The following is a 72,089-nucleotide window of genomic DNA, read 5'->3' as shown; positions in this document are numbered from 1 at the left end:
AGAGCCTCTGGCTCTAATCACGTGCTTAAAAATACACACCCCCTGCCCATCCCCGCCATAGTGTTTTATGTGTCAGGCGTCCTCAAAGGGGCCGGTCACATGAATAGGGAGGGTGGCGGAGGTGTCGGGGGGGCGGCGCCCATGCGCCCACAATGCACAGGCTGCCATTGGTCTGTGATCACTGGCAAGTACTGGGGGCTGGATCGCTTCTGCTGCTTTTCCTCCAATCAGAGGCCAAAGAGGCTGAGTGCGAGTTTACCTGTAGCCCCCACACTGAAGACTTGTGCACCATCATCATGACGTCCCAGGACAGTGGGTACCGGGTCCCCCCGAGGGCAGAGCGCATGTGTGACCCACTTTGGGGTCACTGGTGGCTTAAGAAGAAGGAGAGGGCCCCTGGGTGGACATGGGAGAAGGAGAGGGCTCCTGGGTGGACATGGGAGAAGGAGAGGGCTCCTGGGTGTTATTTTGAAGCATGTGATTAGAGCCAGAGGCTCTAATTGGCTTCAAAATAGGGTGGGCTCGGGGCGCAGTGCACTGCGTCCCCATCTCACCCTGTTGTGTTGCATAGCGATTCAAAACTGTGATCGGTAGTGAGGAGTGAATTTAAAAATTTACACCCTCAGAAATCCTGAAGGCGGTGATTGGTTTTTGGGGTCCTGTACGCCAGTGGTCATCAACCCTGTCCTCAGGGCCCACTAACAGGCCAGGTTTTATGTATTACCTTGGGGAGATGCAGACTAGAATACTGCAATCACTGAGCGGCAAATGTCACCTGTGATGTATTTCAGTTATCTTGCAAACCTGGCCTGTTAGTGGGCCCTGAGGACAGGGTTGATGACCACTGCTGTACGCGGCTAGGCTCCCAAAGAGTCTCACACATGAGGTATCCCCATACCCAGGAGAAGCAGCAGAATCTATTTTGGGGTGTAATTCCATTCATTTAGTGACAACTTTGTGTATTTTTTTTTTTGTGTCATTTTTCAATCACTTGTGACAAAAAATAAAATATTCAATGGGCTCAACATGCCTCTCAGCAATTTCCTTGGGGTGTCTACTTTCCAAAATGGGGTCATGGGGGGGGTGTTATACTGAACTGCCATTTTAGCACCTCAAGAAATGACATAGGCAGTCTTAAACTAAAAGCTGCGTAAATTCCAGAAAATGTACCCTAGTTTGTAGACGTTTTAACTTTTGCGCAAACCAATAAATATACACTTATTAACATTTTTTTTTACCAAAGACATATGGCTGAATACATTTTGGCCTCAATGTATGACTAAAATTGAGTTTATTAAATTTTTTTTATCACAATAAGTAGAAAATATCATTTTTTTTTCAAAATTTTCAGTCTTTTTCCATTTATATCGCAAAAAATAAAAATCGTAGAGGCAATCAAATACCATCAAAAGAAAGCTCTATTTGTGGGGAAAAAAAGGACGCAAATTTCGTTTGGGTACAATATTGCATGACTGCACAATTACCAGTTAAAATAGTGTAGTGCCAAATTGTAAAAAGTGCTCTGGTCAGGAAGGGGGTAAAACCTTCCGGGGCTGACCGAAAATTTTGAAAAAAAAATCATATGTTCTACTTTTTGTTATAAAAAAAATCCAATAAACTCTATTTTTGTCATACATTTAGGCCAAAATATATTCAGCCACATGTCTTTGGTAAAAAAAAAGTCAATAAGTGTATATTTATTGGTTTGCGCAAAAGTTATAGCGTCTACAAACTAGGGTACATTTTCTGGAATTTACACAGCTTTTAGTTTATGACTGCCTATGTCATTTCTTGAGGTGCTAAAATGGCAGGGCAGTACAACCCCCCCCCCCCCCCAAATGACCCCATTTTGGAAAGTAGACACCCCAAGGAAATTGCTGAGAGGCATGTTGAGCCCATTGAATATTTAATTTTTTTGTCCCAAGTTGTAATGACAAAAGAAAATAAATTTTACAAAAAGTTTTCACTAAATGATATATTGCTCACACATGCCATGGTTATATGTGGAATTGCACCTCAAAATACATTCTGCTGCTTCTCCTGAGTACGGGGATACCACATGTGTGGGACTTTTTGGGAGCCTAGCCGCGTACGGGGCCCCCGAAAACCAATCACCGCCTTCAGGATTTCTAAGGGTGTCAATTTTTGATTTCACTCCTCATTACCTATCACAGATTTGAAGGCCATAAAATGCTAAGATGGCACAACCCCCCCCCCAAATGACCCCATTTTGGAAAGTAGACACCCCAATTTGCTGAGAGGCATGTTGAGTCCATGGAATATTTTATATTTTGCCACAAGTTGCAGGAAAATGACAAACTTTTTTTTTTTTTAACAAAGTTGTCACTAAATGATATATTGCTCACACAGGCCATGGGCATATGTGGAATTGCACCCCAAAATACATTCTGCTGCTTCTCCTGAGTACCCCCCCAAATGACCCCATTTTGGAAAGTAGACACCCCAAGCTATTTTCTGAGAGGCATGGTGAGTATTTTGCAGCTCTCATTTGTTTTTGAAAATGAAGGAAGAAAAGAAAACATTTTTTTTTCTTTTTTCAATTTTCAAAAAGCAAAGTCTGCAAAATACTCACCATACCTCTCAGGAAATAGCTTGGGGTGTCTACTTTCCAAAATGGGGTCATTTGGGGGGGGGGGGGTTTGTGCCATCTGGGCATTCCATGGCCTCCGAAACTGTGATAGGCAGTGAGGAGTGAAATAAAAAATTTACACCCTTAGAAACCCTGATGGTGGTGCTTGGTTTTCAAGGTCCCGTACGCGGATAGGCTCCCAAAAAGACTCACACATGTGGTATTCCTGTACTCAGGAGAAGCAACAGAATGTATTTTGGGGTGTAATTTCACATATGCCCATGTCATGTTTGATCAATATATCATTTAGTGACAACTTTGTGCAAAAAAAAAAAAAAAATGTGTCTTTTTCCCGCAACTTGTGTCACAATATAAAATATTCCATGGACTCGACATACCTTAAAAACAAAAAACACACACAAAATTTTAACGCACTAAAACACACTATATTGCCCAAATGTTTGATGCAATAAAAAAGATGATCTTAGGCCGAGTACATGGATACCAAACACGACATGCTTTAAAATTGCGCACAAACGTGCAGCGGCAACAAACTACATACATTTTTAAAAGCCTTTAAACGCCTTTACAGGTTACCACTTTAGATTTACGGAGGAGGTCTACTGTTAAAATTACTGCCCTCGATCTGACTTTCGCGGTGATACCTCATATGCATGGTGCAATTGCTGTTTACATATGACACCAGACCAACACTTGCGTTCACTTTTGCGTGAGAGTGGCGGGGACAGGGGTGCTTTTTTTATTTTTATTTATTTATTTATTTATTATCATTTTTATTGTTATCTCAGGGAATGTAAATATCCCCTATGATAGCAATTGGTAGTGACAGGTACTCTTTTTTGAAAAAATTGGGGTCTATTAGACCCTAGATCTCTCCTGTGCCCTCAAAACATCTGACCACACCAAGATTGGTGTGATAAAATGCTTTCCCAATTTCCCAATGGCGCTGTTTATATCAGGCGAAATCTAAGTCATGAAATGCTCGTAGCTTCCGGTTTCTTAGGCCATAGAGATGATTGGAGCCCTTCTGGTCTCTGATCAGCTCTATGGTCAGCTGGCGGAACAACCAGCTGCTTTCTCAGGTTCCTTGTTGGGACAGGAGAGCCAGAGAAAACCATGGAAGACAGTGGGGGGGGGACATTCCCTTCCACTGCTTGTAAAAACAGTCTAGAGGCTAATTAGCCGCTAGGATTGATTTTACATGAAAGCCAACCGCTGGCTTAAAAGAATGATACCAAGATGATACCTAAACCCGCAGGCATCATTCTGGTATAACCACTCAAAGTCCAGCAACATACCAGTACATTGCTGGTCCTTGGGCATATATTGTAATCTTTTTTTTCATGCAGCCTGTGGGCTGAACGAAAAGAAGAGATTGATGGGTGGATATGCCCACCATTAGAATACCTCCCTTCATCCACCCACTTCTAATGATGGGCATACATGCACCGTTTTCTTTTTTAACTGTGGTGGTGAAGTCACCTGCTACAGCGCTGGAGTCTCGGCTTTATGTATCGTGGGAGCAAACGCTGTTGCAGCCGAACGACGTACCTGCTAAGCAAATGATGGTTAACAATAAAACAAAGTAACATTACAGTATAACAGTAAGACTTGCCATACCTGCAAAGCAAATACAAAAAAATACATAGTAAAAAATAAAACATTTTTTAACGCAACCTGTGCCTAAAGTATATATATACCGAAGCATGGGGGCATCTGCAGAAAAGTTAGGAGCAAATCACTCCTCCACTGCTGCCCCCATGCTTTGGCATATATGCTCTTTTTTTAACTGTGGTGGTGAAATCACTTCCGACAGCGCTGGAGTCACGGCTTTATGTATCGTGGGAGCAAACGCTGTTGCTGTCAAGATAAATAAATCCGCGCTGCAGCTGAATGGCGTACTTGAAAACAAAAAAAGGTTAACAAGAAAACACAGTAAACAGTGTAGTATGAAAAGTATGAATAATTTACATACCTGAAAAGCAAACATGATAAAACATAATAACAATAAAACATTGCAGAATATTTTTTACTTTTTTTTTTTTACACTTTTATTTGTAACTGTAATGCCCTGTACACACGATCGGACATTGATTGGACATTCCGACAACAAAATCCATTGGATTTTTTCCGACGTATTTTGGGCCAAACTTGTCTTGCATACACACGGTCGCACAAAGTTTTTGGAAAATCCAATCGTTCTGAACGCGGTGATGTAAAACACGTATGTCGGGACTATAAACGGGGCAGTAGCCAATAGCTTTTGTCTCTTAATTTATTCTGAGCATGCGTGGCACTTTGTGCGTTGGATTTGTGTACACACGATCGGAATTTAACCGATCGGATTTTGTTGTCCTGCTTTCAAACTTTGTGTGTCGGAAATTCCAATGGAAAAAGTCCGATGGAGCCCACACACGGTCGGAATTTCCGACAACATAAACCGATCGCACTTTTTCCATTGGAAAATCCGACCGTGTGTACAGGGCATAACTGTAACGGTTCAGTTCCAGGTTTAGGTCTCTCAAAATGCGATGGCATCTTGGGAGACCCTGTGAAAGTGTGTCCTAATCTGTGCAATGCTGTACCCTATGCTAAAACTCCACTAGTGTATGGTAGCATTCAAAACATTCACCAATGCAAAAAGACCAGGTTTGTCAGGACATGAGGGACAAAAATAGCGGGTGTCACGCCTATATCTACGCTTTCTACAGACACGACATTTTCTTTGGGGGGGCTCATGGGGTAGGGGTACTCGGGAGGACATACATAAAATGCCTCTCATGCAACCGGCTTACTGCATTTGGTTGGGGAAGGTGAGGTGGAGCACCGTCTGGAAACAGAAGGGCTCTGACGATCTCTTCCTAGAATTTAAGGAAGGATCCAGTCCGTCCTGAAGCTCTGTATAGCACATGAGCGTTCAGTAAAGCCAATTGAAATAAATAAACAGACACTTTTTTATACCAGCATCTGGCCTTACGGGCAACTAGGTACGGCGCCAACAACTGGTCGTTGAGGTCCACCCCTCCCATATTTTGGTTATAATCGTGGACACAGAGGGGTTTCTCCACAACACCGGTCGCCGTAGTAATTTGGACCCCCGTGTCTGCGTGAAGGGAGGTAAGAACAAAAACATTCTTATCATCCCTCCACTTCATAGCGAGCAAGTTATTACACTTCAAGCAGGCTCTCTCCCCCAGCCTAAGATGGGAATCTACAAGCCGCTAGGGAAAGCCCCGGCGATTAGATCGCACGGTGCCACATGCTCCAATCTGGAGATCAAACAAGTGACTAAAAAGTGGCACGCTCGTGTAATAATTGTCCACATACAAATGGTACCCCTTTCCGAATAAGGGTGACACCAAGTCCCACACAATCTTGCCAGCGCTTCCTATGTGGTCAGGGCAGTTTGTCGGCTCTACCTGACTATCTCTTCCCTCGTAAACCATAAAACTACATGTATAGCCTGTGGCCCTGTCACAGGACTTATACATCTTGACCCCGTATCTGGCACGCTTGCTGGGAAGATACTGTTTGAATGACAAGCGGCCAGAAAACTTAATCAGGGACTCATCAATGCAGACAACTTGATGGGGAGTAAACAAGTCTGCTTGGTTGAAGTGGTTTACGAGGGGTCGAATTTTGTAGAGCCGATCGTATTCAGGGTCTCCACGAGGACGACAGAGTTCATTGTCATTGAAGTGCATGAACCGCAAGATCTGCTCGTATCGTGCCCTGGCCATGGAAACAGAGAGCACGGGCATATGGTAAATTGGGTCAGTGGACCAATATGACCGCAACATACTCATTTTAACTATGGCCATGTCAAGGGATAGGCCTAGAAAGGTCTTAAATTTGGAAACCGTAATTGGTTTCCAATCTCTGGCAAGGGAGGACTGGGGATTAGCGGCGATGAATTGACCAGCATACAAATTACTTTGGTCCACAATAGATCTATAGAGATCTTTGGTGAAAAACAGCGAATAAAAATCAAGTGACGTTAAATCAACTGTTTCCACCTGAATGCCGGGTTGGCCAGTGAATGGGGGAAGTACGGGTGCTGCAGAAGTGGTGGGCTCCCAATTAGGATTGGCGAATTCTGCAGGAAGGACACTGGGCACGACGAGCCTGTCTTTGTCTTCTTGGTGGCAGCGGAACACTACTTGTGCTAGCCACTTCGCCAGCTTGAACTGCACTTATGGGACTCGCCACGTCACCAAGTGTTACTGCAGTGCTGGATGTACGACCAGGGTGTACTAGGCCGCTGGTGCTTGCCAGGTCACCAGAAGGAATAGCGGCGCTAGTACTTCACTGCTTCATACAAGAGCCCTGCGGTTCTTGCACCTCAACAGCAGAAGAAGATTGGAGTCTGGTACGCCTGACCTTGGCAGGGACCACAACTCCATCATCAGAGCTATCTGTCATGGAGCCCTGCTGTCTACAGGATTGTATTCTGAGCCTGAATCTGACAGATGAGTGACTTCCTCTACACTATCTGTCAAGCTCAGAAACGTGTAGGCCTCTTCACTATTGTACCTTCGATTTGTCATTTTGGGCTCTAAATTTACTGGTACAGTAATGAGACTCACAGGTAAAAAAAAGCTCTTAGACTGTCAGCAAATGTAACAAACGCTACCGAAAAAACTGTTAGCGATCGCAGGAATCAGGCCTGACTCTGCGAATGCTGCAGTTATGTGTTTAGTGTTTTGTAAGTGACAGTGATCGATCGATACTGCACTTGGGTGGGCTGGGCTGGGCGGAGGGACAAAACGCAGGTGCTAGCAGGTATCTGGGCTGATCCCGCTAACACTGCCTTTTTGGGAACCTTAAACTGCTGGGGATGCTAGTATAGACCTGATCAGATCAGATATCGATCCATGCAGATACTATACCACTAAGGGAGGTGTATCCTAAGTGCGTGGGTGTTAGCGGTACTGGCACTAACCTGACGCTGCCTGGGGCCAAGCAGACCCTATCTGACACTAAAACCTAACTTATATCACCCGCTGGGCGATCAAGAGGTTAAACCTTTATTGGGTAATGAACGGCGGGTATAAAAAACAAACTAACCAGCGTCACCCGTAACACTTATATGGTGATCACTGGTGAAAGGGTTAACTAAAAAGCTGACGGTGAACCTAAATACTTACCTGGCTAACTAGCGTCACCTGTGACACTAATACGGCGATCAGAAAAAAGATCTCTTAGTGACACTGGCAACAGGGGTGATCAAGGGGTTAAACCTTTATATGGGGGGGTTAGGGGGGTACCCTAGACCTAAAGGGGCCTACCACTAACTGCCCTAACACTTATAACAGTCACAAATGACACCAATGCAATAATCAGTAAAAAAAAAACAAAAAAAACTGCTATTGGCGTCACTGTGACAGGGGGTGCGGGGGGGGGGTGATTGGGGGTGATTTGTGTGCCGGCGTGTTCTACTGTATGTGTAGTGTTGGTGCACTTACTTACTTACTTGTCTTCTCTCCTCGGCGCCAGAACGAAAAGACCGACACGAGAGATGACATCACTCCCTCTGCTTCTGTTTACATTACAGGAGCAGAGGAAGCTTTTAATTCGTCAGGAGCGATCGCGAGGGGGTGGCCATGAATTGGTGGCCTCCCCCTCAACACCGATCGCTCCTGTAACTAATCCGACCGCCGCAAGCACCGGGGGGGGGGGGTCCTATCGGAACCCCCCCGCCCGTTGGGGGGCAGGGACGTACAGGTAAGCCCTTATGCCTGCCTGTGCCATTCTGCGGCGGTCGGCAACTGGTTAATTTAGGCCAATATGTATTCTGCTACATATTTTTGGTAAAAAAATCACAATAAGCGTATATTGATTGGTTTGCGCAAAAGTTATAGCGTCTACAAAGTATGGGATATTTTTATTTTAATTTTTTTCTGTACTAGTAATGGTGGTGATCAGTGACTTATAGCAGGACAGGGATATTTCGGCGGACAAAATAGGACACTATCTTACACTTTTGAGACTTTTTGGGGACCAGTGACACTAATACAGTGCTCAGTGCTAAAAATATGCACTATCACTGTACTAATGACACTGGCTGGGAAGGGGTTAACATCAGGGACAATTAAAGGGTTAAATGTGTTCCTTAGCCAGTGCTTGTGTACTGTGGGGGAGGTGCTTTTACTAAGGGAAGGCATAGATGCTGTGTCTGCCTGTGTCCTGAACAATCAGCGGATGTTGGTGGACATTGCGTCTGCGGTACCTGCCGCTGGGCTCTTGCTGTGTGTGATCACAGAGGAAGCGGGCAGCCCACACGTACCCCAGACCCAGAGGTGTCAGATCACATACTAGGAACGTTATTTGGTGCAAAGTGGCGGCCCTGCCGCAGTAGAGCTATGGTGGTGAAGCGGGTAAAGCACCATGACACTTAGAACTGTGCCCTGGACCATTGCTGTGAATACCAAGTAGACTATTAATTAAAGTGCCCTGTGAAGAGTGTTTAAACTATCTTGTGAAAGTAAAAGATAGAATGAGTGGTAATCAGTGTCACGAATGGACACAAATCTGGAACTATCGCCATACTAGACCAAGTGATTACTATAGGGCCCACTGACATGGTGTTGGATCTGATTTGTCCAATCCTGTTTGGTCATCTCTTAATTGGTTGCTGCATGATTCTGCTCTTTGAAGTATTGTATTTCTTTAAGGGGTTTCTACTTTATCTATAGCTTTATCTCAACTTTTTGGACTCCTTAATAGCGAACCCACAAGGGATTCAAATTTCATAAAAGCCTTCCCTTCAGTCTTGCACAGTTGTACCAGCTCCTCTCCTGTACAGAAATTCTTTACTCTGATTGTACTGCATACTGTGAGAAGCACACTCTGACTTTATCACAGTGTTCATTAGAAACGACATAATTCCAAAAAATATTGTGCTGTGCTTTTAAATCACAATCTACCATGTAAGTCCATTCAAAATGTGCAAATCGTGCACATAAAAGAAATACATAAATGTCCACCACTGATAATTCATAAATCCATCTGTGACCTCTTGTGAATTCCAGCACCACATAGAAAACAGCAGCCTCTTACCGGAACACAAGACCCCAAATTATAGGAGGTCTGTGTGGTGTTAGAGATCAGCCAAATGCACTGTCATGTATGGACCAAATGATTCCCATTCGTCCCATTCCCCACAGGCCTCTCCAGCAGGGATGTATCACAATACCGGCAAAAGACAGAAATCATAGAAACTCCATAGCATAAAGCCGCATATACCATTTATTTATTACAGAGAAAAGGTACTCCCATTATGCAAAGTAATACAGAGCAGTATACAAACGGACCACCAGGGGGTCTGACAGTGTGATGAAGTCAGCACTAGCCCCGCCCTGACGTGTTTCATCATAGAAGATGTCCTTAAGGGGATCAGCTACAACCTGTCAGACAGAGTGCACCTCATTGTCTTTCTGGAGAATGTCCATCATCATTTAGCACTTTCCTCCCCAGTCCACCCTTTTCACTCATTGGATTTTAGTTCTTCCAATCATGGAGGCTCAGCATCATATGTGGGTGTTACCTATGGTGGTCTGCATGCAAATGCAGGCTCCCTAGGTAATCCCCCTCCTCCAGACTGACACTCGTCCATGTGGCATTTCAATATTTGCATATCTCGTCCCAAAAGCCAGCCCACTGCTTGCATCAGGGCTGAGGGCTCATTAGAGGAGTACTGAGGCAGGGTGCTGTGATGTCTTCAGGAAGCTACGTATAGTACCCAGCTGGCCCCTCCCACCAGCCATGATCTGCCCCCATTCAATAGAGAAGCACAGAGACCCAGTGATGATATCACTTGGTCTGAAATAAGGGATGTTCTAAAAACAGAAAGGTTTGATTTAAAAAAACGCATTAGTGTGTTGAAAAGGAGAGTAAAAAAATCAGGTTTATTGCTCTGCGTTAACATATCTGAAATTTTCCCCAATACAAGAGGCAGTGCTTTTCCTAGCTACTTCTTTTAAAGTAGATAATCTTATTCAAAGTCACATGTGCAATCTGGCATGAAACCAGGATCGCAAAACAGGACAGCATGTGGTGGTGAGTGGTGAAAGATGGAAAAATAGGTAGCTGTGCTAACATACCCTATGAGTCTCCCACCGGGCTTTGGCCAAATGAGCCCATGGCATGTTGGCATAAGGTGGAACAAAACACAACAAGGCAGAACCACAATGGTTTAAGGTTGTATAAAGTGCAGAAGGATTAGAACCTTCACTTCCTGTCCCAGAAGTGAGTATAAATTTCCCCCAAGTTGAAGAGAAATTCCACCTTTGGAAATTGTCACTGTAACAGGTTCCCTGGTCATAAGATACCTCCTTTACATCTATGCCACAGACAACCATACAGTTTGGAATTGTATATCACTTTCGTGGCCACCGTGACAAAGGTTGGGGAAATCTCCCCAATCAGAATACAGGCCACAAAAATCTGAGAATCAAACCCCTCCCTCTATCAAGAACTGAAAAAAAGAAGCTTTATCTAGAGCAGTGTTTTTCAACCTTTTTCAGTCGTGCGGGCCCTTTAAAGTTTGCAAAACCTTGAGGCACCCCAGTTTGAAATGTAAAATACGTAAATGTTACTTATCTATGGGAAACCTGAGCCTGGGATGATGCACACAACCTCCTTTGTCAAATTAACCTCACATTAGAGGTCCCCAATCCCATCAGAGGTCCCCCCCTTCACCTCAGAGATCCCCCTTCACCTCAGAGGTCCCCCCTTCACATCAGAGGTCCCTCCTTCATATCAGAGGTCCCTACCTTCAAATAAGAGGTCCCTCCCTTCACATCAGAGGTACCCCCTTCACATCAGAGGTCCCCCCTTCACATCAGAGATCCTCCCCTTCACATCAGAGGTCCCTCCCTTCACATAAGAGGTCCCTCCCTTCACATCAGAGGTCCCTTCCTTCACATCAGAGGTCCATCCCTTTAAATCAGAGGTCTCTCCCTTCATATCAGAGGTCCCTTCCTTTGCAATCAGAGGTCCTCCTTGTAAAATCAGTGGTCCTCCCTTCAAATCAGTGGTTCCCCATCATATGACAGGTTCCCCCACCACATCAGCGGTCCTCCAATTACATCAGAAGCTCCGCTTCATATTAGAGGTCCTCCCACCACATCAGAGTTCCCCCATCACTACACAGACCTCACCATCACATCAGAGGTTCACCAATCACATCAGAAGCTTCCATTCACATCAGAGGTTCCTCCATCCCATCAATCAGAGGTCCTCCTTCCCATCAATCAGTGGTCCTCCCATCTCATCAGAAGTTCCCCCATTACATCAGAGGTTCACCCATCACATCAGAGGCCCCCCATTACATCACAGTCACCCTTTACATGGGCTGGCAATATATGATTCCTCCAATCATATAAGAGTCCTCCCATCACAGAGCTCCCCAATCAAAGAGCCCCCATCCCACAGCCTCCCCCATCATAAAGCACCCCATTCACACAGTCCCCTCTTCACATCAGAGCCCTACCTTTTGCCTCCAGTAGCATTTTGGGGGGCGAGAGGAGGAAGTCTGGATGAAGCAGACCTCCATCATCCCCTGAATGCTAGGGGCAGCTGTGTATGTCGAATGCCCTAAATTAGAATCAAGCGTTGTCATGGTGCAGGTGTCACCACCACCATAGAAACAAATGATGCCATGTGTCCTAGAATTAGACCGTTACTGGTTGTTATGGTGCTGGAAGCTGGCCTCCTGCACTGCGCCAACTCATGATGCAGATTCAAGGCAAACTGAGTCCCATGCTAGTGGCACCCCAGGGTACCCCAGATGACACCCCGGTTAAGAAACATTGAGCTAGAGTTCTGCTTTGATATCACTATTGATAGATGGGGCATCTATAATGCAGTCTGTATTAGGGCCGGCACTATGAGATGCGGATCTGTTGTAATAATACTTCTCTATGAATAGAATATTAATATATTTAGTATTCTCTTCTTGTTCCCTAACACTCCTATTAGAGTAACTATGTGTATGACCATAGCATGTTACAAAAGTGCATCTTAAATAATATAACTGAATGTTTAGTACTTCAGGATTTTTATCAGCATTATATGAGTGTTGGCTTCCACACAGCTAAATGAGCCTCTAATGAACCCCATGGCTTAAAGCAAAACTCCGGGCCTCCCTTCAAGTCTTGCACAGTTGTACAGGCTCCTCTCCTGTCCTGAAATTGCTTACTCTGATTTCATTGTATACTGTGAGCTTCTCACAGTGTGCATTCTTTTATGTTTTACTTTACTGTACACCATTAGAGATTCATGGAGACTGCCATTGTGGACCTCTCCTTCTGGGAATCTCACTTCTTTGGCTGTCAAGTTGATGCTAAAGTTTCAGAGCTGTGATAACGAATTATGAAAAAATTTTGATGCACATTCATAGCATGAGTGTTCTGTAACCCAAAAGTGTTATAGCCAGACACAGCCAGGCAAATAGTATTTCTCATAAGGACACCAGTACTCTTAGTTCCCATACATTTCATAAAACACGCTTCTAAGAGGTTTCGTATTTATACAAGGGTGCCATCTAGTGGAATATATTGTGTAATACAGCCATTGAAAAAATCCCAAAAATATCTTCTTGCGAATACAATAGCATTGGAAAATATGTACTATATTTGAAGCAGCATTAAAACAGAAGTATTGTCAATGATTTTTCTAATCCAGCACTGATTATGCATCAGAAACTACCCACATACAGAAAATACAATTTAAACCCTAATGGTGGACATACACGCTTTGATAAATGATCAATTTCTTTTCTGATTGATCTCCTTTAATAGGAATAACCGATCTATAGATGACAACCCATTGAATCAATATAACACATTTGGAGAAGTGGATTTCAATCGAAAGGATACAATTGTAATAGTTAATAAATGCATTTCTGTTTCCATCATGTAATCCCATAATCTGATTGGTCATATTAGTAGTCTTTATCACTATCTGGGTCCCCATTGTGGAGATTTATCCCTCACTTCCTCTGGGGTAAGAATGACAGGAAGTGAGCAGAATTTCTCCCATAGCTACCCAGATAGCAATAAATAAGGGGATAAGGAGCATATACTGTACACACGGTGGCCATTGTGAATTGCAGAGTCTCTTTCCAGGGATGAATGCTTTAGGGAACTACTAGGATTCCTCCAAATGGTTAGAAGGGAACCCATCATGAGAGAAATATGAAGGTGTCCATTGCTGACCGTCCTCTGAAAATGCTAGACTCCTGGCTGGCCTTGGCTTCCATGCTTTCTTCATCACCACATGTTTATTCAGAACTTCTGTTCTTACTTGATCCCAATCAGTGATGGAGAATGAACAGAAAACCAATGGATCAGGATAACAGCCAGGCAACTAGTATATTCAGAAGGAGACGTCAGCAGTCACAGTCTCTGTATTCTCCCAGTACAGGTTTCCCATAATAAACAATCCAGGGACTTTACAAGATGCCCCCACTGCCCTCATAGAAAACAAACACTGTCATTTTTTCACACTCCACATGAAAAAAAAACGGAACCTCTGATTGGTTGCTATTGGCAACATGTATGTATACTTGTTCTAGAAAACATATGGCCCTATACTTTGTCAACTAAAAAGGTAATCAACCATAGCAACCATTTTGTTTACAAACCTGAGCTGTCAAAAAAGAGCCTCCCGCTGTCTATATTACAGCTCAGGTTTGTAAACAAGTAAACACACTGGTTGCTATGGCAACCAGGTTGTTTACCCTTTTAGCAGATATCTCATATATAAGGCTATGGTCACTATGGGCAACAGGCAATTTTTACCAATCTTTTACTTTTTACCAATAACACGCTTCATGTAACAAGCCTACAAAGTCGAATAATTCAAACACCGCCATTTTTTCACGTTGTATTTTAGCAAAATGACACTCTGATTGGTTGCTATTGGTGACATGTTTGTACAATTGTCCTTTACACTTGGAAGGGAACATAGGGTCTGATAATATGAAATGTCTGATGATGATACAACAGCCCTATTGACTATGGAAACCAATCAGCTTCCTTATGTCTTTTCAATCTTGGCTTTAAAATAGACAGCTGGAGGCTCAGCGGTTGCTATGGGCAACACAAAATTGTGCCATTAACACAAATTAGGTAACAAGCCAATTAAGTAGATGAGATTGAACTGACAGATTAACTAGAAAATGCATTTCCTGGGGAAAATGCGTGGGAATGCTGAATAGCTAAATTGCTAAAATGGCCGCCATCAAAACTGCCCCATCATACTGCCATCAAAACTGCCCCATCAGAATTGCCCCATCAAAATTGTCCCCATTAAAACTGCCCCATCATATTGCCACCATCAAAACTGCCCCATCAGAAATGCTCCATCAAAATTGTCCCATCATATTGCCACCATCAGAATTGCCCCATCAAAACTGCCCCATCATATTGCCACCATCAAAACTGCCCCATCAGAATTGCCCCATCATATTACCACCATCAAAACTGCCCCATCATATTGCCACCATCAAAACTGCCCCCATCATATTGCCATCAAAACTGCCCCATTAGAATTGCCCCATCAAAATTGTCCCCATCAAAACTGCCCCATCATATTGCCACCATCAAAACTGCCCCATCAGAATTGCCCCATCAAAACTGCCCCATCATATTGCCCCCATCAAAACTGCCCCCATCAAAACTGCTCCATCAGAATTGCCCCATCAAAACTGCCCCATCAGAATTGCCCTATCAAAACTGCCCCATCATATTGCCACCATCAAAACTGCCCCATCAGAATTGCCCCATCAAAACTGCCCCATCATATTCCTCTATTATAAATCAGTACATGGTGTGTCTGTCCCCTCCCCCGGGCTCTGTAATCAGAGCTGAGATGCTCCAGCCACCTTCCCCCCTGTGTATAACAGAAGCTTTGGTAACCATGGCAACAAAACAAACACAGTACACTCTGATTAATGGCTAAAATTTCCTGAAATGACCTCTAAACAAAAAGCTTTTTCTCAAAAACTGTAAAAGATATCAAACTGAAAAGATATAGCCAGATAGCTGAATATTTTGTGAACATTTTAAAGTTTGTTTGGTGTCCCTAGGTGAAAGTATGAAGGAGCTGAAACTTTTGGGAGCGGAAGAAGAATTTAAGGATTTCAAGCATGCTCCCATTGACTTCAATGTTAAAAAAAGTGTTAAAAAGCTTAATATTTTAAAAAGTATAAATGGTAGAAAAAAAGTTGAAAAAGAGCACACCTCAGCTAAAAGAGACGAACATTTTAATAGTTGAATGGTTTTAATAGCTGAAAGTATGCAGAAGTTACGCAGAACCAAAAAACGTACGGAATAATACGAAAAATAAACTAGAAAATGCATTTCCTGGGGAAAATGCGTGGGAATGCTGAATAGCTAAATTGCTAAAACGGCCGCCATCAAAACTGCCCCATCATACTGCCATCAAAACTGCCCCATCAGAATTGCCCCATCAAAATTGTCCCCATTAAAACTGCCCCATCATATTGCCACCATCAAAACTGCCCCATCAGAATTGCTCCATCAAAATTGTCCCATCATATTGCCACCATCAGAATTGCCCCATCAAAACTGCCCCATCAGAATTGCCCCATCATATTACCACCATCAAAACTGCCCCATCATATTGCCACCATCAAAACTGCCCCCATCATATTGCCATCAAAACTGCCCCATCAGAATTGTCCCCATCAAAACTGCCCCATCATATTGCCACCATCAAAACTGCCCCATCAGAATTGCCCCATCAAAACTGCCTCATCATATTGCCACCATCAAAACTGCCCCCATATCAAAAATTTCCCCATCAAAACTGCCCCATCATATTGCCACCATCAAAACTGCCCCATCAGAATTGCCCCATCAAAACTGCCCCATCATATTTCCACCATCAAAACTGCCCCCATCAAAACTGCCCCATCAGAATTGCCCCATCAAAACTGCCCCATCAGAATTGCCCTATCAAAACTGCCCCATCATATTGCCACCATCAAAACTGCCCCATCAGAATTGCCCCATCAAAACTGCCCCGTCATATTGCCACCATCAAAACTGCCCCATCAGAATTGCCCCATCAAAACTGCCCCCATCATATTGCCACCATCAAAACTGCCCCATCATTTTGCCACCTTTAAAACTGCTCCATAAAATTTGTCCCCATCAAAACTGCCCCATCATATTGCCACCATCAAAACTGCCCCATCAGAATTGCCCCATCAAAACTGCCCCATCATATTGCCACCATCAAAACTGCCCCATCAGAATTACCCCATCAAAACTGCCCCATCATATTCCTCTATTATAAATCAGTACATGGTGTGTCTGTCCCCTCCCCCGGGCTCTGTAATCAGAGCTGAGATGCTCCAGCCACCTCCCCCCCTATAACAGAAGCTTTGGTAACCATGGCAACAAAACAAACACATGGCTGATTAATGGCTAAAATTTCCTGAAATGACCTCTAAACAAAAAGCTTTTTCTCAAAAACTGTAAAAGATATCAAACTGAAAAGATATAGCCAGATAGCTGAATATTTTGTGAACATTTTAAAGTTTGTTTGGTGTCTCTAGGTGAAAGTATGAAGGAGCTGAAACTTTTGGGAGCGGAAGAAGAATTTAAGGATTTCAAGCATGCTCCCATTGACTTCAATGTTAAAAAAAGTGTTAAAAAGCTTAATATTTTAAAAAATATAAATGGTAGAAAAAAAGTTGAAAAAGAGCACAACTCAGCTAAAAGAGACGAACATTTTAATAGTTGAATGGTTTTAATAGCTGAAAGTATGCAGAAGTTACGCAGAACCAAAAAACGTACGGAATAAAACTATTAAAATTATTAAAAATAAATAAAATCGAATAACAATAGTGGGAATGCTAAAGCAGTCCCACTAATAATAAGAAAAACTAGAAAATGCATTTCCTGGGGAAAATGCGTGGGAATGCTGAATAGCTAAATTGCTAAAATGGCTGCCATCAAAACTGCCCCATCATACTGCCATCAAAACTGCCCCATCAGAATTGCCCCATCAAAATTGTCCCCATTAAAACTGCCCCATCATATTGCCACCATCAAAACTGCCCCATCAGAATTGCCCCATCAAAACTGCCCCATCATATTGCCACCATTAAAACTGCCCCATCATATTGCCACCTTTAAAACTGCTCCATTAAAATTGTCCTCATCAAAACTGCCCCATCATATTGCCACCATCAAAACTGCCCCATCAGAATTGCCCCATCATATTGCCACCATGAAAATTGCCCTATCAAAACTGCCCCATCATATTGCCACCATCAAAACTGCCCCATCATAATTGCCACCATCAAAACTGCCCCATCAGAATTGCCCTATCAAAATTGCCCCATCATATTCCTCTATTATAAATCAGTACATGGTGTGTCTGTCCCCTCCCCCGGGCTCTGTAATCAGAGCTGAGATGCTCCAGCCACCTCCCCCCCTGTGTATAACAGAAGCTTTGGTAACCATGGCAACAAAACAAACACAGTACACTCTGATTAATGGCTAAAATTTCCCGAAATGACCTCTAAACAAAAAGCTTTTTCTCAAAAACCGTCAAAGATATCAAACTGAAAAGATATAGCCAGATAGCTGAATATTTTGTGAACATTTTAAAGTTTGTTTGGTGTCTCTAGGTGAAATATGAAGGAGCTGAAACTTTTGGGAGCGGAAGAAGAATTTAAGGATTTCAAGCATGCTCCCATTGACTTCAATGTTAAAAAAAAAGTGTTAAAAAGCTTAATATTTTAAAAAGTATAAATGGTAGAAAAAAAGTTGAAAAGGAGCACACCTCAGCTAAAAGAGACGAAACATTTTAATAGTTGAATGGTTTTAATAGCTGAAAGTATGCAGAAGTTACGCAGAACCAAAAAACGTACGGAATAAAATTATTAAAATTATTAAAAATAAATAAAATCGAATAACAATAGTGGGACTGCTAAAGCATTCCCACTAACTAGAAAATGCATTTCCTGGGGAAAATGCGTGGGAATGCTGAATAGCTAAATTGCTAAAACGGCCGCCATCAAAACTGCCCCATCATACTGCCATCAAAACTGCCCCATCAGAATTGCCCCATCAAAATTGTCCCCGTTAAAACTGCCCCATCATATTGCCACCATCAAAACTGCCCCATCAGAATTGCTCCATCAAAATTGTCCCATCATATTGCCACCATCAGAATTGCCACATAAAAACTGCCCCATCATATTGCCACCATCAAAACTGCCCCATCAGAATTGCCCCATCAAAACTGCCCCATCATATTGCCACCATCAAAACTGCCCCCATCAAAACTGCCCCATCAGAATTGCCCCATCAAAACTGCCCCATCAAAATTGCCCTATCAAAACTGCCCCATCATATTGCCACCATCAAAACTGCCCCATCAGAATTGTCCCATCAAAACTGCCCCATCATATTGCCACCATCAAAACTGCCCCATCAGAATTGCCAAATCAAAACTGCCCCATCAGAATTGCCCCATCATATTGCCACCATCAAAACTGCCCCATCGGAATTGCCCTATCAAAACTGCCCCATCATATTTCCACCATCAAAACTGCCCCATCAGAATTGCCCCATCAAAACTGCCCCATCATATTGCCACCATCAAAACTGCCCCCATCAAAACTGCCCCATCAGAATTGCCCCATCAAAACTGCCCCATCAGAATTGCCCTATCAAAACTGCCCCATCATATTGCTACCATCAAAACTGCCCCATCAGAATTGCCCCATCAAAACTGCCCCATCAGAATTGCCCCATCAAAACTGCCCTGTCATATTGCCACCATCAAAACTGCCCCATCAGAATTGCCCCATCATATTGCCACCATCAAAACTGCCCCCATCAAAACTGCCCCATCATATTGCCACCTTTAAAACTGCTCCATAAAAATTGTCCCCATCAAAACTGCCCCATCATATTGCCACCATCAAAACTGCCCCATCAGAATTGCCCCATCAAAACTGCCCCATCATATTGCCACCATCAAAACTGTCCCATCAGAATTACCCCATCAAAACTGCCCCATCATATTCCTCTATTATAAATCAGTACATGGTGTGTCTGTCCCCTCCCCCGGGCTCTGTAATCAGAGCTGAGATGCTCCAGCCACCTTCCCCCGTGTATAACAGAAGCTTTGGTAACCATGGCAACAAAACAAACACAGTACACTCTGATTAATGGCTAAAATTTCCTGAAATGACCTCTAAACAAAAAGCTTTTTCTCAAAAACTGTAAAAGATATCAAACTGAAAAGATATAGCCAGATAGCTGAATATTTTGTGAACATTTTAAAGTTTGTTTGGTGTCCCTAGGTGAAAGTATGAAGGAGCTGAAACTTTTGGGAGCGGAAGAAGAATTTAAGGATTTCAAGCATGCTCCCATTGACTTCAATGTTAAAAAAAAGTGTTAAAAAGCTTAATATTTTAAAAAGTATAAATGGTAGAAAAAAGTTGAAAAAGAGCACACCTCAGCTAAAAGAGACGAACATTTTAATAGTTGAATGGTTTTAATAGCTGAAAGTACGCAGAAGTTACGCAGAACCAAAAAACGTACGGAATAATAAGAAAAATAAACTAGAAAATGCATTTCCTGGGGAAAATGCGTGGGAATGCTGAATAGCTAAATTGCTAAAACGGCCGCCATCAAAACTGCCCCATCATACTGCCATCAAAACTGCCCCATCAGAATTGCCCCATCAAAATTGTCCCCATTAAAACTGCCCCATCATATTGCCACCATCAAAACTGCCCCATCAGAATTGCTCCATCAAAATTGTCCCATCATATTGCCACCATCAGAATTGCCCCATCAAAACTGCCCCATCAGAATTGCCCCATCATATTACCACCATCAAAACTGCCCCATCATATTGCCACCATCAAAACTGCCCCCATCATATTGCCATCAAAACTGCCCCATCAGAATTGCCCCCATCAAAACTGCCCCATCATATTGCCACCATCAAAACTGTCCCATCAGAATTGCCCCATCAAAACTGCCCCATCATATTGCCACCATCAAAACTGCCCCCATCAAAACTGCCCCATTAGAATTGCCCCATCAAAAATTTCCCCATCAAAACTGCCCCATCATATTGCCACCATCAAAACTGCCCCATCAGAATTGCCCCATCAAAACTGCCCCATCATATTTCCACCATCAAAACTGCCCCCATCAAAACTGCCCCATCAGAATTGCCCCATCAAAACTGCCCCGTCAGAATTGCCCTATCAAAACTGCCCCATCATATTGCCACCATCAAAACTGCCCCATCAGAATTGCCCCATCAAAACTGCCCCATCAGAATTGCCCCATCAAAACTGCCCCGTCATATTGCCACCATCAAAACTGCCCCATCAGAATTGCCCCATCAAAACTGCCCCCATCATATTGCCACCATCAAAACTGCCCCATCATTTTGCCACCTTTAAAACTGCTCCATAAAATTTGTCCCCATCAAAACTGCCCCATCATATTGCCACCATCAAAACTGCCCCATCAAAATTGCCCCATCAAAACTGCCCCATCATATTGCCACCATCAAAACTGCCCCATCAGAATTACCCCATCAAAACTGCCCCATCATATTCCTCTATTATAAATCAGTACATGGTGTGTCTGTCCCCTCCCCCGGGCTCTGTAATCAGAGCTGAGATGCTCCAGCCACCTCCCCCCGTATAACAGAAGCTTTGGTAACCATGGCAACAAAACAAACACAGTACACTCTGATTAATGGCTAAAATTTCCTGAAATGACCTCTAAACAAAAAGCTTTTTCTCAAAAACTGTAAAAGATATCAAACTGAAAAGATATAGCCAGATAGCTGAATATTTTGTGAACATTTTAAAGTTTGTTTGGTGTCTCTAGGTGAAAGTATGAAGGAGCTGAAACTTTTGGGAGCGGAAGAAGAATTTAAGGATTTCAAGCATGCTCCCATTGACTTCAATGTTAAAAAAAAGTGTTAAAAAGCTTAATATTTTAAAAAATATAAATGGTAGAAAAAAAGTTGAAAAAGAGCACACCTCAGCTAAAAGAGACAAACATTTTAATAGTTGAATGGTTTTAATAGCTGAAAGTATGCAGAAGTTACGCAGAACCAAAAAACGTACGGAATAAAATTATTAAAATTATTAACAATAAATAAAATCGAATAACAATAGTGGGACTGCTAAAGCATTCCCACTAACTAGAAAATGCATTTCCTGGGGAAAATGCGTGGGAATGCTGAATAGCTAAATTGCTAAAACGGCCGCCATCAAAACTGCCCCATCATACTGCCATCAAAACTGCCCCATCAGAATTGCCCCATCAAAATTGTCCCCATTAAAACTGCCCCATCATATTGCCACCATCAAAACTGCCCCATCAGAATTGCTCCATCAAAATTGTCCCATCATATTGCCACCATCAGAATTGCCACATAAAAACTGCCCCATCATATTGCCACCATCAAAACTGCCCCATCAGAATTGCCCCATCAAAACTGCCCCATCATATTGCCACCATCAAAACTGCCCCCATCAAAACTGCCCCATCAGAATTGCCCCATCAAAACTGCCCCATCAAAATTGCCCTATCAAAACTGCCCCATCATATTGCCACCATCAAAACTGCCCCATCAGAATTGTCCCATCAAAACTGCCCCATCATATTGCCACCATCAAAACTGCCCCATCAGAATTGCCCCATCAAAACTGCCCCATCAGAATTGCCCCATCATATTGCCACCATCAAAACTGCCCCATCATATTGCCACCATCAAAACTGCCCCATCAGAATTGCCCCATCAAAACTGCCCCATCAAAATTGCCCTATCAAAACTGCCCCATCATATTGCCACCATCAAAACTGCCCCATCAGAATTGCCCCATCAAAACTGCCCCATCAGAATTGCCCCATCAAAACTGCCCCGTCATATTGCCACCATCAAAACTGCCCCATCAGAATTGCCCCATCATATTGCCACCATCAAAACTGCCCCTATCAAAACTGCCCCATCATATTGCCACCTTTAAAACTGCTCCATAAAAATTGTCCCCATCAAAACTGCCCCATCATATTGCCACCATCAAAACTGCCCCATCAGAATTGCCACCATCAAAACTGCCCCATCATATTGCCACCATCAAAACTGTCCCATCAGAATTACCCCATCAAAACTGCCCCATCATATTCCTCTATTATAAATCAGTACATGGTGTGTCTGTCCCCTCCCCCGGGCTCTGTAATCAGAGCTGAGATGCTCCAGCCACCTCCCCCCCTGTGTATAACAGAAGCTTTGGTAACCATGGCAACAAAACAAACACAGTACACTCTGATTAATGGCTAAAATTTCCTGAAATGACCTCTAAACAAAAAGCTTTTTCTCAAAAACTGTAAAAGATATCAAACTGAAAAGATATAGCCAGATAGCTGAATATTTTGTGAACATTTTAAAGTTTGTTTGGTGTCCCTAGGTGAAAGTATGAAGGAGCTGAAACTTTTGGGAGCGGAAGAAGAATTTAAGGATTTCAAGCATGCTCCCATTGACTTCAATGTTAAAAAATTTTTTATAAAGCTTAATATTTTAAAAAGTATGAATGGTAGAAAAAAAGTTGAAAAAGAGCACACCTCAGCTAAAAGAGACGAACGTTTTAATAGTTGAATGGTTTTAATAGCTGAAAGTATGCAGAAGTTACGCAGAACCAAAAAACGTACGGAATAATAAGAAAAATAAACTAGAAAATGCATTTCCTGAGGAAAATGCGTGGGAATGCTGAATAGCTAAATTGCTAAAACGGCCGCCATCAAAACTGCCCCATCATACTGCCATCAAAACTGCCCCATCAGAATTGCCCCATCAAAATTGTCCCCATTAAAACTGCCCCATCATATTGCCACCATCAAAACTGCCCCATCAGAATTGCTCCATCAAAATTGTCCCATCATATTGCCACCATCAGAATTGCCCCATCAAAACTGCCCCATCAGAATTGCCCCATCAAATTACCACCATCAAAACTGCCCCATCATATTGCCACCATCAAAACTGCCACCATCATATTGCCATCAAAACTGCCCCATCAGAATTGTGCCCATCAAAACTGCCCCATCATATTGCCACCATCAAAACTGCCCCATCAGAATTGCCCCATCAAAACTGCCCCATCATATTGCCACCATCAAAACTGCCCCATTAGAATTGCCCCATCAAAAATTTCCCCATCAAAACTGCCTCATCATATTGCCACCATCAAAACTGCCCCCATCAAAACTGCCCCATCAGAATTGCCCCATCAAAACTGCCCCATCAGAATTGCCCTATCAAAACTGCCCCATCATATTGCCACCATCAAAACTGCCCCATCAGAATTGCCCCATCAAAGCTGCCCCCATCAAAACTGCTCCATCATATTGCCACTTTTAAAACTGCTCCATAAAAATTGTCCCCATCAAAACTCCCCCATCATATTGCCACCATCAAAACTGCCCCATCAGAATTGCCCCATCAAAACTGCCCCATCATATTCCTCTATTATAAATCAGTACATGGTGTGTCTATCCCCTCCCCCGGGCTCTGTAATCAGAGCTGAGATGCTCCAGCCACCTCCCCCCTGTGTATAACAGAAGCTTTGGTAACCATGGCAACAAAACAAACACAGTACACTCTGATTAATGGCTAAAATTTCCTGAAATGACCTCTAAACAAAAAGCTTTTTCTCAAAAAATGTAAAAGATATCAAACTGAAAAGATATAGCCAGATAGCTGAATATTTTGTGAACATTTTAAAGTTTGTTTGGTGTCTCTAGGTGAAAGTATGAAGGAGCTGAAACTTTTGGGAGCGGAAGAAGAATTTAAGGATTTCAAGCATGCTCCCATTGACTTCAATGTTAAAAAAAAGTGTTAAAAAGCTTAATATTTTAAAAAGTATAAATGGTAGAAAAAAAGTTGAAAAAGAGCGCACCTCAGCTAAAAGAGACGAACATTTTAATAGTTGAATGGTTTTAATAGCTGAAAGTATGCAGAAGTTACGCAGAACCAAAAAACGTACGGAATAAAATTATTAAAATTATTAAAAACTAGAAAATGCATTTCCTGGGGAAAATGCGTGGGAATGCTGAATAGCTAAATTGCTAAAATGGCCACCATCAAAACTGCCCCATCATACTGCCATCAAAACTGCCCCATCATACTGCCATCAAAACTGCCCCATCAGAATTGCCCCATCAAAATTGTCCCCATTAAAACTGCCCCATCATATTGCCACCATCAAAACTGCCCCATCAGAATTGCCCCATCAAAACTGCCCCATCAAAATTGTCCCCATTAAAACTGCCCCATCATATTGCCACCATCAAAACTGCCCCATCAGAATTGCTCCATCAAAATTGTCCCATCATATTGCCACCATCAGAATTGCCCCATCAAAACTGCCCCATCATATTGCCACCATCAAAACTGCCCCATCAGAATTGCCCCATCATATTACCACCATCAAAACTGCCCCATCATATTGCCACCATCAAAACTGCCCCCATCACATTGCCATCAAAACTGCCCCATTAGAATTGCCCCATCAAAATTGTCCCCATCAAAACTGCCCCATCAGAATTGCCCCATCAAAACTAAAAGTAATTTTTTTTTCAAAAGTAATTTTTTTTTTTCAAAAGTATTTTTTTTTTTCAAAAATGAATTTTTTTTTCAAAAATTAATTTTTTTTTCAAAAATATTTTTTTTTTTCAAAAATATATTTTTTTTTTTCAAAAATATTTTTTTTTCAAAAATATTTTTTTTTTCAAAAATATTTTTTTTTTTTCAAAAATGATTTTTTTTTTTCAAAAATTTTTTTTTTTTTCAAAAATAATTGCTGAATAGCTAAATTGCTAAAACGACCGCCATCAAAACTGCCCCATCATACTGCCATCAAAACTGCCCCATCAAAATTGTCCCCATTAAAACTGCCCCATCATATTGCCACCATCAAAACTGCCCCATCATATTGCCACCTTTAAAACTGCTCCATAAAAATTGTCCCCATCAAAACTGCCCCATCATATTGCCACCATCAAAACTGCCCCATCAGAATTGCCCCATCAAAACTGCCCCATCATAATTGCCACCATCAAAACTGCCCCATCAGAGTTACCCCATCAAAACTGCCCCATCATATTCCTCTATTATAAATCAGTACATGGTGTGTCTGTCACCTCCCCCGGGCTCTGTAATCAGAGCTGAGATGCTCCAGCCACCTCCCCCCTGTGTATAACAGAAGTTTTGGTAACCATGGCAACAAAACAAACACAGTACACTCTGATTAATGGCTAAAATTTCCTGAAATGACCTCTAAACAAAAAGCTTTTTCTCAAAAACTGTAAAAGATATCAAACTGAAAAGATATAGCCAGATAGCTGAATATTTTGTGAACATTTTAAAGTTTGTTTGATGTCTCTAGGTGAAAGTATGAAGGAGCTGAAACTTTTGGGAGCGGAAGAAGAATTTAAGGATTTCAAGCATGCTCCCATTGACTTCAATGTTAAAAAAAAGTGTTAAAAAGCTTAATATTTTAAAAAGTATAAATGGTAGAAAAAAAGTTGAAAAAGAGCACACCTCAGCTAAGAGAGACGAACATTTTAATAGTTGAATGGTTTTAATAGCTGAAAGTATGCAGAAGTTACGCAGAACCAAAAAACGTACGGAATAAAATTTAAATTAAAATTAAAAATAAATAAAATTGAATAACAATAGTGGGACTGCTAAAGCATTCCCACTAATAAATCCCATCTTTTGTGTCAGTGGGATAAAATAAGTCCTATCACTGGTGTCAGTAGAAGAAAATAAGTCCTATCACTGGTGTCAGTAGAAGAAAATAAGTCCTATCACTGGTGTCAGTAGAAGAAAATAAGTCCTATCACTGGTGACAATGAGCACAAAACAAAGACCATCATTGGTGTCAAAGTGAATAAAATAAATGCCATAATTTGTGTCAGTGATATTAAAATAAGATCAATAATTGATGTCAGTGGGATAAAATACACTCCATCATTGGTGTCAAAGGCAAAATAATAAATCCAACCATTAGTGTCAGTGGAAATAAAATGAGTCCCATCATTGGTGTCAGTGGGATAAGTCCCATTGTTGTGTCACTGGGAATAAAACAAGCCCCATCATTGAAAAAAGAGCAGAGGGGGGAACAAGAATGGAAAGTGATAAACCAGGAGTAGGTAACCTGGGGCCCTCTAGCTGTTGCATAACTACAAGTCCCATCATGCCTCTGGTAGTAATTGTAACTGCAGCCTTGCAATGCCTCATGGGAAATGCAGTTCCACAACCGCTGGAGGGCCCGAGGTTGCCTACCCCTGTGATAAACCGAGGGGGGAGAGAATGGAACAGATTGGGGGGAGGGGGAGGAGGCACCCAGAAGAAGACAAACTATGACTGGGGTAGGAATGGAAAGATGAGCCCACACATAACCTCTAATGCCATGACTTCTGGTGTGTGGACCGCTGATCCAACTGGTCAAAGACAAAATCCCTGTGCACTAGTCATAGACACATTCCTTTGCTGGTGTCAGGCTCTCCTCCTCCTCCATGATATGGAGATGTGGCAGACAACTGGGTCCCCTGGCTTTTCTCCTAGGCTAACTTGTTATCCAATGTGACAGTTTGGGAAGAGGGGGCGTTTCCAAAGCGGCTCACAGCACGGTATTGGCTGAGGAAGGAGGCGGAGCAGCTGCAGTAGCACCTCCTCTGTGCTTGAACACAGGTATAGCCTGCACTGCACTGTGAATGTACTGCTGTTTGGAAACCCAGGCAGATGCCCAATAGATGGGGGTGCTTGAAGGTGGTATAGCACCCCACATCCTGGTGCCTCCACTGAATGGAACACAAGTGTGGGACATCACCGCACCTGTAGTTCATTGATCACTTCCTCCAGCCCTGTAACTGAATGTCCGTACCTCTGTGTAGACCTGCAGCTGGAAGAATAGTCTGCAGGAGCCTGAGCATTGCACCCGCCATCCACTAATTGTGGTTGTAATGCTTTTTAGGCTCAAATGCAAAAATAAATAAATGCACATTTTTTTCATCTGTGTGGGTGTGATCAATATTCTTTTCAAAAGGTAGAATTAACATAAACTGTCGGTGTAAGTAGACTAATAAAGTGTAAACACACAGATCCTGGTTCTCTCAGGGGAGAGGAGACAGATCATACAAGGTATGAACATGGATCTCTCTCTTCCCCTAGTCAGTCCCACCCCCCAACAGTTAGAACCCACCTAGGGAACACAGTTAACCCCTTGATCGCCTCCTAGTGTTAACCCCTTCCCTGCCAGTGACATTTATAGAGTAATCAGTGCATTTTTATAGCACTGATCGCTGTATAGTTGTCAATGGTCCCAAAAATGTGTCAAAAGTGTCCAATTTGTCTGCCGCAAAATCGCAGTCCCGATAAAAATCGCAGATCACTGCCATTACTAGTAAAAAAAATAATAATAAAAATGCCATAAAGCTATCTCCTATTTTGTAGACGCTATAACTTTTGCGCAAACCAATCAATATACGCTTATTGCGATTTTTTTTACCAGAAATATGTAGAAGAATACATATCGGCCCAAACTGAGGAAAATTTTTTTTTTTTTTTTTAAATTATATTTATATATTTAATAATTTATTTATTAAAACAAAAAGTAAAAGATATTGTGTTTTTTTCAAAATAGTCGCTCTTCTTTTGTTTATAGCGCAAAAAATAAAAACCGCAGAGGTGATCAAATACCACCAAAAGAAAGCTCCATTCGTGAGAAAAAAAGGACATACATTTTGTTTGGGTACAGCATGGCACGACCGCGCAATTGTCAGTTAAAGCGACGCAGTGCCGTATCAAGAAAAAATGGCCTGGTCATTGAGCAGCCAAATCTTCTGGGGCTGAAGTGGTTAAACCATTAAAATTTGGTCTAAGTGTGTTCCTCCAAGCACTAATACACTGCCCAACAAGAATTCTCTTGCCTTTGTGGCTGTGTGTGGTGAAGAGATGAGCTCAGGCGTACTGTTTGGATGTATTGTATTTATCGGCTTATAACACGCACCTTCACTTTAAAAAGGAAGTTTCGGGAAAAAATCTTAAATTTTAACTACAGAACTGTGAAGCAAAAAAAGGGTTAGTGCCCATCAATGCAGCCTAATCGGTGCTCATCTCCAGCCTCACCATTGCCATAAATGCAGCCCCACCATTGCCATGAATGCAGCCCCACCACTGCCATGAATGCAGCCTCACCATTGCAATTAATGCAGCCCAACCATTGCCATAAATGCAGCCCCACCATTGCCATGAATGCAGCACCCACATTGCCATGAATGCAGCACCCACATTGCCATGAATGCAGCACCCACATTGCCATGAATGCAGCACCCACATTACCATGAATGTAGCACCCACATTGTCATGATTGCAGCACCCACATTACCATGAATGCAGCACCCACATTGCCATGAATGCAGCACCCACATTGCCATGAGTGCAGCACCCACATTGCCATGAATGCAGCAAACCCCATTGACATGAATGCAGCACCCCCATTACCATGAATGCAGCACCCCCATTGCCACGAATGCAGCAAACCCCATTGACATGAATGCAGCAAACCCATTGTCATGAATGCAGCAACCACATTACCATGAATGCAGCACCCCCATTGACATGAATGCAGCACCCCTATTGACATGAATGCAGGCTCACCATTGCCATCAGTGCAGCCTATTCATGCCCATCTGCAGCCTTGGAGGGGACAGGGAGGGGGCGGGACAAGCGCCAACAGATTACATACAGGAGAAACTCCTGTTTTCTTGGCAGCCTCTTTAATAGAAAGTCCCGTCTCCTATGATGGACAGAACAGTCGTCCAATGGCAGCGCAGGAGACGGGACTTCCTTTTACAGAGGCCACCGTGTAAACAGGAAATACTCCATTATGTACGGCACTTGTCCCGCCCCTCCCTGTCCCCTCCAAGGCAGCCAGCATATATATCTTTTGTGGCCCCCGGCGCTCGGGGATTCGTTGGGGGCCACAAAAGATATACATGTCAAAATTACTGTATCAGACGGGCCATCTGAAACTGGAACACGGGCCGCGATTGGCCCATGGGCCGGACTTGGACATGCCTGATTTTGATGTAAGCTGTACTTGGTTGAGTTCTTTCTGAAGGAACACTCTTGATTTTAAATCTTGGTGTTCATATGTAAGGGTTGTTCTACAATGCATCAAATGGAAACAAGTGGAACCATTTATATAGGTACTTGCAGAAAATAGAACGAGGCATACATGATACACATCCCTAGTTGACCTTAAAGCGGAGTTCCGCCGATTTTGTTTTTTTTTTTTAAAGTCAGCAGCTACAAATACTGCAGCTGCTGACTTTTAAAATATGGACACTTACCTGTCCAGGGCGCCCGCGATGTCAGCACCCGAAGCCGATCTGTCCCTCGGCTCTTGGGTGCTGTCGCCGCCATCTTCGGTAAGGGAATCAGGAAGTGAAGCCTTGCGGCTTCACTTCCTGGTTCCCTACTGCACATGCGCGACTCGCGCTGTGTGTTCCCACTGGTCCCTGCTGTCTCCTGGGACCTGTGTGTCTCCCAGAAGACAGCGGGGGGAGTGGCGTAGATACCCGCGGGTGGCGCGGGTGTCTATGCCTGGAAGTGGGAGCAAAGTACCTGTATTAGACAGGTATTTGCTCCCCCTTCCCCCCCTGAAAGGTGCCAAATGTGACACCAGAGGGGGGAGGATTCCGAAAAGCAGAAGTTCCATTCTTGTGTGGAACCACGCTTTAAACACTTAGGCTTAATGTACACGGAACGTTTTTACAACCTCTCCTGAATGTTTTAACTTGACAGATAGTAACCAATATTTAAAACGTCCGTTTTGCCGCGTGAAAAATGCAGCGTTTAGCTGCGTTTGTGTTTAGAAGCGTTTTTTTTTCTTTACAAAATAGCCAAAAATTTAAAACGCCTGTAAATGAAACGCAGCTCAACGCGAGTTAGCCGCATGTAGACGCATTTAGAAGCGTTTACCGCTTGAAATGCCTCTAAACTCGGCGTTTGAACTCATTTTTTTGCTTTCCAAAAAAGGGCTCTAAACTCAACTGCCTAAAAACAACATTAAACGAACCTGTGTACATGTACTGATAAGATAACATTGGATGAGTTCAGGGGCAGCTGAAAAAAGCAACCAACTGCCTCTGAACGTCCGTTTACCAGTAGAAGTGTACATGAGGCCTTAACCTCCAGAAGATTTACCCCCCCGTTTATGACCAGGTCATTTTTTGTGATACGGCACTGCATTACTTTAACTGATAATTGCGTGGTCATGCAAGGCTGTACCCAAATAAAATGCATGTCCTTTTTTCCCACAAATAGAGCTTTCATTTGGTGGTATTTGATCACCTCTGCGGTTTTTATTTTTTGCACTATAAACAAAAAAAGACTGCCAATTTTGAAGAAGAAACAACATTTTTTACTTTCTACTTTAAAACTTATCCAAAAAAAAGTTTTAAAAAATCAAACTTCTTCATAAATTTAGGCCAATATGTATTCTGCTACAAATTTTTGGTAAAAAAAATCCCTACAACCGTATATTGATTGGTTTGAGCAAAAGTTATAGCATCTACAAACTATGGGATATTTTTATTTATTTTTTTACTAGTAATTTATAATGGGACTGCGATTTTGCAGTGGACATTCTGAATCCGATGGACACTTTTTGGGGACCAGTGACACTAATGTAGCGCCTACCCCAACTTTCCAGGAGCCTGGTGGTGACCCTCAGAGGTAGGGAGGGCTGACATACTTCCTCAGGGGGCAGGTTACTAGGCATGGTGGGTGATGAACAAGATAGAAATTGGGAGACAGTCACTTTTATGCTTACACAAAGAGAAGTTTATTTCCCACAACAGGAAAAATGTGGGCGAGAGGGCACAGGACACTCTTAGGCCCCTTTCAGACTACCATGACTTGAAAGTTTGTGGGCGCGATTTTGATGCTATTTCAGGGAATGCCTGTGTAAACTTGAGGTCTATGGACCTCAACTCCCATCAAAGACAGACCAAAGTAGTACAGGGACTACTTTGAAGACGGTGCGACTTGAAGTCACACAGCTATGAATGGTTATCATTGGGAATCATGGGGTATGACTTGTCATGCAACGCTGATGTCCAAAGTCTCAGGAAAAGTCGCACAAGTGTGAAAGGGGCCTTAGTCAAAAATAGTAATGATCAACAAACAGGCAGACTCCTTATGCTGCGCACACACGGGTGGACTTTTCGACCGGACTGGTCCTACAGACTTTCCAGCGGACTTTCGACGGACTGCAGCCTGGGTGGGGAAGACCCCGATCACCTGACTCCCTCCAAATAAATAACTCCTCGCAGCATTCATAGCAGCAAATCTGATTGGCTGATAAAGATATGTTTAGTCATAACCTGAATTTACTGTAGCTTATCACACTAATGTCAAAGGCAACAGCACAACCTACTGACAAAAGGGAGAAATCACAGCTAAACAAGATTAGGAGGGAAGCCATTTGACCGCTAAACACTACAAATTAGCCAGGCTGGCTACCACCCAGCATAACTAAATCTACCTGTAACCCTAATTTAGGATGAGGGTGATACACTAATACAGTGATCAGTGCTTAAAAATATGCATTCCCTCTGTACTAATGGCTGGAAAGGGGTTAACATCATGGGCGATCAAAGGGTTAACTGTGTGCCTAGCCTATGTTTCTGTGTACTGTGGGCGGTGCTTTTACTAGGGGAAGGCATGGATCCATGTCTCTGCTTTGCAGGAACACAGGATCCACGCCTTCCCTACTGACAGAACTGCAATCTGCCTCTGGACCAAATGATCGGCGGGTGCTGGTGAACATCGAGCCCGTGGTACCTGCCACTCAGCTCCGTTGTGTATAATCACAGGGAGAGTGAACCGCTGGCGCCGGGCATTCATGCCTGCTACCTGGAAGAGCCGGATCACTTATATTGTAAAGAGTCAGCCTGGGTAAGGTTCCTGAATGAACAGTCAGTAATCACTGACTGTCCATTCATAACTGAGCATTGTAAACTGCATTTACGATGTTTCAGTTTATGAATGAACAGGAGCCGCTGTCTCCTGTCCATTCATCTTCAGTGCAGCTGAGGTTGCAGAGAATGGGACTGGGGAGTCAGGCCCTTTCTCTGTCTCAAAGGGGGGATGTCAGGCATCTGTTTAGACCCCTAATATCTCACCAAAGCCCCCCAACAGGGCTGATAAAAAAAGAATAATAATAATAAAAACTAAATTGTAATAAATACTTAAAAGGTAAAATTGTAAAAAAAATACAAATAAAATAAAAAAACCCCGGACACTGACCACTCCCCCCCCCCAAAAAAAAGAAAGCATTGTAAAAAATATATATAACAAGAAAATATAGGTTGTAAAAAATAATAAAAAAAAATAAATTGTAAAAAATAAAATTAAAAAATAAATAAAATAAAACACTACCGACACAGTGCACTGTAACATGACATTAAAAAAAAGTATCGGTAATCGGTATCAGCGAGTACTTGAAAAAAAGTATCAGTACTCGTACTCAGTCTTAAAAGTGGTATCGGTGCAACCCTATAAAAAACGTATTTGTATGTTGAAAAGGAGGGCAAATAAAAATCAGGTTTACTGCTCTGCAGTGCTTACCTTTCCTAGCTACTTCTTTTACAGTAGATAATCTTCTTCAAGGTCACATGTGCAACCTGGCATGAAACCAGGATTGCAAAACAGGACACCATGTGGTGGTGAGTGGTGAAATGTGGAAAAATAGGTAGCTGTGCTAACATACCCTATGAGTCTCCCACCAGGCTTTCGGCCAAATGAGCCCATAGCAAGTTGACATAAGGTGGAACAAAACACAAGGCAGAACCACAATGGTTTAAGGTTGTATAAAGTGCAGAAGGGTTAGAACCTCTGGCAAGTTTTTGCAGCTGCCTGTGTTCCCTTAAGATGATTTTTTTATGATAACGGACCAACCAATTTAATTAGCACCACATCCCTAGATTTTATAGATATGGAAGGGAGAATTGAGATTTTTTTTAGGCACCTAAAAAAACCCAATTCTCTCTTCCATATCTATGTGTTCCCTTAAGGGAGATTTCCCTTCACTTCCTGTCCCAGAAGTGAGTATAAAATTTCCCCAAAGTTGAAGAGAAACCTTTGGCACTTGTCACTGTATCAGGTTTCCTGGTCAGAAGATACCTCCTTTACATCTGTGCCATAGACAACCATACCATTTGGAATTGTATTGTATTGGCCCCCGGGAAAAAAGGTTGGGGAAATTTCCCCAATCAGAACACAGGCAACAAAAAAATGAGAATCAACCCCCTCCCTCTATCAAGAACTGAAAAAAAAAGATTTACCTAGAGCAGTGTTTTTCAACCTCCTTTTAGTCATGGAGCCCTTTAAAAGTTTGCAAAGCCTTGAGGCACCCCAGTCTAAAATGTAAAATACGTAAATGTTAATTATCTATGAGAAACTGGTGAATGGGATGATGCACACAACCACTTTGTGAAATTAACCTCACATTAGAGGTCCCCCTATCCCATCAGAAGTCCCCCCATACCCATCAAAGGTCCCCCTTCACATCAGAGGTCCCCCTTCACATCAGAGGTCCCTCCCTTCACATCAGAGGTCCCTCCCTTCACATCAGAGGTCCCTCCCTTCACATCAGAGGTCCCCCTTCACAATCAGAGGTCCTCCCTTTAAAATCAGTGGTCCTCCCTTCACATCAGAGGTTTACCAATCATATCAGAAGCCCCCATTCACATCAGAGGTTCCCTCATCAGATCAGAGGTTCCCTTATTACATCAGAGGTTCCTCCATCACATGACAGGTTACCCTATCACATCAGTGGTCCTCCCATTACATCAGAAGCTCCACTTCACATTAGAGGTCCTCTCACCACACCAGAGGTTTTCCATCACATCATAGGTCCCCCATCACATCAGAGGTCACCCTACCACATCAGAGAGGTCCTCCTACCATATCAGTGGTCCTCCCACCACATCAGAAGTTCCCCCATCACATCAGAGGTCCTCCCATCACTTCAAAGGTTCACCCATCAAATCAGAGGTTACCCATCAAATCAGAGCCACCCCATTACATCACAGTCACCCTTTGCATGGGCTGGTTATATATGATTCCTCCAATCATATCAGAGTCCTCCCATCACAGAGCTCCCCAATCAAAGAGGCCCCATCCCACAGCCTCCCCCATCATAAAGCAACCCATTTACACAGTCCCCTCTTCACATCAGAGCCCTACCTTTTGCCTCCAGCAGCATTGCGAGGGGCCACCTCTGCCTCTCAGATGAGTAACCACTATGAACTGTGATCTTTTTAGCTACTACAAATATATGGAGTATTCTTCTAAATGACAAAAATGTTCTATGAACCTTATTCTTAATAGGGGTTCCCTGAGCCTTGAAAGTTCTTGCAAGGGTTCTTCATGTTAAAGCAAAGGTTGAGAAAGACTGCTGTAGATACTGTTAGGCAGATGATAAATGTGACTACTTCTTGCAGATTGGTTATTGGTAATATGGACTATTGATCAAAAACTCTATTTACATACCACTAGATGCGAAATATGAGTTATATTAAATAAGAAGTAGGTATAAACTATCAAGAACAAATACAAATTTACTGTCTCCTCAATTTTAAGTCTAAGTGGGACAATGATAGGAAACACTTGAAAAGCATAGTGATTAAAATGTACCCCTTTGCCAAAGGCGCTTAAAGGCCGATGCCTAGTGACATGTATCCTTAGTAAAGTCAGTCTTCATAATGGTAAAGGATCCATCACATTGGATTAGGGGAGAGGAGGTGGACACCACCCTTAGGCCTGTGTTCATGTTTGTCCACGTAAGAATTGTTTCCTCCCCAAATTATTCCCAATGAAGTCTATGATATGGGATATGATAAGGGATATGGCCATGTACACACTGAGCACTGACCTGTGTTGGTTATCATGCAATGGAAAGGTGTTAAATAGGAAGAGCTGAGATGCAGGCAGCATTGGATTTATTTCCGAATATTGTACCACCAATCACTCACTGTATTTCAAAAGATTTTAGAAATTTCTCACAAGACATGGACATTAGCAGAAGCCTCCTCATAGGAAGATATGTGGACACTTTTGAAAGACATGAGTTCTAATAAAAAGCATATGAGTGAGCTGGAATCTCTTCTAGATCTACCAACTAACTATATTGTATAAGGGCCTGCATGATTGGATACGAATTGTACTGACTATCTAGATAAGCTTTTGCGTAATTTTCATAGATCTAAAACAGAATTTTACAATGATTGCAGAAGAAGATTGTAATGTGCATGGCCAGCTTTAAACAGACTCGGGATTTAGCACATATTGGGTGGTTCCTACTTGATAAGTTGGAATCAAATGAAGGTTTCACTGGCAGCACCTCTCTCAGAATTAGAACTTATTACACTTAATTCCATCTGATTCTGATTCTTCTTATGCCCTGTACACACGATCGGACATTGATCGGACATTCCGACAACAAAATCCATGGATTTTTTCCGACGGATGTTGGCTCAAACTTGTCTTGCATACACACGGTCGCACAAAGTTGTTGGAAAATTCGATCGTTCTCAACGCGGTGATGTAAAACACGTATGTCGGGACTATAAATGGGGCAGTAGCCAATAGCTTTCATCTCTTAATTTATTCTGAGCATGCGTGGCACTTTGTGCGTTGGATTTGTGTACACACGATCGGAATTTAACCAATCGGATTTTGTTGTCGGAAAATTGTATATCCTGTTCTCAAACTTTGTGTGTCGGAAATTCCGACGGAAAAAGTCTGATGGAGCCCACATACGATCGGAATATCCGACAACACAATCCGATCGCACTTTTTCCATCGGAAAATCTGACTGTGTGTACAGGGCATTAGAGTATCGGTTTATGGGTGTCAGTGTCCTGTCCTTTATGACCATGCATGGTCTCCAAGATAGATTTGGAGAATAATTATTTCGAACATAATGTGAATCATTTACATGGGGGATGTTTAGGGGCTTGTGTAGAGGGGCTAATGCAGAATACTTTGAGATGCATTTAAAGATTAGTTTGAGGTGTTCCATTTAAATTAGAACTATAGGCAAACTGTTTTTTTTTTTCATTTTGGATAGAGCAAGGGAAGGTTATAACCCCGGTCAGATTTTTTTTTTCTCGATCTGTGTCCCATTGGGGAGATTTCCCTTCACTTCCTGTCCCATAGCCAGGAAGTGAATGGGAAATCCCTGCAAATTAAGGGAGTTTCTTGGGGACCCCCAGGTCACCAGAACTAGTGTCTCTGTTGGAGGATTTCCCCTCTATTAATTTTTTTGGTGACGACGCAAAATGTGGGATTTTCTTTCCCCTTATATTATTGTATTCACTCCCCCCTTACATCAGTGACCCCCCTCAGACTTGCCTGGTGGCGCTGTCACTGACCTCCTCTCGGGTGCACTGTGCAGGGCTCAGTTAGATGGCTCCAGGTTGGTGGCTCTGGTTTTATCCCATAGTCTCCTCTCACACAGTCTACACACATCTGACTTCTCCCATGCCCCCATCCTGGCGGCACTCCCACTCTTAACTCCTCTCCAGACTACCCCTCAGAGACTGCAGACATGATATAAGACAAGAGATGGTCAGAGGTTGCGGACATGATACAAGAGATGGCTAGAGACTGAGGACAGGATACAAGAGATGGCTAGAGACTGAGGACATGATACAAGAGATGGCTAGAGACTGAGGACATGATACAAGAGATGGTCAGAGGTTGCGGACATGATACAAGAGATGGCTAGAGACTGAGGACATGATACAAGAGATGGCTAGAGACTGAGGACATGATACAAGAGATGGCTAGAGACTGAGGACATGATACAAGAGATGGCTAGAGACTGAGGACATGATACAAGACTGTGGACAGGATACAAGAGATGGCTAGAGACTGAGGGCATGATACAAGAGATGGCTAGAGACTGAGGACAGGATATAAGAGATGGGTAGAGACTGAGAACATGATACAAGAGATGGTCAGAGACTGCAGGCATGATACAGTAGATGTCAGAGGCTGCAGACATGATACAGGAGGTGTCGGAGGCTGCGGGCATGGTACAGGAGATGGTTAGAAACTGAGGACATCATATTAAAGATGGTCAGAGACTGCAGACATGATACAAGAGATCAATGCAGCCTCATCAGTGCCCATCAAATGCAGCCTCATTGTGCCCATCAATGCAGCCTCGCCGTGCCCATCAATGCAGCTTTGACGTGCCCATCAATGCAGTCTCGCCGTGCCTATCAATGCAGCCTCGCTGTGCCCATCAATGCAGCCTTGCCTTGCCCACCAATGCAGCCTCACTGTGCCCATCATTGCAGCCTCACTGTGCCCATCATTGCAGCCTCACGGTGCCCATCAAATGCAGCTTTACCATGCCCATGAATGCAGTCTCACTGTGCCCACCAATGCAGCCTCCCTGTGCCCATCATTGCAGCCTCACTATGCCCATCACTGCAGCCTCACTGTTCCCATCATCAAAGCTTCATGGTGCCCATCAATGCAGCCTCTCTGTGCCCATCATTGCAGCCTCTCTGTGCCCATCATTGCAGCCTCACTGTGCCCATCAATGCAGCCTCACTGTGCCTACCAATTCAGCCTCGCTGTACCCACCAATGCAGCCTCGCTGTTCCCACCAATGCAGCTTCGCTGTGCCCACCAATGCAGTTTTTCTGTGCCCATGAATGCAGCCTCGCTGTGCCTACCAATTGCAGCCTCTGTGCCCACCAATTGCAGCCTCTCTGTGCCCACCAATTGCAGCCTATGTGTGCCCACCACTGCAGCCTATGTGTGCCCAATTGCAGCCTCTCCGTGCCCACCAATTGCAGCCTCTTTGCCCACCAACTGCAGCCTCTCTGTGCCCACCAATTGCAGCCTCTGTGTGCCCATCAATGCAGCCTCGCCGTGCCCACCAATGCAGCCTCCCTGTGCCCATTAATGCAGCCTCCCTGTGCCCATCAATGCACCCTCACTGTGCCAATCATTGCAACCTCACTGTGGCCATCATTGTAGCTTCATGGTGCCCATCAATGCAGCCTCTCTGTGCCCATTATTTCAGCCTCTCTGTGCCCATCATTGCATCCTCACTGTGCCCACCAATGCAGCCTCACTGTGTCCACCAATGCAGCCTCTCTGTGCCCACAAATGCAGCTTCACTTCATTGCAGCCTCACTGTGCCCACCAATGCAGCCTCTCTGTGCCCACCAATGCAGCCTCACTCTGCCCACCAATGCAGCTTCTCTGTGCCCATGAATGCAGCCTCCGGCGCTCGTATGTCATGGAGCTGGGTCTGTATGCAAAGTCCTTTCCCCCTAGACTGCCTTGTGTCATAGGCGGAAGCTGCAGAACACTTTTTCAATCTATCCCACGAGCCGGTCTAGGGGGGCGGGACCTTGCACACAGACCCAGCTCCGTGACATACGAGCGCCGGAGGACAGAGGGAGGAGAGCGCTGCAGTTGTCGCTCAAAGCGGCCCCAGGGCAGGCAGCCTACCGGGAAATTTCCCGATATCCCAGTAGGCCAGTCCGGTCTCCCTTCATTTTGTAAGGCACTGCATAGACTGATGGTGCAATACAAATGCTGTAAAATAATAATACTATCAGTGTTCAGTATGAAAACAATGCAACTTTATGTTTTTCCTCGACTTCTTATACACACAGTGCTACTATGCACGGGGCCCGCCCCCCTTCTCCAGAGCAGGCTAAGGGCGTGGCTGGAGGCGGTGCTGCCGATGATGTAATTAAGCAACTCGCACTGCCTCCGCCCGCCCGCTCGAGTCTATTATCTTTCTCGACCGAAAAATAGAGGCTGCGCATGCGCGGTGTGGCCGCGCGATCTGCAGTTTCCTGGCTTCGTCGCATCGGAAGTGACGCGGACGAGGTTTTCAATGGGTCCACCCTTTTTTTTTATCTTTTATAACACCGGGTCTCTGTAGTAAATCGGAAACGCGTGGTCACTGCCTCTGTTCCCTTACGCTCTATATAATCTACTCCCCAAGGACCTGGTGGTTGTCATCTCTTGGAGGTGGTGTTGGTGATTCTTCTGCTACTGGCTCCCAGGTAACATGTTTGTGGATTTCCTACCAGTTCTGGTCACTCGCTGTTTTATAGACACGGCTGGTCTCCGTAGTCTGTGTCTCATCCCAGTAAGTTGGATGGCGCTGTATCGGGTTTATGTATTACATTGGTAATCCTAAAGTAGTCGTGTCTTTGTGCCCGGATGTGTGTTTGTTGGAGTGTCTTTCCACGTGTATATGAGGGATGTGTAGTCACGCTTCATCTGTGTCAGTAGAAAGTACTAGGAGGAGAGAGCAGATCTAAATAATGAATGGGGGGGACTGCTCAGTTTGTGTGTTTCCATAGGAATGCCCAATGCTACCTCACAAGTAACTTATGCAGTGTCAGACTTGAACTACAGACACTCATGTGTATGGCTGCCATTGACGTGCATGGGATTTTTGGATGATGAGCATTTTGGAGCTTTAAGCTACAAAAAGCTCAGGTGTGAATTGAGTCTAAGCCTGGGTTCACACTAATGTGATGTGTCCCATTGCATGCGATTCATACTGCATTCCTGTGCAATTTTTTTTTTTTTTTTTTTATTTCCCTCACTGGAATCTGATCAGATGTGTGATCCGATGCAAACGCACTATATTCTGCTACCTGCTTTTGAGGTGTTAACTTTTAAAGAGGAAGTGAACCTTATTACGGTAGGTAAGCCTTATTATAGGCTTACCTATAGGTACTGTAAATATCTCCTAAACGTGCACTGTTTAGGAGATCTTTACTCTGTACTGCGCCAATGTCATCGGTACATGCGCTCTGAAGGAACGGCCGCCCGTGCCGTGACTAATATTGCGTGGCTCCGGCCAGTCACACAGCACCAGACGCAAGAGGGGCAAAGATGGATGCTGTCTGCAGCAGGGATGACACGGGCTTCGTTTGCAGGTAAGTGTCACATAATGCCTTTACTTTGCTGGAAAGGGAAAAAAAAAAAAATCGGTTTACTTCCTCTTTAATTGACACCTACTGCAGATCGCATGAACACAGTGCAATTGCTATGTGATGTGGAAAATGCAGTGATTTTTGTGCATTTCCCACATTGTATCAGTGTGAATTGAGGCTCAAAGCCCATGGTGTATTGCAAACAGGGCTATCCTAAGGATATGGTCACAATGGAAAGTAAGAGTACCAATGCTTTCAGTCAAGTACAAGCGCAAAGTATCACATGTGATTTGAACAGGAGTGTGGTGTGTGTGTATAGAGAAGGAAAAGCGCCATCTAGTGGGCAATTTCAAAAAATGTTAGAACTCACAGTACATATTTGGCCACATGTAAAATAACTTATAGATGTCCTGGTCTGCCGATAATGGCAAATCAGGGCCGCTGGAGGTGCTCACAGGGCTGGAGAAGTTCTGGGACCTGTGAGTATAGAGCAGAAGTGATGCCTGCCTGGGGGCAGACCACCTCTTCAGCTTTTCCAGCCATGTGAGTACCTGCAGCAGCTGTGATTTGCTACCATCAACGGACCGGGACACCTAGGTAGATTATTTTGCATGTGGCCAGATATGTACTGTGGGTTGTAACCTTTCTCAAACTGCCCACTAGATGGCACTTCTCTCTATCTATGTCTACACACACACAGTACTCCTGTTCAAATCGCAGTACATTCTTTGCAGTGCGATTTGCACCATTCATTTTGTAGTGACACAAATCACACCGCAAAGTAAAGTGTCGGTTTTGGTATAGGGAGCATTGGGGCGAGTACTGATTCCCGTGCAAATTCTTCAGATCCCCATCAATATCCGTCCATTCCTAACAGTCAGTCGTGTAGTATGCTCTCCGCAATTGTTTACAGAATGTTTGTCATTGTCAGCAACTAACAAATAAAGCAGTGGTGTGTTTGGAGGGGGGGTTTCCTTAACGTAGAACTATAGGTAAAACTTTTTCTTTTTTTTTTTTTTTCTATTTTGGATAGAGTAAGGGAGGGTTATAGCCCCTGTCTGATGGTGGGGGTTTTTTTTTTTTTTTTTTTTTTTTTTGTGCCATATGTGTCCCATAGCCAAACAGGAAATCCCTGCAAATTAAAGCAGGGTTCCACTCAAATTTTTAACTTAATCTTACCCCCTTCAGTTAATTGCACAGATGTTCAAATGCCGCACGAAAATTTTTTTATCGCTGTAATTACCTTTATATTGTACTTTATTGTGGCACTTCCTGTCTCTCCTCCCATGGGAGTAGGCATGTTTATTGCCTTTCCCCGGCGCCGCACTCTCCTGGGAGTTTAGTGTCAGGCTTCCCAAGATTCAGTGTGAACAAGCTGTGAATGAACAGCATTCACCGTATCCAGGAAATCAATGCATGTGGGCTTCACATGCCCACAAGCAAGATGGAAACAGCCAGCATCACATTTTTTTAAGTTATTCTTCAGTACGAAAACAGACAGGCGGAAATATTACACCCAAACTATTATTTTGGGGTTAGCAAAGTGTCTCAATGACCAAAAAAAAAAAAAAAATTGGTCGCCGGACTCCCGCTTTAAGTTAGTGTTTGTAACACTTAAAAAAAAAAAGTTATATAGCTTGTGCTGTGTAATTTGGCCCTTTTTTATAACCTAAAATTCCTGGCTGATCCTGCCTGGTTCTGCCCTCCCCCCTGTAAACTGACCACCGATATATCATGGCTGCTGAGCCCTGACACCGTGGTCGGTTTACGTGTCTCCATTCTCTTCAGTTCTGCTTTCTCCTGACCTGCCTGCCAGCTTTTGTGTCTGTTAGCAGTCTTCGCCCAGCCCCCCATGCGCATGCACAGGAGTTGCGTCATCGTGTCCCCGGCCACTCATGTAGCTGGCGGAAGAGGCCGGGGAAGATGGAAGCCCTCTCAACGGTCGCAGCGCTGGAGGGCTTCATTTTGAGGTAGTATGCGATACTAGCACATTATGACATTGCCTTGCAGGTTTTTGTCTTTTTTTTCCTCCAACTGCAGTTTACTACTGCTTTAATTCCTTGGGGACCCCCAGGTCACCTGGAGTAGTGTTCCCATTGGAAGATTTCCCTTCTTACTTTTCTGGGGACAACCCAAAATTTAGCATTTTCTTTCCCTTTTAATGAGAATGGTAAACAGGACACATATAGAGGGTGAATCACCTTAACAGGGGCACAGACAGCAATGAAAACTGACAGTGGCTCTAATCCCTCTCCACTCTATCAAAAAAAAAAAATTCCCTTTAGTTATACTTTAATTTCACCTTTGGTTACATGTTACACCCATATTTGGGGTCTAACATGTTACCAAAGAGTACCTGTCTGCACCCCTCCGATCCACCGCGGTCACAATTTAACCACTTCCCTATTGCACTATAGCCAATATATGGCTACAGCATGCCTCTCCAGTTCTAGCAGGGTGTCCCTGGACATCCTCCTGACAACACGCTTTCCTCATGCCCCCTGGCGCGTGCATCAGGAGGTGTCTGTGACCCTTGCATTCAGTGGATCACTGATTGGGATATAGGGCCAATCACAGCAGCCCTTTATCATGTGATCAGCTAGTCCAAACATGGCTCAAACAGATGTAAACAGACTTTCTGGTTATCGGCTCTCCTTTCCTCACACAGACAGTGTGTGCGGAAAGGAGACCTGATCTGTCAGCCCAGTGAGTACAATATTTACACTGATCAGTGCACATTAGTAAAGAAAAATACTTATTTGCATTCATTTTAAAAATTTTATATAAACAGTCGTGTTTTTTTTTTTTTTTTCCCCATTTGCAGGGGTTGGATGTAACATTCTTTCACTCATCGTACCATTGTGGGAAGCCTCGCTTGCATCATTCACTGTGTGCACTGCTAGCAATACAGAGTCATGTCAGAGCTTACGGAGTTTCAAAGAGGGCAAATTATTGGTGCCTGCTTAGCTGGTGCCTCTGTCTCTGAAGTTGCCAGTTTATTTGTGGTGTCGCCAGGTACAGTATCAAAGGTTATGATGGAATATACAGTTTCCAGGGAAAGCTTGTCTGATAAGCATAAGTGCAGTCGACATGGCCAGCTGACTGAAAGAGACAAATAGACATTGCACTGGATTGTGACCCAGAATAAGAAAACTGCTGCAAAAGTGACTGCAGAGCTCAATCTCAGTCTTCCAAAGCCCGTGCCCACAAACTGCGGAGGGAGCTTGAAGGCAAAACCTTCTCAGTTGAGCTGCAATTGCCAAACCACTAGTGACTGATATTAATGCTCAGAAGAAGAGTGGTGTAGTACCTATAAATCGTGGACTATCTATCAAAGTAAGACTGTAAAATGGTCTGAGTTAAGCTTCACACTCTTCCCAACCACCGGACATGTTTATGTGTAGCAAACATTGTTCCAAGCTTAGGACCAGGACTGTCTTGTGCCAACAGTATAGCGTTGTGGCAGTGCAATCGTGGTTTGGGCAGCCATGTCTTGGTATTCTGCAGGCCCCATCACCCTGAAAGGTAGAGTCACTGCCAGCGACTATGTTCAAATTTTAGCCAGCCATGTGCGTTCCCCTTGATGCCGACATTGTTTCCCGGAGACCAAGTAGAAAATGCTCTGATTTTCACAGCTGGTGTTGTCAAATCATGGTTCAACGAGCATGCAGACAAAGTCTCGCACCTTCCCTGTGTACTGCAGTCGCCGGATGTCAGCATAGAGCCACTATGGTCAATTTTGGAGAACAAGGTTTGGGCTCATTTTCCACCTCTGGCATCTCTCAAGAGTGGTATCCGATTCCATTATCCACCATTCAAGACTTGTATTTGATAATTTCCAGGAGAATTCAGGCCGTCTTCGATGTCACAGGCAATCCAGCATTATATTCGGTAACTATTTTGTTCTTTTACCTGGGTTTTCCATATTTTTGTATTTATTAAAAAAAAAAAAGTGGTGATTACCACCAAAAGAAAGCTCCATCTGTCTATGAAAATAACAATTTTCATATGGGTAAAGTGTAGCATGACCGCACAATTTTATTCAGTGTTACAGCGCTGAAAGCTAAAAATTGACCTGGGCAGGTCAAATTTTTTTTTTTTTTCACAGAGCAGGTAAATAAAGGAATGTTTTATTTATAAACTATGCTTTAGAACCATTTTAAAGCTAATGCATCCACCATGTACAAGAACTGTTAATCTGCAAAATTTTACGTTTTCACTTTTTTACTTTTTTTTTTTTTTTTTTTTTTTTTTTTATATATTCTTGTAATCTACTGTACAGCACAAGGAGCCAATCAAGTGTGCTCCAGTGCAAGAATACTGATAGGGGGAGATAGTGACGGATGAGCTTGTATGTGCTTCTTTTACTCACTGTCCACTCATAGTGCGGGGAGCAGACCTGTATGTGATGGTGAATTTGCAGCAAGGAATGAACAGTTCCCCCTGAAGAAGGCACGTGGTCCCGGTGCCGAACACGCGTAGGGGAGGGGCCTGGACGGAGCTGTCAGCAGAGAGAGAGCAGGAGATTTTCGTTACACACGCCGCACCGCACACCACACCGAGAGATTGACCGTTTTATGCTTGTTAAGGATGGTGCACTCACGCACCCACAATATGTGAGTACCCCAGTGAGGGGAGCTGATTATTTGATTAAAATCCTTTATACCTACATATTGCGCTATGGAGTTTTTTTCTCTTGCATAAACCATCTCCACTTGAGAACATTGGAAGTCTGCACAGCTGGTTCCTAATGAGCACAGGAGTGGCTCCAAGGCTTTGTTTGACATAGTCTAATCGCTGTGTCACACACAGGAAGGTGAGCATATACACCTGTGGGGGCGGCTGGAAGACACCACAGCATGTTTTTTGGTGGCACAGTTTGGAAGATAGGATATGTGAAATTCACCAAATTTTTGGACTAATTTATTTGGGCACTTTTATATCATTGGATATACACGTTTTTGGACTTCATTTATTCACTGTTTGTTATATCCTCTTGTATTTTATTTTGATATTTTAATGGATATGTTGTTTTGTTTGATCACTCACTTGCTGTGTTTCACATAGCACTGTGCACTTTATACTTTAGCACCTAGGGGTACTGCACTTTGAGTGCAGCGATTTTTTTCTAGCGCAGACACATTGTTTTTTTATTTTAGTTCCCCTTCCTTGCCAGGCAGCACTGTATTGCGTGGCACCGCTGTGTACATCACAGGACTGCATTGAGAGAAATACAAATCCTTTGGCAGGTGAAGCAGCTCTCATTTATGTGTTTTATCAGTGTCTTAAAGGGGTAAAATGTCTCAGCAGTGATGAGTAAGATGTAGTCTGACTTGGTATTGCTGGATGCAAGTCCACATTGACCAAGAAATGATAACGTAATCTTCTCTCTGAGCTGACAAGGTACCCTGTAACATCTTGCCTAAATGGGTTATAATGAAAGCATCTGTAAGGGATTGTGTTCCCTAGTCATTCTTGACGCAAAGTGCTATTAGAGGATGGTCGAATAAAGTCCATTTACAGAAACCATATGTGACATGTTGGCCATTAACCATTTTTAAATCCAAAGGTTTTTTTTCCTGCCTCTAAACGCTGAGATTAAAATATGCCTCTAATCATCCTAATTGCATGGACACATAAGATAACATTAGCTGCTTCTACAGATAAAACTCCTGTAAAAGCAGCTTTTTTTTTTTTTCTCTAGCCAGTGTGCAGGGACCTTAATTGTGCAGTCTGTATTATGTTTACTGCGTAGTGTCAAGGTTGACGATCCATTCAATAGAAAAGCTTAGAACTGTGCCCCTCTGAAGGGGAAAATCTAGCTTTTATTTATTCAGATAAACATGTGAATGAGATGCATTAAAGCACAGTTCTAGTTTGGGCATTTTAAGGCCTCATTCACACTGCATTTCCTGAATGCGCTACAAAACTCACGGGAAACAAGCTTTTTGGGAAATGCAGGTAAAACTTGCTGCAAACGCACATCACACTTACGGTGCTAATAATTGTTTTTGGCATCTCAAACTTGGTTAGACGTGTGCCAAAACGCACGTTGACAAAACGTGATACTGCCCACTCATGCAAGATACTTTAGCTCCTTTGACACACTTGTTTTGCGGAAACGCACAAATACGTGCAAAAATTGTAAGAGGGAATGCACGTTCCCACTTTTTTCCAGCCAAAGCGCTGAAGGAAAAAACAAACCAAATCCTCCATCCACACAAGCATTGAGGATGGAGGAGTCCCCCCTGCTGGGCTGTGGAGGTGGGGTGGTCAGCTCGTCCAAAGCAAACTAACCATTTCCCGTCTGCCCTATAGCAGTTTTACTGCTACAGGTTGGTATCTGTGTGCTGGATCACATCTACATAAAATATTTTATTCTATTCAGCTATAAACAAAAAAAGACCAACAATTTTGAAAAAAAAAACCCAATATTTTTTACTTTCTGCTATAAAACCTATTCAATAAAAAAGTAAAACAAATTTCTTCACTTTAGGCCAATATGTATTCTGCTACATATTTTTGGGGAAAAAAATCCCAATAAGCGCATATTGTATAAAGTTAGTCTACTAACTATGGTTTTTTACTAATAGTGGCGGCAGACAAATCAAACGCTAACTGACACTTTTTGAGGACCAGTGACATTAATGGTGGTCAGTGCTTAAGAAAAAAAAAAAAAAAAAAAAAAAATATATGCACTGTCGCTGTACTAATAATGCTGGTTGGAAAGGGGTTAACTCTGTGCCTAGCCTGTTATTCAGTGTAGTGAAAGGTGTTCTTACTAGTGGAAGGCATGGATGTAAAGCAGGAATGCCGATCCATTCTTCCTGTACTCACAGAATGGCAATCTGCCTTGTTTACATAGGCAGACTGCTGTTTTGCTTGTGTACCAAAGCAATACTGCTGATTGGCTCCCGCTGTGTAGCATTGGAATCTCTTTCCCTAGTAAAAGCACCTCACGGTTAACCCTTTGATCGCCACTGATGTTAACCCCTTCCCAACCAGTATCATTAGCTCTATTTGTCGGGGGGGAGGGGAGACATAAGTTTTATTTGGGTACAGTGTTTCATTGGTCAGTGGGCCCCCCCATTTTACTCACCTGAGCCTGTTCATTCCCTTGGCAGAGATGTGCTGTACCTCTGTCTGGGGTTCACGGCTCTTAATTGGATAGATTGATAGCAGAGCAGCCATTGGCTCCTGCTGCTGTCAATCAAATCCAATGATGTGGGGGTGGGGCCGAATCCGGCATTCTGTGTATGTATGCAAATGCTGGACTCGGAGCGTGCCCGCAAGGTAATCCCCAGGAAGAGCGCTTCTCCCAGGGGGTTTACTGATGCGAGGAAGAGCCGCGAGCACCGCTGGGGGATCCCAGAAGATGAGCTTCGAGGCCACACTGCAAAATAAACTGCAGTGGAGGGAAAGTATGATGTGTGTGTTTAAAAAAAGGTTTACAACCCCTTTAAGCTCGCAGTTTAGAGGCAGAAATGGCCCATTTGGGTTTTTGAGAGGCATTTTGTGGCAGAAAAAAAAATGCCCCTAAGTGCCTGTACAGAAATACTGTGTGTGTGTGTGTGTGTGGGTTTTTTTTTTTTTTTTTTTTTTTATCTTCCTTGACAAATGTTGACTTTATAGCTTATGATTAGAGGTCGACCGATATGTGTTTTTCTCTGGCCGATGCCGATAGCCGATATGTGATGCCGTTTTTTTTTTTTTTTTCCCCCCCCCTTCATCTCATAAAATCTAACAGTTAGACCCCTTTCACACTGGGGCGTTTTTTTAGGCGTTTTTGGGCTAAAAATAGCGCCTGTAAAACGGCTTCCCTACAGTCTCAGTGTGATATCCCGAGTGCTTTCACACTGAGGCGATGCGCTGGCAGGATGTCTTTGGAGTGGTGTATACCGCTGCTCCACCATTCCTGCCCATTGAAATGAATGCGCACCGCTGCCGAAGCGGCTGCAAAGCCTTTCGGCAGCAGCACTTCAGGGGCGCATTTAACCCCTTCCTCGGCCGCTAGCTGGGTTATAAGCGCCCCGCTAGCAGCCGAATAGCGCCGCTAAAATGACGGTAAAGCGCCGCTAAAACTAACAGCGTTTTACCGTCAACGCCTGCCCGCTCCAGTGTGAAAGCAACCTTAAGTAATAAGTGATACAGAAAATTTTTTACATTTAAACGTTTATTGAACAAAAACCTCCAATCAGTTCACTTGTATGTATAATTTAGATTAGATTAAAAAAAAAAACTATATCTTAAATATTAAATACACAAAAACAGGTAACCAAAACTTTTGGACAAAAAAAAAATGGGCTAACTTTACTGCTTATTTTTTTTATTTATTTTTTTTTTAATTAGTGTATTTTATTTTAAAAAATTGCGTTTGAAAGACCGCTGCGCAAATACCGTGTGACATAAAATATTGCAACAACTGCTATTTTATTCCCTAGGGTCTCTGCTAAAAAAAATATATATATATATATAATGTTTGGGGGTTCCAAGTGATTTTCTAGCAGAAAATACAGGATTTTTACTTGTAAGCAACAAATGTCAAAAAAGATTTAGTCTTTAAATGGTTAAACTGAGAACTTCTACACACAGAGTTCAGTCTATTGATAAAAGAACCCGATATTGATAAAAGAACCCGAAGAGATACAAATGTATCTTCTTATCAGATTTGGCATGCTGCCCAGAGGAGGAGAGAAGAAAACTTCAGACAACTTGCAATTGACTTCTATTACAGAAGTCACTTGCAAGTCCCGCTGAAGTTATAATCGGCTTTTTTTATCAGCACAATCGGCTGCCGATTAAGTAAAAAAAGCCAAATATCGGCCGATATGCCGGCCGATATATCGGTCGACCTCTACTTATGATTCAGCACATAATCACTTTTTTATTTTAGTCTACCAATACAGCAATAATTTGCTTTTGTTCAAGAATATATTTCTGGTAGTAGTCGCATTTAACTAGATGTGCTCTATAATGTTGAAGACTTTTCATAGCTTACCAAGCCTATGTACCTAGTGTTAGGAAGGTACCCCATATCCGGAGTAGAGATGGGGAAGGCCTGGGGGAAAAAAAACACAAAACGTGGGGCTTTTTTTTTTTTTAACAAAAAATTGTAAAAAATGGTCATGCATATTGCAGCACAGAACACTCGGGTTTATTTACTAAAGCTGGAGAGTTCAAAATCAGGCTCAATGCAGTAGTGAGCCTTATTTTGCCCTCCAGCTTCAGTAAATAAACCCCTCTGCGACAAGCTTGCTTAATTAGGCATTAGAAATTTAAGGAAATATTATAGATTAATATTTAGATTTTCATTAAAAAAAACCTTTTTATAACCATATTCTTTTTCTGTTTATATGATATTTTCCCACGTGGAAACAGGATGATTAGGTGGTAAGTATAAAGACCATAGCTTTATATTGATTTTCCAACAAAAAAATGGGTCAAACCAAAGCTTTTATAGGGAGATGGACTTATGAAAATTGTGTTTTTGCTCAAATGCACATGGAAGAGATGATACCTGCCCTATGTGCGTCAACACGTTAGATTATGGAGTCTTCCCTGAGCCGTTGTGTTCAAAAAATTTGTCATTTTCTTTCTAAAACTGGTTCAACAATTTTTGTGCCTTAATCCCTATTCACACTTGTAAATGAAGCCATCGCTGATTAAATGTCAGAACCCCAGCAGGGATTCCCAGTGATTGGATGTGGGTGGCAGCTCCACTGAAGTCAGTAGCAGGCTGACTGTTTCTGCAGCTAATCGCAGCCACCTCCATGCATGCTTAAGGAGCAATCAACTGAGTAACTGTCCCTGGATGCAGACTGTCTGCATCAAGTGCTTATCAGTTGAAGGTAATTACTCCATCAGCAATTGCACACGAGTGGCTGCGAGGAGCTGTCGGCCTACCAAAACTGATTTGAAGGAGGCTGCCTCCTGCATCGAATAGCCAGGAACCCCCATTTGTAATGGCAATTTGCAAATGTGAATGGGGCCTTATGGCTGTAGTTGTCCAGCCGGTGTTAGAAATTATGTCCAAAATCCCCAATTGCTATACAGATTGAACAGACTATCTGGTAGATGGAGAAAAAGTACATGAATGCAAATTGATAAAATGCATTGTTTCATTATTATGCTATTTTAATAAAAAAAAAACTTGGACTATTAAAGATTCTGCTCATCTGGCTTTGTCTCCATGTCATGTAGTGAAAGGAACAGAGACCAACTTTTTTTTTTTTGATAGTTGGGAAAGATTTATAATCCCTGTAATATAGTGTTTTTTATAAAAAAAAATATATATTTTTTTTTTTCTGGAGTTGGGCTTTTGTATCCATTTGCTGATAAGAATACATGGTGTGTGGCATGTATTCTCATCGGCAAATGGATGATACAAAAGCCCAACTCCGGGGAAAAAAAAAATGCCAACGGGGTTATTGCCGATGGCTTCAGCTATAACCCTGGTAAACCACTTGCAAACCGAAAGTCATACACTTGTATGTAAATGGTGTTTGCACCACCTGTGAGGTATCGCAGCAAATGTTAGAGCAAGAATTCTAGCACTAGACATCCTGGGAAAAAAAAAATTAAAGCGTCACCCATGGAGAGTAGTTTTTTTGCCATTCCACGAGCATGCGCAATTTTAAAGCGTGACATGTTGTATCTATCTTCTAAGCATAACCTCTTATATTTTACCAAAAAATTGGGATATGTATATAATTTTTGTCTTTTTAATAAAAAAAATAAAGTATATATTTTTTTTTTTTTTTTCCATTGCAGGAAAAGGATTCCAAGCAGAAGCAACCAGCCGTCATTGAGTTCTTGATAGAGGGTGCAATCTGTGTGACATTCACAGGAGGTTACAGCGTGTTTAGAGATGTAATCATTGACCAGAGCAATGTGCGCAGGTGGATGAAAGTTTAAAGCAGGGGAAACCAGCATTGAAGATAAACCATGCAGTGGGAGACCAACTGCAACCACTGACTTGAATCATCAGCAGATTGGAGTTGATTTACACAGATGAGTCAGTCTGTGAGCTTACTGCATAACTGGACTGTGGTCACTATGTCATATAGAAGATGCTGGAGAACTCAGGATATCAAAGTGTGTGCAAAGTGATTTAACTTTATTATTTTTTTTTTTTTTTTCCTGGAAACGTGTTTGGTTTATAATTCACAAGCATTTGGGTATGCAGTAGCTGTTGGTCAAGTGGGTGTTGAAATGTTTCAATGCTTATGAAAAATAAAAACTGAGGGTACCCTTTGATTTTTACATCATTTTGAGCAGTCTTGATACACATGGCAGCGAAAACGCATTTGTTTTTACCACAATTTTACTGTGCTTATGGTGTTTTCTATAGGTCATGAGACTCAAACTATGTAAAAAAAAAAAAAAGTAACACTGATGCGTTATTGATGTGTTTTCAGTGCATTTCAAAGTGTGTGTGTGTGTGTGTGTGTGTGTGTGTGTGTGGCAAGCAAGATTTTTAACACCAACGGATCAGTATGAAGACATGCTAAGAATTTAAAGGGATGCACCTTTCTTGAGAACTTGTTCTAAAGGTGCCGATAATGGCCGATATTCATTTAAAGTGTTACTAAACCCAGTAATATGAAAATACTGTAGTTCCCCTGCCATCCCACAATACCCACAGCTTAAATCATCATTTTACAATTATATACCTTGGATGATCTGTTTACCATGGTTACATGATAAGCTGCAGAGTTTCTCCAGTGCTGAGAGATTTCCACTGCAGCCTATATACATGCCCACATGTGTGATGTCAATATCATGTGACCTGGCTAGCTCTGATCAACAAGTAAGTAAATGTGCTCTCCAGCATAAGACACAACTGAGCATGTGCAGGTCGGATACTCTGCATGTGTTAGCTGGCCTTCCCAAGATGCAGGGAGGGAAGGATCTATGCATACAGGATAAAACAGCCTTTTTACACAATGCATTGAAATAACCTCTTAAGTTCCACAGTGAGTATAACAAGCATGCTGTGCTGCATATACAGACTGATTTTACTGTTGTGGGTTTAGTAACACTTTTTAAATTCGATCCTAATGAAAAAGTTGAATACTATGTATGATTTTTCGGTTTCAGCAACAATTTCCATTCGGTGCACCCTTTTTATAAGACCTCTACGGTGCACACCCCAGATGATGTCTTAAACGAAACGCATCAGTCAAAGCTTATTCTTATTGCATTCCTGACTACATTTTCAACTCAGGTTATTTTGAGTATTTGAAGAAATGTCTTTTTTCCGATTGGATTTAAGGGTTTCATTCCCTGTTTAAAAAAAAAAAAAAATTATGAATAAATAGTTTTACACTAGCTGGTGATATTCTTTGTTTCTATGATGGCTGATCTGCTGGATGGAAAAGTTTCTGCCTTGAATGATGCAGGATCTGATTGGGTCTGACCCGTCACACAGATTATAGTTTTGGAGAGCTTATTCCTTTGATGCCTGCCTGACTTGGTGCTGATGGCATTGGAGTCCACACATGGTAAGCGTATTTAACCCTGTGTGGGTAGCAGATATGTACACATTGGTGATCTCCTAAATGGACCTTCAGGTTTTCTCCCATCAATAGTTAAAACACCTGTGGCCTCCACTTTTATGGACTCTTATGTATAATGATAAATTCAGTTTAGTGATTTTTGACTGTTCACAGTTCACACACAGGATGTGTGTGTGTGTGTATATGTATTGATTTTCTCACAAGTGAGTACACCCCTCACATTTTTATAAATATTTTATTATATCTTTTCATGTGACAATACTGAAGATTACATTTTGCTACAATGTAACGTAGTGAGTGTACAGCTTGTATAACAGTGTAAATTTGATGTCCCCTCAAAATAACTCAACGCCCAGCCATTCATGTTTAAACCACTGGCAACAAAATTGCATACACCCCTAAGTGAAAATGTCCAAATTGGGCCCAAAGTGTCAATATTTTGTGTGGCCACCATTATTTTTTCAGCACTGCCCTAACCCTCTTGGGCATGGAGTTCACCAGAGCTTCACAGATTGCCACTGGAGTCCTCTTCCACTCCTCCATTACGACACATTATGAAGCTGGTGGATGTTGGAGACCTTGCACTCCTCCACCTTCCATTTGAGGATGCCCCACAGATGCTCAATAGGGTTTAGGTCTGGAGACATGCTTGGCCAGTCCATCACCTTTACTATACTAATATTGCCCTGCAGCACAGTCTCCGAAAGGAGGGGATCATGCTCTGCTTCAGTATGAACAAATAATTGGTCGTGGAGGACACAGCCAGCTGTTGGCACCAATCCCCAAGTGAGTATAAGGACAAAGAGTTGGGGATGGGGATTTTTGAGGATGCAAAATACTGTCACATGTATTCAATAAAAAAAATATTATTTCATTTTTGTTTTAAAAGGTAAAACAAAAAAAATACATAAACCAAAGGACACAGGCATGTACAGTGCAAATGACAAGATGTTTATGCAAGACAACCAGACTACACCCGACACCCATAGTTCGGGCTTCTTCGGGGGGCTGTCTTTACGGAGGTACAGGCCTTCTGAAAAGGACAACACACATACAAAAGAAAAAAAAAAAAGTATAAGTGTCAAACCATCAATGGGGGAAGGTATATACATTAGGGGCTTCTGATAGATAGACATTAAGCAGTCATTCAACTAGTTATAAATACATTACAAAATATGTCATTAAATATATGCACCTGTGTCCAGTCCCAAAGCAGTGCTACAGCCCCAGTCTGTCTGAAGCAATGGGGGCAGCAATCCCGTCACGGCCTCTCCCACAACTGTCTGTATAGGTCAGGACCGCAGGCGACGGGGGTCACAGAGGGGGCAAAAAGACCAGCTAAAGGATATATGTGGAGGGTCAGATAAGCCGTAACAAATATTGTATAATATAATAAGGTAGCGAATTAGAGAAGTTATATATATATATAACACTATACAGCAGTCTTATATCCAAATGGATAAAAAAAGGAAGATAAACTTACACTAAGGACCCTGTGGGAACTCAAAACCAAAGGACTTGGTAAGACCACCTCATAGAACCAGAGACAGTAATTGGTCTAATACACAAAAAGAGGAAAAAGAAAGGAGGAGATGGGAGAAAAATGAGTGGTGATCCAGAGAAAGAAAACCAGCATTTTAAACGGTAATAATGTAACAAAATACATCTTGTAGAAGCCTGAGTCGTCAGAAACAAGACAGCTCAGCATAAGGATGTGAGTATAAAATGGGTCTCCAATAATATATATTATAATATTGGAGACCTATTTTATACTCACATCCTTAAGACTTCACACAACTTGCATTGACTTCTATTACAGAAGTCATTTGCAAGTCGAGCTGAAGTTATAACTGGCCTTTTTTTATCAGCACAATCGGCCGATATATCAGTCGACCTCTAGTCTTGGCAATCTTCTTATAGCCAAGGCCATCTTTATGTAGGGCAACAATTATTTTTTTCAGATCCTCAGAGTTCTTTGCCATGGGGTGCCATGTTACATAGTAGGTGAGGTTGAAAAAAGACACAAGTCCAACCTATGTGTGTGATTATATGTCAGTATTGTGACATGAAAAGACATAATACAATATTTACAAAAATGTGAGGGGTGTACTCACTTTTGTGAGATACTGTAACTGTGTGTGTGTGTGTGTGTATATATATATATATATATATATATATATATATATATATATATATAATTTAAAAACATTTTTTTTTTTTTTGCTTAGAATAAAAAGATCATGATTCTCGCAGCGTAAAATCTTTCACATTCTACAAAAAAAAAAGCTAGCTTTACTGGTTAATTTTTTTTTTTTTTTTTTTAAATTCATTAACGTAATTTTTCCCAAAAAATTGCATTTGAAAGACCGCTGCTCAAATACAGGTGACATAAAATATTGCAACAACCACCATTTTATTCTCTAGGGTGTCTACTAAAAAATATATATGTTTGGGGGTTCTAAGTAATTTTCTAGCAAAAAAAAAAAAAAAAAAGATTTTAACTTGAAACCAACAAATGTCAGAAAAAGGTTTAGTTTTTAAGTGGTTAAACTTTTTTCACTTACACAGGAAGTCTATTCCATTGACAAATTGTTACAATGTTTATACTAAAGTTCAACTGATAAGGAATGTTTTGTTTCTTGGCAGACTGCCTGGTTTTTCTCTTCCTTTCTTTTGAGGGCTGTGGCTTCAGAAGAGCGGAGAGATCTTTGTATAGAAAGAATTGTGAAACACTTTAGTAAAGCTTGCGTTAACGATTCTTGAAGATTAATCACGATAACTATTCTTAACGATTAATTGTGCAGCTCTAGTGTGTGTGTGTGTGTATGTATATATATGTGTGTGTGTGTGTGTGTGTGTATATATATATATATATATATATATATATGTGTATGTATGTATGTATGTATGTATGTATGTATGTGTATGTATGTATATGTATATATATATATATATATATATATATATATATATATATATATATATTGCATTTTAAATGTGGACTCATGCATTTCTTTTATTACATATATTTTTTTTCATTAGCACAAATCTTAGCGCAGCACTTACTCCTATATCATCCACACTATTCACCAGATCTTGCTCCATCTATTTCCTACTTCCAAGCCTTAAAGTGGTTGTATTGCCATTGGTTTTTAGGACGCTAGAAGGTTGTAATAGTGCACAATGAGAACTTGTGGCTTTGTGTAACTCAAATCAGACTTGAGCTACCCACTGGCTTGTATATAAGTTTTGGACACATTTTAGGTAAGGTACCCTAGGGTACTGTCATAACCTCCTGAATCATTCAAACTCTCAAAGTGGTTGTAGACCTCAAACATGAAAAATGAACAAAGCTTTCTCTCTAATCTTGCCTCCCTGCTATTTACATGAGTCACTAACAGAACACTAAGCTGATACAACCCCTAGAGAAGTGATGGCTAACCTTGGCACCCCAGATGTTTTGGAACTACATTTCCCATGATGCTTATGCACTCTGCAGTGTAGTTGAGCATCATGGGAAATGTAGTTCCAAAACATCTGGGGTTTCAAGGTTCGCTATCACTGCCATAGGGAGTTGATGCTGGTGACACCGCACTCCCCCCACCCAAGGAAATAGAAGATGACTCATAGCCTCTGCTCTTTGTGTGGTGGTGGTTTTTTTTATCCCTCCTATGAATCTGTGTACGGGGGGAAGAACCTGCTCTTTTCGGGTCCCCTGCTGGTGCTCCTGGCTCCTCTTCTCAGTGTGCCATCATAGGAAGCTGTGCTGTCTGTGTTAATGTGGCTTAGAAAAAAAAGAGAAGAAAAACAAAAGGGGATTCTCAACTGCTCCTAAATACCGATCCGAAAATCCCCCTTTAGAACATACTGGCCATATCTTGGCCTGAACCTGTAATGGGGATTTCTAAACGGTTCCACCGTCTAAACCAAGTATCTCAGATGATAGATAGCAATCCAGAGACACTAGGATTTAGTAGTCCTCTGAGTTATGATTAAATCCAAAAGAAAAATGTGACAAGCACAAAGGAACTCTTCTATGAGGACAATTCAGTGATATAGGTACAAATTTTTTTTGAAGACTATCCAAAAGTAAAATTCCATATATAAATGACTGTTAAACTATAACCCTATTCCCAGTACACATTAAAAGACCTAAAGTCTGGAGGAGGAAAGGTGGCCACCATTTTCTAAATCACCTCATACAACTCTCATTCTCACACACTCACATACACCAATAGATATTGATTGGTCATACAATCTGTTTGGATTGAAGGTGAAGTCATCAGGTGATCAATGGAAATGAGTCAATCATGATAACTGGCATAGTCTTCTAGTGACTGACATATCCGATCACCAATAGTTTAACCACAGATGTAACAATCTTATAAATATTGTAAAGTGCAGGTGTGATGTAGCATTTCCTTTTCTTTTCAGTAAAACCAGCTTGTGACAATTGCAGCCTCCGTTTCACACTGTGAATATTGTCTATTCAGAATGATTCAGTAGTAAATAGCAGTCACTGAAGCATGACAGCTAGACGATACAAAATAAAATTGAAACTGACTTTACCATATGCTGGAGTTGAACGGCAAGCAGTGTGTCATGAGAAGCAGCGGGGGAATCCGAGTACAGGAACCGACTTTCAGAAGAGATCTGTGCGATCTGTTAGTAGCTGTCTCAGATGCTGGAAACAGGGATTCCACTTGCTAGACACAGTGCAGCTTCCTGCTTTCACAATGCTTGCTGTAATCAGCTGTTTGTGTAGATTCAAGTCCTTGTCAGTAATACACTTAGAGTATCCGCTGTCTGGACTGCAGATGTCAGGCTCTGATGCTGGCATTTAGTCAGAAGGAAGCAAAGAGGTTTAGAGGCATTTCAGTAGGTGAATGGGTGGTCATCCATGGATCCTCCTCACAGATACCAGATACAGATGCTTACATGTTTCGCGAATTAATTAGCTTCTTCAGAGCATGCGCATTAGTGTGTCAGCCAGGTTTAAATCTTCATCTCAATCAGGTGTCAATTAATGTGGCTTAGCCCTTCTCTCTCGTAACAGGATTATATTGACAGCAGTGGGATCCAATGGTTCCTAAGTCTCGGTTCACACTGGGGCGACTTGTCAGGCGACCTAGTCGCCTGACAAGTCGCCTCCCGTTCTGTGCTATGGAACCGTTCTAATCGGAGCGACGCAAGTCGCTCCGACTTAGAAAAAGGTTCCTGTATTACTTTGGGGGCGACTTGGGGCGACTTGCATAGACTTCTATGCAGAAGTCGTCTCGCAAGTCGCCCCGGCAGTCGTTTGCAGGTCGCCTCGCTGAGGCGACCTGCAAGTCGTGCCGCCCATGTGTGAACCGAGCCTTACGCTCTCAGCAAAGTCTGAGAGCAGGGAGGAGAGGGCCACTACAGACAGGCACAGTGCTGGATTGAGATCAGGTTCAGGTAAGTATAGGTGAAGGGGCAATGCATATACTGTAACTTATTTTTTTTCCTTTACCTAATTCAGGGCATGCATTAAGGTTAAAAAAAAAGTATGCTTTACAACCACTTTAATAAATACAGGCTTCCTCAGTGTTTGTAGGTTTTGGTTTGCATCATAGTGCAAGAACCCACAGTTGCCTTCACCTTTTTACTTATTAGAAACACCTGGTAGCCTGGGCTTGCTGTACTTTGCACGTATGATTATACCTTGGCAAAGCACAGCTCTCAAACAGCAGACCATAAAGCTACAAAGATTTGCATTCTGATTTTTTTTTTTTTTTTTACTTATTTTTGCTCTAAACATGTTCTAGACTTCAGCGGGCCAGGTATTTTGATAATGAGTCTAGTCTATAGTTCCATCAGAGGCATACTTTTAATCCTTTGAGTTTAGTGACAAGTGCTGTAAACAAAGGTTCTTCTACTTCCTGCACCACCACATGGCACTCTAAAGCAAAGAAATTATGTTCAGAATGCCCTTTAGAAACCAACACTTTTGCCAGGGGTCTATGTCCTTGTTTCCTCTACCATCCCAAGGGCTCAGTGGTTCCTTTCACGGACAAATGCTATATCCTGTAATGATGTTGGGGGTCAGTGGGAGGAACCACTCCGCCAATGTGGGATAGGAATATCCACTCTACCTGTGTTGGTAGGGACTTCAGCCAAATTTTTCTGTATTAGTGGTGTGTGCAGATAGGGGGAGAGGTAAATGGGAAATGTTTTATGCTTTTCTTGTAAAGTTGTGTGCAAACTTTAGTAATAAAGCATTCCTCAGATTTTGGTCCATATCGACATGATGGCATCATGCAGATTTGTTGGTTGCACATCTATGATGCGAATCTCCCTTTCCACCATATCCCAAAGGTGCTCTATTGGATTTAGATCTGATGCCTGTGGAGGCCATTGGAGTAAAGTGAACTTGTTGTCATATTCAAGAAACCTCTTCAGAAGATGGGTACACTGTAGACATAAAGGGATGGACATGGTCAGCATGGTTCTAGACTTCAGTGGGCCAGGTGTTTTGATAATGAGTCTAGTCTATAGTTCCATCAGAGGCATACTTTTAATCCTTTGAGTTTAGTGACAAGTGCTGTAAACAAAGGTTCTTCTACTTCCTGCACCACCACATGGCACTCTAAAGCAAAGAAATTATGTTCAGAATGCCCTTTAGAAACCAACACTTTTGCCAGGGGTCTACGTCCTTGTTTCCTCTACCATCCCAAGCTGATGTCTTGGACATCAGCTGTTCTGTCACGGACAGACAGCTCTTACTGCAAGAAAGCCTGTGTATTGAATTACCGCTTATTTTAATACAGCGCTGTTGAGCGCTTTTATTTGTGTTCTTTTAATAAACTTTTTTAAGAGATCCCATACGGAGTACCCTTAGATCTCTCCTTCTTTATCTCTTCATGCTGGAGTTCACTGCTGTTAATAGAGCACGGACCTCACAGTTTGTTCGGATCCTGGGATATCAGTGTGTTGCAGAATTCATCCAGCTGAGCAGTGTGAGCACAGACCTCACAGCCGACTCGGATCCCGGGACATCTGAAGTTTGATTCCTGCTGATGACATCTAACAGAGCAATTGTCTACTGATGCCTTATAGACCCCCTGTAATTAAGGGGTCCATCTAATCTGGTAAGGGGATCCACATGCTTTTACTCATTAGATCTGCAGACAAGTAATCATCCTGGCTATTACCAGAAGATATTTCTTTTGCTTTATTTTCTATGGACTTTAAATGGTGTATTTGTTAACTTTTTAGGAAAAATGTTTCAAACTAATTAAGTAATTTTGTATCAGTTCTTTTTGCGCTGCACTTAACTGCTTAAAAATGCTGCATACCTTGGTTGTAACGAGTGGTTATTTGAGTTACTGTTACCTTTTCTGTCATCTCGAACCAGTATGCCCATTCTCCTCTGACATCAACAAGGCATTTTCTTCCACACAACTGCCGTTCACTGGATATTTTCTCTTTTTCAGACCATTCTCTGTAAACTCTAGAAATGGTTGGTGTGAAATTCCCAGCAGATCAGCAGTTTTTGAAGTGCTCAGACCAGCCCGTCTGACACCAACAACCATGCCACGTTCACGGTCAGTTTAATCCCCCTTTCTGATGCTTGGGTTGAACTTCAGCTTGTCTTCACCACGTCTAGATGTCTAAATACATTGAGTTGCTGCCATGTGATTGCCTGATTAGCAACTTGTGTTACCAAGCACTTGAACAGGTGTACCTAATAAAGTGGCCCGTCAGTGTATTTATTTTCCCTATTTCGTCTTTCAGGACAGCACACTTGAGAGACCTCGGCTCCTCCCCTCTTAGGAAACACCGCCTCCACCAGACCTTTAAGTCGCCCCTTCCCTCCAGCCCGTCAGTTTTGGTGTTTCCTCCAGCAAGGAGACATCGCTAGGAACCTGGGCTAATTCAGCTGGGGAGGCTGAGGCCGGTGTAATCCTGGAAGGAGAGACAGAGGTCTCATACACAGAAGGACGGATGAGGAATCTAGTTACCTACTGTGGCATTGTGCTCCCTGTCCTCCCTTGGGGAATGTGGAGGCCTGGGCGTTCATTTCTCCGCTGCCTGGGGAGGGTGATGCGGAGGTGTCCAGATCCCCCTGTCTCTGGGGAGTCAGCATGGAGCTCAGCGCTGAGTCGGAGGACGGGCAACTTCATTTCTGGCAGGGAGGGCACTTCCGTTCGACTGCGGGACAGAAAACGAACGGCGCGACGGCTGGTGCAGGCTCCATTTAAGGCTGTAGTGTCAGCCAAAGGAGCATCCTGAGGCGGACCACTCCTCTGGCCAGAGGGATGTCGGAGACTGATGGTTCCCGTTCTGTGCCGGGTGACGCCAGCACCAGCCACACTAAGGTAAGTGGAACCCTGGGGTGGTGTTCCCTTACCATGTTCCCACTTAGCTCCACGGGTGAACCCCCCCTCTTAGTGGTCAGAGGGGAGGAGAGGCACGTTTGGGATCCTTGTGGTGTTTGGTCCTGGGGGGTGCACTCCTGGTGTTGGTCACATGATTTTTATTTTTTAAAAAGACTGTTGCTGATGCTGGCGGGGCTTGTTTTGTTGTTTCAGGACAAATCTGTAGAAAAAGCCAAGCCCTTACATGTGTCCAAAAGAAAGTGCCCATCATGTAGGAGTACTTTAGGGGAGTCCTGGGGGAAGGTTTTGTGCAATAAATGCATTGAAAGCTTAGTCAGGGAACATTCTATGGAACAGAGCTCTGACCTGGCAGCTTCTGTTAAGGAGCTTTCCAGCACTTTTCAATCTTTTGAAGCATTGTTTGAAAATTTTCAGCCTATACAGCCCCCAGCCGGTCCTCTGCCAGCGCAGCAAGATGTTGCACCTGGTCCTTCAGGTCCCTCCGTCAGGAATTACCGGGGGGCTCCAGAGAGGCTTTGGAGGATGAAACAGATAGTGCATCCTCACATTCCTCAAGAGAATCAGACGAAGAGAAGGTGGACAGCGAGTCCTCCAGAACCTCCCGATATAAACTCTCCTTGGAGGAAGTGGAAGAGCTCTTGGGAGCAATCCATACCACCCTAGGCATCCAAAAGGAGAAGAAATCTCTGTCTCTACATGTACGTGGGTCTTGGAGAGCAGAAGAAAAAGGTTTTTCCGATATATGAGGTCCTAGTAGATACCATTAAAAAGGAAAGGTGGGACCCAGAAAGGAAACCTTTCTTTTCTAGAGCCTTAAAGCGCAGATTCCCTTTTTCAGAGGATGAAGCTGCTGTTTGGAACAAGTCACCTAGACTGGATGCAGCCTTCTCTCAGGTATCCAGAAAAACAGACTTGGCGTTTGAAGATATGGGGGTACTCGCAGACCCCATTGACAAGTGGATGGATTCTCTACTTAAAAAATCCTGGGATTCCTCTCTAGGCAACCTTAAGTCTGCCATGGCCGTCACAGTGGTGGCACGTAACATGGAGCACTGGCTAACACATATAAAAGCTCATATTGAAGCTGGGACCGCTAAGGAGATGATTCTCTCCTCCTTCCCAATGCTTTTGAATGGGATCGCATACATTGCTGACGCCTCAGCGGAGTCGGTCCATATGTCTGCTAGATCTTCTGCTTTGGCCAACTCAGCCAGGAGAGCTCTTTGGTTAAAGACCTGGCAGGGGACAATGCTTCAAAAGTCAAGCTTTGCGGAGTCCCTTTCACGGGGGACTTGCTGTTCAGTCTGGATCTGGAGGCGGTTCTTGATCGAACGGCCGATAAAAAGAAGGCCTTCCCCTTAAAGAAAAAGTTGGGAGAACAGCCTAAAAAGAAGAATTGCTCACAAAGGAAGTTTAATTTTTTCCGAGAGCAGAGTCTCAGAAAAAAGTTTGGACCAACAAGGGCAGAGGGCGCAGAGGAGCGATTTTTCGCCCTCCTGAACAGCCCCGAAAAACCCAATGACAGGTTAACCCCAGTGGGAGGAAGACTGGGGGCCTTCCTCCCACAGTGGGAGTCAGTTACCTCCAATCCGTTTTATACTAGGGATCGTAGGGAGAGGATACAGATTAGAATTCTCAAGCCCCCCCACACAGGCTGCTAGTCACGGACTTGCCAAAGTGTGCGGAAAAGGCAGTGGCATTACTAACCTCACTGGAAGATCTAGAACAGCAGGATGTAATATCGCGTGTCCCATCCGGAGAAATAGGCAGGGGTTTCTATTCCCACATCTTTGTGGTTCGGAAGCCTTCGGGGAAATTCAGGCTCATCCTGGACTTGAAACCCCTGAACCTATCAATCTCCTACAAGACGTTTCGGATGGATTCCGTTTTTTCCGTAAAAACACTACTTCCTCCAAATTGCTACATGGCGTCCATAGATCGAAGGGACACCTATCTGCACATTCCGATTGCAGAGGACAGTCAGAAATTCCTCAGACTGGCAGTAAGGTCCGGGGAGGAAGTAGTGCATCTTCAGTTCCAAGCCCTCCCCTTTGGGCTATCCTCTTCGTCCCGGATATTCACCAAAGTTATGGTGGAGGCTCTGGCTTTTCTGCGTCTTCAGGAAATTTCGGTAATCGCATACCTAGACGACCTGCTCCTCTTTGCTCCCTCGCTGGAGCAGCTGGTCCAGGATTTGCAAGTAGCAAGGGGTATACTGGAACACCGGGGCTGGCTCTTAAATTTTGGAGAAATCCATCCTGGTTCCATCCCAGAGGATTACGTTCCTAGGTTACATCCTGGACTCAACTCAACGGAGAGTTTTTCTTCCCGAAGAGAAAATTTGCAAAATGGACAGAGCCTTGGCAGTTCTGCAGGGCAATCAACAAATCTCCATAAGAAAGGCCATGTCAGCCTTGGGGTTGCTGACAGCTGCCCTCCTAGCAGTAAGATAGGCAGGTTTGCACTTCTGCCCTTTACAGTTGTTCATTCTGGGAGTTTGGGACCGCACTCAGAAGTCCCTGGACTCGGCGGTTTTCATTCCAGTACGGGTAAAGAGATCCCTGTGGTGGTGGAGGAAGGCAGCAAACCTATCGCAGGGTCTGGAATGGGTGCTGCCTGTGTCCAAGATTGTGACAACAATCGCAAGCGGCACAGGTTGGGGCGCACGCCTGGGGGCGAGTCTGGCGCAGGGTTCCTGGGGAGTCAAGGAAGCAAGACAATCCTCGAACTGGAGAGAACTGAGGGCCATTTGTCTGACTCTCAGAGTTTTCCAACAGGAGCTCCGGGGACATCATGTGCAGATCCGCTCAGACAATTCGTCAGCAGTCGCTTACGTCAACCGACAAGGGGGCACCAGAAGCGGTTCCCTTTGGGCTCTGACGGAAACAATTTTCAGTTGGGCCGAGGTCACGGTGCTCTCACTATCAGCAGTCCACCTAAAGGGGGAATTAAACCAGAGAGCAGACTTCCTCAGCTGGAGGAAGTTGAGGGAAAGCAATTGGGTTCTCAGTCAAGTCATCTACAAGATGATTATCCAGAAGTGGGGGGTCCCATGTGTGGACCTTTTCGCTTCAGGAGAGAACACGAAAGCTCCCCTCTTCTTCTCCCTGAACCGGTAGGACGGGGAGATAGGGGCGGACGCTCTGTCTCAGAGCTGGCATTTTGCTAAATGCTATGCCTTCCCCCCTCCTGCCCTGTTGCCTGCGGTCTTGAGGAAATTCCAATTAGAGGACACGACCCTGATCTTGATAGCGCCACATTGGCCCAGGAGGCCATGGTTCTCTGTCCTAAAAAAGCTGGCGGTGGAACCACCCTGGATATTTCCAGTCAGGGAAGATCTACTTTTCCAAGGCCCAATCTGCTGCCCTCAGGTGGAGAGGTGGAATCTGGCTGCCTAGCTACTGAAGAGGACATGCTGAGAAGTAAGGGGTTTTCCAAAGGATTGGTAACAACTCTTATAAATTCTAGGAAAGAAGAGACGCGCAGAATCTATTTGAAGGTCTGGAAGAAATTCAATTCTTGGTGTGCAGAGAGCTCCTTTTAGTGTTTGCAGTCCAGTAGCAGTGCTGGAGTTCCTACAGAGTGGGGCAAATAAGGGATTGGCACTTAGTACCCTTAAAGGTCAGGTGTCGGCATTAAGTGTATTCCTTGAACAGCAGCTAGCAGTAAATCCTTGGATATCCAGGTTTTTTTTAGAGCTTTAAGAAGGCAGAGACCAGTCAGTTCTCACCCCTTTCCGGTATGGGATCTGTCCTTAGTATTGCAGGCCCTTACAGAGGGTCCTTTTGAACCTATTGAGTCTTGTACGGTGAAGTTTTTAACCCTCAAGACGGTTTTCTTAGTAGCTATCTCTACTGTAAGGAGGGTTAGCGAGCTACAGGCCCTCTCTAGGAGGGCACCTTTCTTTCAAGTTTTTCCGGATAGGATTATTTTTAAAACCGATCCGGCCTTTTTTCCGAAGGTGGTTTCTGATTTTAATAGAAACCAGGAAATCTGTTTACCCACTTTTTGTTCAAATCCTGTAAAGGAACAGGAGCATGTCTTCCACAAGTTAAATGCCAGAAGATGTGCATTAAAGTACCTGGAGGTTACAGAGCAGTTTAAGAAATCCGATTCCTTTTTTGTTTCTTTTTCAGGGGCAAGGATGGGTTCCAAAGCCTCTAGACACACTATAGCCAGATGGCTAAGATTGGCTATCAGTCAGGCCTATATAGCAAAAGGGGTGGAAGTTCCGGAAAGTATTAGGGCTCATTCCACTAGGGCTATGGCAACGTCACAGGCAGAGTGGGCTGGTGCTACACCCGATCAGAGCTGCAGAGCAGCAACATGGTCAAGTTTTAAGACTTTTGTTAAGCACTACAGACTGGACTTATTGTCTGCCCAGGACCAGGCCTTTGGGCATAAAGTTCTACAGGCAGTAGTCCCACCCTAGGGTAAGTGCTCGCCTATCCTCTCAAGTGTGCTGTCCTGAAAGACGAAATAGGGAAAATCGAAGTTACTTACCGGTAACGTTTTTTCCAAGAGTCTTTCAGGACAACACAGATACCCACCCAAAATGTTGTCTTGCCACTAGGACGTGAGAACATCAGGAATATGAAGGTTGTTATGATGTGTTCTTATGTCTCCCTAGACTGGCCGGAGGTTCTCGGGCAAAAACTATCGGGCTGGAGGGAAGGGGCGACTTAAAGGTCTGGTGGTGGCGGTGTTTCCTAAGAGGGGAGGAGCCGAGGTCTCTCAAGTGTGCTGTCCTGAAAGACTCTTGGGAAAAAACGTTACCGGTAAGTAACTTCGATTTTTTTTTTTTTTTTTTAAATGTATGCTTGTAAACATTTCGGCTCAATTCACACTTTGCTTTTTTTGGGATGGGGGGCAAAATGGCTGCAATTCTGCCTGCGATCTTAAAAAGCACTACAATGGCAAAATTCAGGTTCAGGTGCCATTATTTTCAATGGCACCTAAAATGTGGTGTGGCTTTGCAGCAAATTATCACACTGCAATCACTGCAAATTGCATTGCGTGAAGCTTTTCGCCCAAAATGTAGCAGGAGCTTCTTATGGGCAACAAGCTTCATGCATGTGAAATCATTGCACCTGAATCTGCACCTGAATCTGCATTTTGCCATTGTAGTGCACTTTGAGATCGCGGGCAGAATCGCAGAGTCTACCGCGATCCCAAAAGGATCAGTTGTGAATGAAGTTTTACATTTGTACAGTACAAATGCACTCTATTGGCAGTCAGTGCTGCTTTGGAGCCTACATGAAAACATTAACAATGCATAATCGGCAGTGCTTGTGCTGTGAAGATTACACACTACTGATGTTTACATGTCCGCCATGAATTGGCCGGTCATGCGGCATTTGCACAGAATGACCGATCTTCATTAATTCATGAATGGCTGGTTGACATTATCCTATGCATGCACCACTGATACATGGCTGAAGCCTTCAGGGCCAACATGTAAACATCAATAGTGTGTAAGGGTGCTGCTGATTCACCGATTGCTGATATTTACAGGTTCGCTCTGAGTGGCAGACAGATTGCATTTGCACTATGCCAATGTTCAGTGCATAGAGTATAAGACAAGACTTTATGCAAGATCTTGCTGCCAGGGAGATCTTATACAAAATCATGTGCCCTGTGTGCTCGCATCCTAAATAACTGCATACGGTGATGTAAGGCCCCATTCACATTTGCAAATGGGGCTGTGTGATCCCACACAGCCCCATTTGCAGATGTGAATGGGGCCTTATATCACCATTTGCAGTTGTTTAGGGCTCAAGCACACAGGGCACATGATTTTGTATAAGATCTTGCTGGCATAAAGTCTTGTCTTATACTTTTCATTTGCATAATCTGTCTGCCAATCAGAGCTAGATCCACTCTCTCCTGGTTCTCCTCCTACCTAGCAGAGCACTCCTTTAGTCTTACCAATAACTCTGTCCCCTTCTCTCCACTTCCTCTTTCTGTAGAGGTCCCCCAAGGTTCTGTCCTTGGACCCCTCCTATTTTCCATCTACACATCCTCCTCCATTTGTCACTTGATTAACTCCAACAGTTTCCAGTACCATCTCTATGCTGATGACACCCAAATCTACCTCTCTACTCCTTACCTCACTCCTTAAGTTTCCTCTCTCATTACTAACGTTTTAACTGACATATCAACATAGATGTTGCACCACTTCCTCAAACTCTAATCTTTCTAAAGCCACAATAAAAACACTTCAATGGTTAGACTCACATGTTGCCTGAAGATTAGTTCAGCACATAAATGAAGGCCCCTTGAACCGCCTTTAGACCCCTTTCACACTAGGTCGTTTTGCAGGCGCTATCGCGCTAAAAATAGCGCCTCCAAACCAACCTGAAACAGCCGCTGCTGTGTCTCCAGTGTGAAAGCCTTGGGGCTTTCACACTGGAGCGGTGCGCTGGCAGCACGCTGAACAAAGTCCTGCTAGCAGCATCTTTGGAGCGGTGTATGCAACGCTTCTGCCCATTGAAATCAATGGGGCAGCACGGCTATACCGCCGGCATAGCGCTGCTGCAGTGGCGCTTTGCAGGTAGTTTTAACCCCTTTTTGGCTGCTAGCAGGGGTTAAAACCGCCCCGCTATCAGCCGAATACCGCCACTAAAACAACGGTAAAGCCCCCCACTCCAGTGTGAAAGGGGCCTTAGGGGAAGGGAGCCTTGACTGCTGGAAGCAATGCATCAGTGTGAGTGTAAACCTAAAAGGGATGTTAAGTAGCTTCCTTAGGATTGGCTACAAGACCTGAGGTGACTGGGTGGAGCCTGAACTCTAGGAAAAGGCTATGCTGAGGCACATCCAACTGCTCAGAGGAGATTCAGCAGTCAGAAGAGTTGCCCACCCTCCCGCCCGTTGTGATGTTTTGTCACCGCTTTATTGGCGGTTTTTACCTTGCCGGCAATTGATGTTGCTTTATGGGCTATGCCCTCAAGTTAAATTCTGGGGTCAGTCTAATGCCTGTCTGGCACTGATGGTAAGGACAGGCCTCTTAGACTATGTGAGTTTATATTTATGGGTGCTCATGGTATACTATGACTGGCATTGTTTGGTACATTTGGAAAGTTGTACTCAAAAGTTAAATAAAGCTGTGGCCGTACCCTATTTCCAACTTAATCAGCTTCTGTGTCTTTTTTTTGGGGGGGGGCAATAAGGGGGAAAAAAAACACATAAGGGAGAGATGTATGCGCTGCACACCTCGAAACAACATTGTGACAAAAAGGACAATTTCTCCAGTGGGGCTTTGGGCAGAGATAGACATGTGTCATAATATAGTTAAATTATAACATGTAAAAACTAGCACAGTACATGTTCCACAATAGAATGAATATAAGCAGAATTACATGAAATCATATACACATATCGGAAGTATAGAAGGTATGAGATCACTGATGCGTTTTGACCTTAGCCGGTCATCTTCAGGGGGATAGTTGGTTCTATAAGACGCATTAAACAACTTCAAAATTTAAAAACATATCATCATAAATCCCATTATAGGACTAAAATGGCAACATATTTACCGATAAAAAGTGGAAGGAGTGATCCCATGGCCAGAACTGTTAGGAGCCGTTGAGTGATCCAGAGAGCCTCATAACCGCCCCTACGCCCCCCCCCCCCCCCCCAAGAGTGCATGGATCCAGCCGAGGGGCTTACAAGGAGCCACATTGCTGGCACCCTCCAGGGGACGGAAGAGTCTGCACCTGTAACAAACATCCAATCAAGCATCATAAATAGGATACAAAGAATTGGGTAGATTAACTCTCGACACATTAGCAAGAGTATCAATTGTGCTATAAACAAGAGGTGTATGGGCTAGCTGCAATCATAATGATCAGTATGTACTCATCAAGGTATCCTAAAGTCTCATAAACGTGATTATTCAATATGATATGGATAGAGCAAGTAAGTAATGCATAATGGAATAAGGAAATTATAATGTTATAGTGAGGTTAAGATAACATATAGTGTGTAGTAGGTGAATTAGTGAAAACTACCCTAAACGGGCAGTTAAGTGGTAGCGTGCTAAGGATGGAAAAAAAAAAATCAAGTGGTTGGAAGAAGAGGAGTGAATAGCTGGCTGAATGCTGACTGCTGAATGCTGAGTGTGGAAACAATGTAAAAAATGTGTATATAGTGTCAGCCAACTAATGTTGACATCAAGGTGGAAAACAATTAAAAAGAAACCGTCAAAAAGTGTAAAAGATCAAAACCAACTATAAGAGTGTATGAATATGTATATAGTGTTGAAATTTACCTTGTTCCGCAGTGTAGATGGTATGGTATTAGAGTTTGTACGTTGTGTAGACCCAGCTGCAATTGAGCAAGAAAGATGGAGACTCAGAACTGAGGAGAATGTGTGCAGTGCCATCCATTCTGGTCTGCGTGGAATCAACATTTGACTCACAGGCAGCTGATCATGGATATATGCCTAGATTAGGCAATTAGGTGAATGAACGCAGGTGCTAACTCCCTCCCCCCCGCAGTAGTGGCGACCGGGCCGTTGGGTAGGTGGCCCATGTGTGGTGTCCCAGAAAGGCTGATGCCATCATCTCTGCCGCAAAACACTAGACGTCGCGGCACTGTGCACACACCGAGCAAGCTCTCACATGCGCACTTCACAGCAGCTAATCTAGAGGTGATCATGGGAAGCCGCCGGCAGGGTGAACCTTGAACCGGCGGATGAGGGAAAACCATTCGTCCGCCAATCAGAGCATGGGGGGGAGAACACGGATATAACCACATCTACCCCCACACACACCCTGCCAGAAAGCCCGGAGAGGGCTGGGATCCACCCCCATGGGGCTGACAGGAGCAGCGGGAGCCCACCATGATCTACGACAGCCATAATTTATGATATGTATACAAAGCTGTTTAATACATCAAAACACAATAAATGCAATAACAATAGTTCTCAAGGTAGTTGGATTTATCAATATATACATGAGCTGTGTGATCGTTCAACGGCCCCAAATATTTGCATGTGTGGTTTCTAAACAGATATTGGTTAAATATCTGATCTGCTGCAATACAGGAGTCTAGAATAGATATCTCCTGATGCATGAGGGGAGAGATACAGTATCAATCTATTCCCGCATTTTAAGGGATGTTACCTCAACAAGAGGTTAACAAATTGTCACCCTTAAAATGTTTATCATAATTAAAGAGGATTTAACATGCAAGGGTTAAAAGGTTTTTTTGGAGGGGGGCAAGGTATTGGTTTATTAGTTGGTCATAAATGATCCTATGCTTCTCAGCAGTCATGGTACTCTCCTTGAACACCACTGTAAAATCTAGACAGGGGAGGGAAGTTGTGGACACTCAGGCTGGCTCCTGACAGCACATACAAAGCTGTTTCCCTGTGCATTCGGTAATCTCTGAAGCCATCAAAAGGAATGGGTGGATCCAGAGAAAAAAACCTTTTTACCCAAGAGCGCATAAAAGACGCTTCCCGTTCAAAGAAGACCCAGAGGCACTTTGGAACAAAGTTCCTAAATTTGGACGTAGCATTTTCCCAAGTTTACAGATCAACCGACTTGGCATTGGAAGACATGAGAATATTAAAAGATCCCATGGACAAAAGGATGGATCAGCTTAAAAAGGCTTGGCAATTCATCATGGGTAACCTCAAACCAGCTATGGCTACTACCTGCGTTTCTAGAAACATGGAGTTCTGGCTAAATCAGCTAAAAGCCCACATTATAGCAAATTCACCCAAGCAGAAGATTCTGGATTCTTTTTCAACCCTAGCAACAGCTGTGGCTTACATTTCTGATGCATCTGCAGAATTAGTATGGGTGTCGGCTAGATCCGCGGCCTTAACTAATTCAGCCACCAGAGCTTTATGGCTGAAGACCTGGCCAGGAGACGCATCGTCTAAAAGTAAATTGTGTGGAATCCCAATTATTGGAGATCTTTTATTCGGTCCTGATCTAGATTCAGTTTTAGTAGGACAGCTGATAAAAAGAAATCTTTTCCTGTTAAAAAGAAAAAGCAGCCAGTTAAGCAGCTTTTTCAACCTCAAAAAACTCAGGAACAGGGCAATAGGCCCCAAGAGAAGAGAAGGAATTGGCCGGCACAAAAGGGCAAAGGAAGAGGGAATGTCCTTTTCCATCCTCCTGCACCAACCAATAAATTGCAATGACTCGTCATTGCCAGTGGGAAGAAGGCTTTAGAAATTCCTTCCTCACTGGGCAAGCATGACAGAAAACCCATTTATTCTAGACATGCTGGCCCAGGGATACAAAATAGAGCTTTCGGACCTTCCTCCAGAAAGATACTTTGTAACAAACTTGCCAAGGGACACAAAGGCCCTAGCCATGAAGAACCTGTTAGGGGATCTGATGCAACAGGGAATTGTGATTCAGGTATCTCCAGAGGAATGTTATTGGGGTTTATATTCCCATATTTTCCTGACAAAGAAACTGTCGGGAAGCTTTCGTCTCATTCTCAAATTAAAACTTTTAAACAGGAGATTTATTTAAGGTAC

The 72,089-nt window shown here is 43.2% G+C and overlaps 1 long non-coding RNA gene and 1 other non-coding gene across 2 annotated transcripts; both read left to right on the top strand.

Annotated features, from left to right (window-relative positions):
• Positions 1–39,551: 39,551 nt before the first annotated feature.
• LOC141128131 (uncharacterized) lies at positions 39,552–51,974 on the top strand. Its single transcript, XR_012241645.1, has 3 exons — positions 39,552–39,822; positions 43,532–44,598; positions 51,478–51,974. It is a non-coding gene; the product is annotated as an uncharacterized lncRNA (long non-coding RNA).
• On the top strand, positions 46,013–46,105 carry LOC141130734 (Z30 small nucleolar RNA). Its single transcript, XR_012242497.1, has one exon. It is a non-coding gene; the product is annotated as a Z30 small nucleolar RNA (small nucleolar RNA).
• Positions 51,975–72,089: the final 20,115 nt, after the last annotated feature.

The sequence above is a fragment of the Aquarana catesbeiana genome, linkage group LG02, assembly GCF_042186555.1.
Source record: "Aquarana catesbeiana isolate 2022-GZ linkage group LG02, ASM4218655v1, whole genome shotgun sequence".
NCBI classification, from domain to species: Eukaryota; Metazoa; Chordata; class Amphibia; order Anura; family Ranidae; genus Aquarana; species Aquarana catesbeiana.
This window is presented reverse-complemented; position numbering and strand designations above follow the sequence as displayed.